The 72,089-nt window shown below is 42.7% G+C and overlaps 1 long non-coding RNA gene across 2 annotated transcripts; it reads right to left on the bottom strand.

Moving 5' to 3' along the window:
* Window positions 1-31,002: 31,002 nt before the first annotated feature.
* LOC136559472 (uncharacterized) lies at window positions 31,003-70,913 on the bottom strand. Of its 2 annotated transcripts, XR_010784009.1 has the most exons (8): window positions 70,819-70,913; window positions 69,636-69,779; window positions 64,145-64,279; window positions 54,519-54,650; window positions 34,638-34,791; window positions 32,618-32,725; window positions 31,856-32,118; window positions 31,003-31,062 (listed from the first exon to the last, which is right to left on the bottom strand). It is a non-coding gene; the product is annotated as an uncharacterized lncRNA (long non-coding RNA). The 2 variants fall into 2 exon arrangements; XR_010784010.1 differs by lacking the exons at window positions 31,003-31,062; window positions 34,638-34,791 and having other exon boundaries at window positions 31,564-32,118.
* Between the last annotated feature and the right edge of the window lie 1,176 nt (window positions 70,914-72,089).

Here is a 72,089-nt window from a genome sequence, read left to right as displayed (position 1 = left end):
CGAGCAGGAATTGGCTGTGTTTTTCACAGACAGCCCTGAGTATTTTCTCCTTTGGAATTTAACTCATATTCAAAGTGATGACAGGACAAAAGAATTTAGCAGGGCAAAATCAGAGCACCCAGCAACCCAGACAGTCCCCAGCTCAGGGTGCTGCCAAGTCCACAGGCACTCGTGTGTGACGAGGACCCTCTCCCCAAAACACATCCTGGGGAAAGCTCCCAACATAGTTAAAGTTCAGGGCTACGAATCTAATTTCTTTTCAGACTGGTAATTTGTGACTCACAGGCAGGTATCTATTTTTAGGGATGGCTTCAGCAAGCTCCAAATGGAAGCACAACAGACTGTGGCCTCTGGCCACTTCAACAGCCCAGCTCCTGACATGAGTCCGGAAGCTTTGGCCAGTGCAACTCGGGCACAAACTGTAACTGTTCAGTATTGTAAATACATGTTTTAACCTGTGAGTCCCCCCTCACACAGGTTATTTTGAATTACAGAAGAAATACCATGGTTTTGCACTGTTTTTCTTCTCCCTGCTGCTCAAACACAAGTTGGAAGCCTTTTCAAAACCACTCCGTCACCGTGTCTTCCAGCACGAACTGTCTGATATGCTCTGAGTCAGCTACATCTGAGGAGCCACAGCTGGCCTGGAAGCAAGCCAAAGACTTTTCCCTTCAGTTTTGTTGCACAATGTGATCTAAATACCCGGTCCCATCTAATTTGTTTCCTTCTGGGGTTTAAGGAAACTGTCTTTCACTTTGCGAGGTCTCAAGTTAGGGAAGCATCATAAGGTCAGTGTCCAAAACCAATTCAGACAGCAATACAAATAAACATCGATTGGAAAAAGAGACACAGACGGGGGGAAAAAAAGGAACAAACTTTTGTGACTAGACTATCACTTTCCTTCACATCATGCTCTGGAATTTAAGTTTCATCTGTTTCTATGAAAAATATGAACAAAGCAATGTATAACCAAGGAATGAATTCTTACTTGATTGTGTGTCCTGGCTTTGGCTGGGGCTAAACCACAGCACTGTGTAACCTTTTCCTTCTTGGGAATTTTTCAAGATAGTATTTGTCAATTTTAGTAAAATTGGGTTAAAAAAAATTTATTTGGAGTGATGCTGAATCACTAAAATTCTTTAAGGTGAAGATTGCCAAGATGCTTGGAAGTCAGCTGTGGCAGAGATTGCATTAAGAAGCAGCCCAATATATATTTTTTCACTATCTTTATTTTTACTTCCTCCTCACAGACAACATATCTTTGTAAAAGCCAGCATATTTCACTAATTTCTATTTTACAACTTTAAAACCAGTAGCGTGATCTAAAAATGAAATTTGATTATCTAGTGCCACAGAATTTTGAAAATAAATCATCTCTACTCAAGAGATACTGAAATATTAAGATGCTAAATTAATTTTCTTCTTGGCTCAAATTTTGAGGCAAAAGGAGTTTTTTAAAGCATGCATGTATACTTTTCTAGTATTCTATCCATATTCTAGAAATTACTTGCATTTTGGCTGACAATATATAAATTATTTTTAGTTGCAAATTATATTAGAAAGAGAGAATCTATGATGTGATTCTCACACTGGAACAAAAACCGTACGTTGTTTTAAATGGTGCTTGCAAACATCTCTCAACTGACACCCAAATAAGGGGTAGAAGACAAAAAAAAAGTCTGGCTGTGCACACACATCCACTAAGGGATAAGTGCACCTTCCCCAAGGGGCAGAAACTCACCTCCACCTAAACAACCAGCAAAGAAATATCAGCTTGCTGCCATCACACCTTGTAGCCCAAACACAAGCAAAAGCCAGAGGAGTGTGCAAGACTGCTGTACATCAGTGGTTCTCAGGATTTTCAGGAGTCTCCTGACTCTTTGGGCCTTGCCCAGTCCACAGCTGCTCCATGCCTTGGTGGGGGAGCAGATGCTGGAGTCACACTCAGGGTCCCAGAGGTGCTGCCCACCATAGGCACTGCGCACACTGTCCCTGGGCAGTACCCCAGGACATGGGGCAGCTCCTCTCTGCTCCTCTGTAGAGGACCTCAGTGATCACCATCTAAATGACCTCTTTGGGGTAGTTCATGCCATTTTTCAAGAGGCCCTTTGGAAATTGTTAATCAATGGACAGATTTTTTTTCCCCTAAAACTGGTGTCAGTGGTGTGAGGAGCATGGCCCTACCAAGGAGAGGTGCTCTGATGGCACTGAGCTCAACTAGCACCCTCTGTAATACACTTCTGATGCAAGATGAAGGACACCACTGGAGCACACCTTCCTCACCTTGGACAGCCTCGTGATGACCCATGACTCCATGTGGAGTTGGTGGGAGACACCATGATGTTTTAAAGACCACCTTTTGTCATAAGCCTGGTGAATCCCAGGCTGGTACAACACAGAGGCTTCCTGCCTGTCCTGCTCTTCCTCTGCTACCTGAATCAGAAGTTCTCATGTTGGCTGCCCTCAGAGAAGGTGGCACAATCCTCTTTCTCCAAGATTATGACTACACCCCAACTTTCATCCAACACAGATCTCCTACTGGTAACCAGAAAGTTCAGAAGGGCTAACAGAAATTATATTACCAGCATTTTCAAACTCCAGCAAATTCCACACCAGGGTGGAGAATTAGTTTCAGCCTGACTGGTCCCCTTATTTATTTGTTTAAGGACTACTCCAGCAGCAAGCAGGGAAGAATTCCATTCCCATGTAGGAGTATGATGCCAAGTTTCTCTGACTTGCAGCAAGACTCACCAACATTTCCTGGCATCCTCCATCCTGAAATGCCAGCAAGAAGCCTATTCTACACCTCAGAGCAAACAGCAAGATCTTTCATATCGCAAAGGAATAATTGAACTATGGGAAATAAATTCACCTTTTCATTGAAAACTCTACTTTGAGTACAGCCAACTGAACGCATTTCCACATAAACTGGTGATAAATGGAGAGGAGGAACTTGCAAGGAGAAGTGCCAATTTGCCTGTGCCCAAATCAAAGCAGGTGCTACTTGAAAGCATTAGGGCAGCAGCATACGCAGAAGCACATTGTTCAAATGGAGTTCCTATTGCAAAAATAAAGGCTTGCACGTGGTGAAAATGAGGTAGAAAATCTTACATTCTCTTCTTCATTAACACAGTGGGACAGCAATATCAGAGGTGTTAACTGGCAGGTGTGTTCATACAGAACTGCTCATTCCTGTTGTACGGTGCAGCAGAGAACAGAATACAGGTTTAAAAGTGAACATGCACCAGGTCTCTTTTCACCCAGGCTGGGCTCTACAGCCATAATTTATTACTGGGGATAATACATATTGTTCAATAGCACTGTATAACCTTTTCTCATGGATTTTAACTCTTGCAGAGGTACAATATGATTTCTAGTGGTCGAGTCCTCAGAATAAGAGTCAGGGCTGAGAAGCAGAATGTTCAGTGTAGGCAGTAGCAGTGAGCACCCACATGCAGCAGCCTGGCTCACGCTCCCTGGGCTCCCTAACATGCTAACATCCCCAGGCTGCACTGAAGGGATGTGTGGATGCTGCCAGACCTTTCCCAACAGCAGAAATAAGGCAAGAAAGAGTTTTTAAGAGGCTCCTGAAGACATCTCCAAGATTGCAGGTGTTTAAAACTGTAGCATGCAAAGGCTCCAACAGATCTAGAAGCATCTGCTGCAATCCATGGAGATGACCCCAGTGATCTCACTGCTCTCAGGAACCTGTCTCAAGGGTTGACCCATTTGTTTCTCTCTGGATGAATAACTTTTCAGACAGCTCACCTAACACAAATTCATCTTGTCTGTGCATACAAGTCTACACTTGACCAATTTAAAAAATAGCAAAAATTAACAAGTCCAGTGATACACCTTAGAAATAATCAACTTCACTGTGGCATTTCCTCAGTCACCCATTTGTGCCAAAGATGTGATTACTACAGTGAGCAAACACCAACTTTGTAGATGCTGCCATGCTCAGGCTCATTTCAAACTATTTTCCTTACAATAAAATCCTTTTCGTTCTTTGTTCCTTTCTTAAATTGTTTTTTTTTCTTTACACAGGAAATAAGATACAATCTTCTTTGAATGAATCAAAGGATATTGTTTCTATAGCCTACGTGCACTCACCATGCAGGGGCTGGAGTGCTTCACCTAAGAGCCCTTTGGCTGGGTTTTTTTCAGGGTTTTTTTCGTTGCTGTTGTTGCAGACCAGTGCCATTAATCAGGTCTTAAGACAGCATAAAGGAAATTGTTGCCAAATTGGCTAGTCCTTACACCAGCCCTAGAAGATAGTCTGATTCCAAAGTTTTAAAGAAAATTCATGGATACAGGAGACACTGCCCTGGATTTCTATATGCCAGGACTGGACTGATTTGATGCAGCAGGATGCTGTCACCCACTGTCAGCCAGCTCTTGCCCTGACTGAGATCTGTTACTGCTCTCAACAGGAATTGAACTGGACTCTTCACTCTCTCCATCACATTTTGGCTGAATAAAGAATTTTTCAATCAGGGTGGGATGGGAAAATTAAGAGTCTTTTAGGAATGGCATATCCTGAATTTCCAAAAGCTGTCTAGGTCAGCCCAGAGTCTAGCCAGCTGGTGCACTCATCCCCAGTATTTACACTGACAGTGGAAACATGCCTGGAACACCTGCAAACAATTACATCTCTGACCCTCTCACAGTGAAGCCCTGTAATGCAGGATACTGCCATTCACACTGCACATTGCAGCATCTACTGCTCACTTCCCATGGAAAACATCCACACTAAACTTATTTCATTATAGCTAATTGGCACCCAGTTGAATTCTTTTAAAAGGTGTGCTTTGCAATATCTGTCATCTCAAAGCTTCCCTTACTATGAGGAAACATCTGTCTTCTCTGTGGGTTGAATGTAAAGGTTTTCTGCTTCTACATTATATATGTATAGCAGAGAGTGGCAGAGTGGAGTAAACAAGTGTTCAAAATTGTAGTGTGCCCTGCTATTGACCAACCTGTCAGTTCCAGTTCTGAGGCCTCCCATTCATATCCATATTTTTTTCCCACCACTCCCATCCATCCAAAAGCATCCCCTAAACCATTGTCCGCTTTCAGTACAGCATTTGTCCAAACCAAAACTCCAACCTCAAGTCCTACACACACACTGAGTCCTCTGCCTCTCTCTTATTCCTGACCTAGACCTGTGTTACCAACCCTTGATCTCAGCACAGCCCAGTTTTCAATGTCAAGACTTGCTCCTGCCCAGGGCTAGGAAGGTCACACCTTGCCATGGTGCTCACCAGTGGAGTTTCAGGTAGGAACAATCAATTCTCACAACCACACTACTCTGAAAAAGCCCCTGCACATCACATCATTCACACAACTAAGCAAAAACCACCAAGAACCAGGCCTGACATCCATCTATGATCACCACTTCCCTCCTCTGCTACTTTAGTTCTGCAAGGCAAGGAAAATATTGTCATGTATGTCTTGCTTCCCTCAGTAAGAGCAGATCCTGGACTGACATGGGAAGGATTGCTGTCACTTCAAAATAACCCTGGCACAGGGAGTGTACCAAAAGGTGGTTTAGAAACAGAAACATTAAGAGGAAAACAGAAACCAGCAACATGGCTGGAGTGGCAGAAGGCATGAAATGCCATGTTTCTTCATATTTACAGACTCATGGGCTTAATAAAATGCTTCAGTTAACGAAAAAGAAAAATAATAAAAAATGGAGTCATCAATCTATAACCCTTGAGACTAAAGGAAAAAATGACTGGACCACAACAGTCAAACCACATACTAGTTTCTTTAGCCTTATATTAGGATCTTTCCTTCCTTCTCTCACATACAGACTTTTAAGTAACATTGTAGATCTAAATTCTTGCACACAAAGTCTGAAACATGAGCAGATAAAAATACATGGAGTTGAACAGTACAATAGCCCTGGACTTTGGCTGAGCCAGCAATCAGGAGGCTTACATTTTGCTGTGTTCCTTGATGGGCTGTGAATAGACACTCACACAAGTCTTATTTGTTGTCCTTCCTGATACAGGCTTGAGTAATGAAAAGAGAAACAGCATATAAACCAGCTCTGGCTACTCTGATGGCTGAATTGAAAAGTTTTCCTCCAAGGAATATGTTAATTGAGAAAGCAGGTTAGAAAAAAAGTGGCAAGAAATACAACTGTAATCTCTCTGAGACTAGAAAATGTATTCCATTGACTAATAAGTAACAGGAAGAAACTTTACACTTCCATTTACACTTGCATTTCCAGTTATGTAGTTACAGAAGAAATTATTAAGAGGGATTTTTATTTGTGAACTCTCAAATGAGAAGACAGAAAACAGAAGAATATAGAGGTTGAACCTAAGGATAAAACACAGATAGTGCTCAGGAAAAGATGCCAGCTGGCAAATGGCAGAAGGAGAGACCAAGATCACAGCTCACTGTCCTCTACCACCTGATGGGAGTCTGCTGTAAATTGTTATTCCCTTTTGAGGACACTGTTCGTGAGGTTACCAGCAAAGCAGCATGGTTGGTGAAACAGCAATGAGCAAGAGAGCTGTGTAACACTCAGGTCACACCTGCTGGAGTCACCCTTTAGCCTTAAGTTTTCTGAACTATCTCCTGAGGTCTTTGCAAGGACCTGGACCACTGCTCATAATTATCCAAATTATACAAATCTCCTCTTAAAACAACACACATCTTACCAAAATATCCCTGTAACAAGTAGTAAGTGCCCCAGCAAAGCAGCTCATTCTGGTACTAAAATAGCAAAATACAAAACCACAAAATCCAACAAAAACCATTTGTTTAACTGAGGAAAAATACTGTCATGAGTGCCTGGGAGTCTGAGTTGTGCTCAGGGCTCATTGCAGCTACAGCTGCTCCCAGTGAGTTATCCACCAAAACTCCAGTGGAAACAGGGAAACTCACAGCGGTGGGTCAGCAGTGTACAGTGTGACACAGAGGCAGAGTGGTGGACTGGATCCTTCAAGCCCAGTTTGTGTGTTCAGTGTGAAATATCTTACATGAACTACATGGCACAGTTTCCCTAAGTCTGGCAGGAGAAGGGGAAAGAGGAAAAAGCTAGCCTGTAATTCTTTTTTTAAAAGAAGTTGTGTTAATTTTATGCAATAGATTGAAAGTAATAAATGTCAGAGTTTCACATGTCTGCAAAGTGAAAGATGGTTTCTAGACTGCCAGTTTGAATCAAAACATGTACTTAGTTTTGGTATTAGTGGAAAGAAAACTGATCTGTCACTCAGTAGATTATTGTGGTGTCTTACTATTGCTATTGGGATTTTACATGCCAGTGCTGGACTGTTCAGGTCCTGCTGCTCATGAAGCTTGGGCTTTTGGATGTATTAAGAGGGAGACTGCTGAGCCCTGACCATTTCCAGCCATTACTTGCCAAAATAAATGGCAGCAAGATCAATATTTCTTGGCTTGACACTCATAAGCTATGTTCAGGCTGCATTTTGCTGTTTGGGCTTTGGATTGAGGATAGCAAAACACAAACAGGTAGAAGAAAAGTGACCATAGCCTTTCAAGGCACCACAAGCCAGGAGGCAAGACAGATGAGACTGTCAGAATCTTGGACAACAGGTTTGGACTTGAAAACTTTTTAGAGTGTTTGCAGAAATGCTCCAGGAGGGGGAGGGAAAATTCAATACAGAAAATTGAAAGATGCTTCTGTCAGACAGGAAGAGTCAGGTTCACAGCTAAGGGAGGAAAATAACTTGTCCAGGCAGCAGCTATGCAGAGAAGGACCTGGAGGTGGATGGGTCACCAGGGAAACCAGGAGTCAGCTGCACCATGGTGTTGCAGAGTCAAACACAGCACTGGCACAAACAGACTGAGCTAGAAGCCTCCAGTGCTCATGAAGTCACACATCCAGTGCTCCCAGGTGCCATCTTCCTCATGCCAGTTTCCAGGGCTAGGCACTGCACCTGACAAAATATGAGAACGACTGGAAAGAGTTCAGGGAACAAGAAAAATGTTGGGACAGTTTTCTGGCCTTTCAATCAAGGAAAAGAAGGAAGATGATGAGATTATTTCTCTCAAGAAATGGAAACTAGGGAACTCATGAAAATAGTTACAGATATATAAAGTTTGTTGCTTGGAAGAAAGAAATAATCTACTTTCTAATGTCCATAATAGTCAGAAGAGTGTAGGAAGTGATGAGTTTATTGCACAGCTGAGAAGATGTGGTTCAGGCATGAGATAAACCCTTTGAAAGGTGAAGGGAGAGAAGAAAAGCTAGAGCTTGCATTGGGAAAACGTAAAGTTTCTAGCATCCAGGAAAAGCATCCTTCAGAACTGAGAGGTAGTGCTGATCCTGCCTTTGGCCAAGAGCTTTTACAGGTCTGTCTAGCTCCACAACAACACAGGCGTGGTCTTTCCTGGCCTCTGGTGAGCCATGCCACTCTGGAATGTTATACTCACAGAAACAGGGAATCAACTGGAACACTGCAAAGAGTTCCAGCACATACTGGGAACACCAAACTTTCTTTTATGAGGAGAACAATATATAGAACAAGGGCATAAAAACTCAAGGAAAGGAAATAGTGCCTTTACTGGCAAAAGTAGCATTTGCCTGCATGGTCAGCCTACAAGTTTTTACAGCAAGTTGTCATCTAATTCCATCCTGTACTGTAAATTGGAGTTGCTTGTTTAGCAATCACAACAGCTTATCTCCTCCAAGAATGGGGTAATCATGGAGTGACATGCAGTAGCTGGAAACAGCCCTGAGACAGATGGGGCTGTGCTCACCCTCTCCCCATGAAGACACACAATTAACAGAGACTGGACACCGATGGCTAGAGAGAAACTTTTAAAAGTATCTTCTGTCAAGAGATTAAAATTCCTTCTAAAAATATTTTCTAGGCATAGCAAAAATACACATGCATTACTTTTAAAAAGTTGCCACACCACAACTAGACACGTAAATAAAAAGCCATTTGCCTTATATTGATGAAATGCCCCACAAAAAGTGGGAGACCTGCTGCTGTTTGAGAAGGAAAAGGAGAGTCCATTTTTTTGTTGGCATGCAAATCATTTGGAGCCTTTTTGGATCTTGGCCTTAAAACACCAAGCCCTCCTTCCAGTTTTGGTAGGATATGTACACTAGCAACAGAACCCAGCTGAGACTCAACATCAGCAGTAGCCCCAGGAGATACCTCTTGGCTCTCAGAACAGCCTTTTCTCTGCACACCTGCCCAGCATTTACCAGGGACAGGCATTCCCAGCACAGACTTTCACAGCAACACAAGGCTCCTGCTTTGGTTTTGATCTAAAGGTGTTTACACCTTTTCCATGCAGACGTCTTTTAAATATCACCTGAGCTTGCACTTGCCAAAAGGATAAACATAGCATTGTTTTCATTCATTTTTTAGTTGTGAAGCACTTAGTTCAGAATCGTTTGCATAATGATTTAGCAAGAGGCAAACGTCAGCAGCAAGAGAAATACTGAACAGGTTAAACACATGTATTATTGTCTTGCACAGAGAAATTTACCTTAATAAAATTCTGTGTTGTGTTGAACAAAAAAGAGCTGAATCACAACCTCTTACAGTGTTATCTTCTACACAGTTCCCTAAACGGTTTGTTTTCCTACAGTATGAGCTGTGAGAAAGCTAGAAATGGTTGAATTACTATTCTGCACTCATCTGGGTTGAAAGCAGGACAATGAGTGACACTGGTGACTGACAGCAGTCAGCACACCTGGATCCACTGCTGTGCATCAGGTTTAGTGACCATCTGCCCCCATGTGTCAGACCACTGCCTCTCCTTACATGGGCAACCTGTTACACCCTCCACAGATCAGAGTACTCTACCTGTAGGAAGAAGTTATTTAGAGAGTACCACAAGACATGGATATCCATGGCACTTGGCCACTTTGCGTCACTATAAGAGATAAAGACTTTCATGAAAAAAAAAACCAAAACAAACAACAAAAACCAACCAAACAAAAAACCAAAACCAACCAACCAAAAGTACAAACAAAAAAAAAAACCCCTCCAGTGTGTCACTAAGACAGCAAGGAGGTGTAGCTAGCAGCAATGGGCATGGCTGGTCCACTGCTTTTGTTAGTTCCATTCAGCCCTTTGGAAATCATTCTGTCTGCAGTATGTGTGGTCTTAACCCTTTTCTAAAAAAGCATAAATGCTTTGTATTTGCAAAATGAAAAAGCACTAACATAACAAAGCTGTGTTAATATTAGAAGGAGTTGTGCATCACTGGTTCACATTGAATGGATATCAGCATTATGTTCACTGGTGCTAGGATACCATGGTGATGGGCCCTGAAGAATTACCAAAAATAGATTAAATGCATGTGGCAAGTGATAATAAGCACAAAATGTTTTCCATACAGTAAAAATGCCTCAGAAAAGCAGAATAACACATTCTATAAACCAGCTCAAAGAATCAACAATGTCCAGGCAGAATACTTGTGTACCTGAATGCATAGTCAGAGCTGAACTCCTAAGCCCAAAATTGCCAAGAAACCAAATTTGGCAATAGTGTCTGCACCTAGAGAAATTCAGACCAAGGAGACTGGCACAGAATCTGCTGTTGCTAGCAAAAATGTATGAAAGGAGCTGAAAGGTTTGTATTTAAAGTAAGAGACATTAATCACTGGGTAACACCTACCACAGTGACTGCGTCTTCCCAAGCTGTTGGAGTCTCATCCCTTTTTGGATTGAGTCAATCAAAATATTAAAAATGTCATTCTTTGAAGCTGTTCTGAGCCAGGCTGCTTGTTCGCTGCTGTATAAAACAAATCACTCGAAAGCGTCTCACTGACGCTGCCCACTGATTCAGCAGGGTGCTCACACACAGAATTAAAGACACGTGCAAGCACCAGAAGCTCTTGTGTGGGAATGACAGGACACAGTGCACCCCACTTTCTCATTAACAACCACTGTGCTGCATTACCACTAAGTGGGTGACATCAAAGGGACAAGAAATGTCTGAGATGGCACCGCTACTTGCTCACAACTGTCAGCAGCACTTGGCTCAAACCATCCCTCGTGGAGAAATATGCACAGCAAAGCCATTTGTTTATGAAAACAACAGCTACCTAAAGCCATATTGAGAATTCATTAACTGGGATGATCTACCAAGGAGACTCACTGTATGTAGACACATATAAATATTTAGGTTGCTGCTCCAGATGTTAAGCTGTCCTCAACCCAAAGTGACAAGATTTTCTGAAGAAAAATTCTCTATGCTTTGGAGCTTAGAAGGGCTCCCACCAAAGGGAGCAGGTACCAGAAAGCAACTGGGAAGGAATATCCCACTGCATAGTAACATACCAAAGGTATTTAGGGGAAAGCACACAGAACATGCTGGAAGAAAAGATACCAAAGGCAAGCATTTGAGGAAGAACATGACGCAAATTTCCACGGCTTTGAAACACTGGAGTTAATGCAAAATCCTCAGTGCCCATCAGCCAGTGCAGATCTCCCGAGGTTGGCAGGATTTTTCAACATGCAGGGGCAACAGAGATATCTAATTGCAAAGTCTGTTACTAGGTGACACACCAAGTCCTGACAAACTATAATGGGTGGTATTTTGATATATCAGTCTATGCAGCAAACTGCGCAAAAAAATTCAATTCCACCCTCTGTTTTTTTCGATGACTGAGACAGGGCCCCCAGAACATACATGCCAAGAGAAATCCTCTGGAGACCAGAAGGTAAAGGATTCAAAACTTCAGAGTCCTTATATTTTCTGTAGGAAGTGAAGAAACATAAAAACTGCTAAGAAATAATCATAGAATCATTTATGTGGGAAAATACTTTAAGACCACTGAGTCCAGCCATTAGTCCATGACTGCCAAGCCCATCACTAAAACACGCCCCTAAGCACCATATCTACAAATCTTTTAAATACGTCCAGGGATTGTAACTCCATCATTTCCCTGGGTAGCCTGTTCCAGTTTCTTGGGAATAAATTTTTCATAAAAATCTGATCTAATGCCCTCCTGGTACAACTTGAGGTCATTTCCTCTTTTGCTATTGCTTGTTATTTGGGAGAAGAGACACACACACTCGCAGACACACACACCCTGGCTACAGTCTCCTTCCAGGTACTTGGAGAGAACCATAAGGTCCCCTCGAGCCTCCTTTTCTTCAGGCTGAACACTCCCAGCTCCCTCAGGCACCCCTCATCTCCTGTGTGCTCCAGACCCTTTCCCAGCTCCATTGCCCTACTCTGGACACACTCCAGCCCCTCAGTGTCTTTCTTGTAGTGAGGGGCCCAGAACTGAGCACAGGATTTGAGCTGCCTCACCAGTGCTGGGTACAGGGGGTCAATCAGTGCTCTGGTCCTGCTGGCCACACTGTTTCTAATACAAGCCAGGATGCCATTGGCCTTCTTGGCCACCTGGGCACACTCATGTGAGTGTTGAGCTGCTGTCAGCCAGCACACCCAGGCCCTTTTCTGTTCTCATCAGCCACTCTTCCCCTGCCTGTAACAAGGCATGGGGTTGTTGTGACCTTAGGGCAGGACCCAGTTCTTCACCTTGTTAAGCCCCACACAATTGACCTCAGGACCATCAATCCAGTCTGTTCAGATCTCTGTGAAGAAGCTTTCTACCCTCAAGCATATCAACACTCCCATCCAACTTGGTGTCATCTGCAAACTCACTGAGAGTGTCCTTGATTGCCTCATCCCGATCACTAAGATTCCTCCTCCAAAATTATTTCCATCTCCTGCTACAGGACAAGAGACTGAAGGATGTGTAGAAAAACCAAAACCCTCCTAACATCCAGGGAATCATTTGGGAAATCAATTTTTCCTGGTAAAAATGTGATTTATATATCCTTTTTGGAGCATGAAAATATTGGAAGTATAAGCATCTCCACCCTCCGTGCAAGACATACCTTTGCTTAAGCACTTCAGCTCTCAGCCAGAAGAAACAGGTTTTACTTGCTTTTTAAGCAATTTAAACCCAAAATTTGGTTGGGAGAATGCAGGAAAGCTTCTGTAGGGTTTATAGATCCCACTTGGTCCTGAGGATTTGGTGTCTCTCTCACCAACTTTCAGACCTCAAAGACACCAGGTAAGAGGAACAATAACAGTGTGAGATCTTAGACCTTATGGCCACCAGAGAGCTGCTGAGTCTGGGCTGCTTCTGCAAGGCTCAAAGGACCCCTACAACAGCAAAGGCCCACTGTGACCATGGCCTTACTGGGGAAAAAGTGCAGTCTGGATACCTTTGAGCCTGGGTCACGCTACAGAAACTCTTGGCTGACCTCTTAAACTCTTAAACCAGTTTCACAATCCCTTGATAGTATAAGAATAGTAGAATGAAGGTAGGATCTATAGCAGCAAGAAAGATTATACCAGAAATATATGTACTGTATTAAAGACAAGAAATGAGCAAAGGGTTAGATTTGAGTTGACTGTTCATCTCCATTTCAGCTATAATAAAAATCACAGAATAAAGTAGAAAATACTGGTTGATGTAGCACCCATTTACAAGGCTTTTTTGCCTCCAAGTTACCTTTGTGTGCTGCCATGCTAAAGGTCTGTTCACAGAATCAATGTTTTTGTAAAATAGCAAGTGCAATGTCAAGTGCGAGCACCCAACATGTCGTGAGAGAATCATCCTCAGAGCAGCTTAAGGGGCCATGCCAAGCAAGTGTGATTCCAAAAGACCAGAAGTCATGGAAAGACATTGGATAGACCGTAACCATAGCAAAGAGCTAGAGAAACACACAGACACCTTTATGATAAGATCTGAAGGGGATGTCTGACTTCTACTTTATAATTCCACAGTGTTTGGGCCTAATGTGCTCCACAGAGTACTTGAGAAAGCAGCCCTGTCACTTTCCTGATCACAAAATACTGTTCTGAAACAATAGGGCTCATTTCACTTTCTCATAACCTTCAGGAATATAAAAGATTTCACATGCAAATGATGGTGTTACATACGAGAATTGAATTTGGAGACAGTAATACAAGGAAAATTCTCTCTGAAATCAGCATGGTACTACCAACCTCACACTACTTAGCAAACCCAAAATTTCAAGCCAGGTAAAAGAGAGCTCTGCAGTAGAGAATTCAGATCACTAAATATGCTGTTATTTATCAGCCAGACCTGATATGCTCACTTTCAGTATCTGATGTCTCCCGAGAGCTCTCTAGGACTCTCTCTTGACTGGTCTAGCTGTATATAGATTTGAGAGGCTTCAGGGTCTTGATAAATTGTTCCTTTTTAAAAGGAAGGACCTACACTTACAGGACTTGGTTTTGAAGAAGTAACTGGAAAAGAGGAGCTATGAAGCAAATGGCTTGCAAGGGTAATTCTGCTACCAACTTTCCAGAAGCAGCCTCTCTGTTGTGCAGAGCAACTTAACCACAACCTAAACTTTCAGAAGGTTTCTATTCCTTCTAGCATACCAGATCCCTCAACACTTAGAGATCCAAAAGTAAGGAACCCTCTGAGGCAGAGCTACTGTGTGTACAAGCAGGAGACAAAACGTCATCCTTTGGGCATTACTGTCCTGGTCCTTCTCCAGCTGAAAAAACCATGCATTTCTCATCCAGGTGAGGAGAGTCTCCAGCCGGGAGGGGCGGGCGTTGCTCCGGAGGCCGCCGGGCTGGCGAGGCTGGGCGGGAGCTGCCGGCGGCTCCCCCGGCCGCGGGCGGGCCCCGCTCCCGCACGCAGCCCCGGCCGCGGGGCCGAGAGAGGGCGCTGGAGCCTCAGGCAGTGGCGGGGCCGGCGCTCCACTGAAAGATGCTCGTCTGAAAGGTGCCCGGGGCCGGGCAGGTGCGCTCACAGCTCCGGGTGACAGCCCTCTGGAAATCCCAGGCATGGGAAAGGGGAAGTCCGAGCAGCGCCTGTTTTTTTGGGTTTTGTTTGTTTGTTTGTCGTTTGTTTGTGGTTTTTTGTGGTTTTTTATTTGGTTGGTTTTTTTTGTTTTGTTTTTGGTTTTTTTTTAGTGTATACACAAGCAACTTTCAGGGCTTTGAAGGGCTGAATTCTCATAGGAAATTGCACATATTGTAAAAAAGAAAAAGGATAAAACAACATTGAAGATACATAGGACAAGAAAACACACAAAAAAAGCAATTTTCAAAGCAGCCACTCACCATGTGTTTATATCTAGTCTAGAGACATTGAAAACAGCTTCAAACAATTCAGTTGCTTAACACACACTCCTTCCAGAGGAGAGCTGCTGGCCAGCTCTGCCTGCTCACAGCCTCTCCCTTCAGCCACGAGGAATCAGAGAAGGCAGCTCCAACAGCCACCACAGCTCAGGGACATCACATCCCAAACAGTGGTGTGAACATCCATATGGAGACAAGGAAGACTCCACAGAAGCAGAGATTTTATGAAAGAATCACCTTTTCTATTGGGTTGGCCTCTTCCATTTCAAATAAAGCAAATCCAACTAGTTTATATTTCATAGCACTGAAAACATTCCTCATCTAAGTAATTATTCTAGACTTCCTTTGAACACAGCTAAAAACCAATTGAATGGAGTTCTGCAAGCTAAAGAGAAGGCTGGTTCCTGTGTACAGATATCACTTCTTCTTAGTATTTCCACATGAAAAGCAGTTTGTTCTGCTCTGCTGTCTATTTTGCCATTAGGTGCTCTCCTGAATGTAGATCACAAAGGCATGAATACACCTCATATTGGCAAATACTGCACAACTGATCTGATGGCCAATTTCAGTATCTTAGAATAATTCTTTCTACATTTTTTTCCCACAAACATCCTCAGATCACAGCTTAAACAAAATATTGTGATGACTTCCAAGTAATTTCGGCCTGAAATATATTGCTGATATGATGTCCAGAGCCAGGTCAGTTTTACAACTCCATTTCCAAAATAAAAAAATTACGGTTAATTATATAATTAATCAAGCTTCTGTTGTCAAAACAGAACATGTAGAACAAAAATTACAGGCTGATGTTGAATGTTCCCCAAGGTGAACCTCAGCACCTGCAGTCTCACTCATCTTCTGATTCTCCAGACCAAGACATAAAAGGCCTAGGCTGACTCCAGACTAGGCATAGTGCAAGAGTTTTGCTCAGGAGAACCATGAACTTTGCCAAATTTTCTATGTCCCACTGGAAAAGTGGAGGACTGTGTCAGTGGATTGTCCCCTCACATTTTTGGTCTGACCCACATTTCTAACTCATTGTGTACATGAGCATGAGGACTCCCAGAAACAGAGGTTGCAAGAGCATGGTCTGCTTGACAGCTGTCAGTAGATTCAAACACCCTGAGCTTCAGTTTGGTCTGAGATGTACACCTCATCTACCAGGGCAGTATTCAGTCTCTACAGCAAGTAACAGACAATCTGAAATCGTTCATGAGCTTCATATGTCCTGAAGAGGTGCCCTCAGAGAAATAACAGTCTACTCCACATACCAGAAGCTTCTCCTGAGCACAGATACTTTCCCAGCCTGGGGCCTGCTGTACTTAAACAGAAATTGAAAGGATCATACAAAGCTGAAGGTAGCCTTGAGTAGACTAAAATACTTTTCACTTAATTTTGGCCTCTATCTGTTGGCAGTCTCCCAGATTCACACCTCCTGAATACATGCAGCAGAGCCATGATTATTACTGCAAGGCTTCAGAAGCAAGCTAAATTTTCCAGTAAAGATGGCTCCTAATTAATGTCCTAAACAAGAGTTAAGTTCAGCAGAAAAGAAACAACATAACTCAAAGTATTAAATAATTTTGCCAATCTAGAAGGTTGGCTCAGGACCATCACTTGCAAATTCAAAGGATTTGTTAAATGTGGAAGTTCCCAGGGTGCTGTTCAGAGGTGTGGGATTAGAGCTCTCCAGAGGAAAAGATAAAGAGTCAGTACTACACAGTACTGGAAAATCTGGGAGTTAAATAGATGTTACTACACCAGGACTCTGGAGTCTTTTTCTTAATTTTGACAAGTAGGTCATTTTGCTCTGCTGTCCAGACCAAAAGGCTACATAGGGTCAGAAGGCACAGTGAGGACTACACAGTCAAGACAATTCCTTCAGTGGGGGGGGTCAAGGACCATCCCTTTGGTGTGATGAAACACCCTCCCTGTTCCTAGCTGCCCCAACCCTGAACCAGTGCTTTCTCCTGGGCCAGCCACCTCCAGACTGAAGGCTGCAGCAGCAGGAGGATTTCAGTCTAAGCTCCAGGGAAGATCTCAGGGCTTGCTGACAATGGTCAGGAGTAAACATCAACTACTGCTTCTTAGCCTTGAGGCAGGGGAATCTTGGGATAGCAAGGCCAGGGGGCAGAATTCAGACCATTTCCACACCAGTGGGGCTTGCCATTGTCTTACTCCATTATCACTCATTATCTCAGCTATGGAGCACCCAAAGACAAAGGTCAGGTTGCTCCCAATCTTCCAGCCAACTTTTATTCCAAACTTATTCATAGACCATTTCCAGCTCACACTATACAAAACTCAACCAATCTCTGCTGGTAGCAGTTTCTTATAGCAGTGCAGGCTCAGTAAGATAACTGCAGAGGAAGGGAGGATGTTCAGAGGTTTGATCTGGAGTAGAAAAGCATCACTGAGGGGAAAAAACCAGGGGAATGATCTCAGTATTTCCCAGGCATTATCAGCAGGCATAGATGCTACCAGTAGGAATGAAAAGGAAAGAAAGATTTGGTCCAGGACATGTATGAAAGGGAAAATCAATGGATAAGAGGACTGAAAGGAACAGAAAATGCAGGAGAAGGTTGTTTAGGGAAAAAAAAATTTAAAGGGGGGGGCGGTGCAAGAGGAAGGGCAAAAACCAGGACTATATCTGTCACTTGCCTCTCCCCGCCCACTCTGAGAAGCTTCAAAAGAGATCTGGAAATAGAGAGGAAAAAAAACGACAGTCAGATATTACTGTTCCAGCCACTGAGTCATGGCAGGAAACTACTGATACTGTAAACTAAGTTCTGTAAGGTCAGAGACTATTTGAGTTTTGTCAAGACTCACTGTAAGAGGAACAAATATTTAGTGGTGAAGACTTGCCCCTTTCATAACTCTTGGGGTTACCACAGAACTATTTCATGAAGCATGTTTGAAAAAAGCTGCCTTTATTTTATCATTTCACACAAATGCAGACGTTTCTTCTCCTTCTCTCTTCCTGGATCTTCGATTTTATTGCAACAGATGCTTATTAAGAAAAGGACGTGGAGAAAGTAGAAAAAGCCACCAGTCTTTGGTGTCCTACTGGGTACTTGGTCTACTCCAACTCTTATAATTGCTGTGCCACAGAGAAATCATTTTACTATGACCTTCTTATCCTTTCTTCAAATTAGTCACTGACAGTTGTCAACACTTTTGTGGCATTTTTAGACGTGGTCTACATCAGCCCGGTACATGTACTGGGTGGAATTGCTTCTACTGGAATGGCACAGCCATCCTCATTCCCACAGAAATACAACAAAGAAAAACAAAAAGCTGGAACTTGCTGTTGTGCAGAGGGCTCAGCAGACTCCTCCCAGCCCTCTAGGAAAGCACCCTTACACTCCTTGCACTGCCCAGAAATGTTTAGGTGTTTTTGATTTCCCACCAAGAGTTGAACAAGTAGTGCACTCACGCATGCCATCCAGGCAAATTACATTTTCCAATTGACAAGCCCATTTGGAAGGGTAAGATGCTACCTAGGCCCAAAGTGCTGAAGAAAAGAAAACAGCAGACACAGGATTCAGAGATAACTGGGGAAGGAGCAGTATAGTACAAGACATGGATTCTTGGGAAACTGTTATCTGTGTTGCTTGTTAATTAAAGGTTTTAATGACCAAGTTTTGCATTTGTTGCCTAGGCATACCCACCACAGCTTTGCAGCCACCCATCACAGGGAACACAGCCAGGAGCTCTTGTCCCACTTCAGAGGTTAAGGCATTATGGGATGTTTGTGCATCTGCTACATAAGCCTACTATGCAACCACTGAGCAACTTTCCAACTCAGTCGTCTAAAGCTAATTGCTTCCATAAGTCCTGAGGGTCTCTCTCCAGCCCATTTGAGTCACTGTACCAAGCCTGAACCAGATCTGGTCAAGCACAGCTCAGCAGAAAGACATGTTGTGAAGAACAGCCCTGTGGTAGCAATGCCTGCCAAATCAAGGAAGTCAGTCACACCAGAGAAAGACACTGGTGACCCTGGAAACTTGTCCCCATTCTTCTTCCTCCAAGGAAACAGACCAAAACAGAACTTTACCTTATGAGGCTGGAGGCGTTCAACCCAGTGATACATGGAACAAGAGGATGCATGAAAGTTACAGAACAACTTCCTGCACAATCTTCTTATGAACTGGGGAGTCATGGCTGGAGGCAATAGAGCTCATGGGAGGCTACAGGAAAGCACAAACATAGGCACCTGCTGCTGACAGTGAAGGGCCCTGAGTGTGGAACTCCTCCACCTTTTCCTGACAGTAGCTTTAAAGGCTGATTAACAGCTTTGCTGTTTTAACAAATAAAAGAATTTGTGGTGTTACAGAAACTAGCCAGATTCTATCTATGGTACATCACCATAACACATAACATGCCTGAGCCTCAAAACATTCCTGTCAGAGACCACTGACCAAAAAGAAAATCTATTCCCTTTTTGTTTTGGCTTACAGGTACTGATAAACTTGATGACATGACAATGATTTCCAGCAGGGGAGCAATATTTGTCTCAGTTTCCATGCCAAAAACAGCCATGGAAAAGGGCAAATAATATAATGACTAAGCATCAGAGGGTGGAGACTAATTAACAGCAGATCAGGAGCAGGCAGTGGTCTCTGGAAGAAGGTGCTTTCATGAACAGAGCACAATTTTACTCATCACCAGAGGTTTCCATTAAACAAATGCTACAGCTGCCTCAAACTGACCAAAAAATTTTGGTGTTTTTTTGTTTGATTATTTGAAAAGTAGTGCCTCTGTTTGGGACCTTCTCTATTCTTTTGTTCCAGTATCCATTTAATCCTGGGTAGAGTGGGACCCCCACCTCCAACAACCAAAACCTCACTGTACAGCAGGAGCACTTATCAGGCAGTGCCTCTCCATCAGCCCTATCAGTTCATTGCGAGCAGATAACAAAAATATTAAGATTATGAGGACAAAATCATCCTTTCACTCCATCAGTGTAGATACACTACAAGGTTGTTTCAGCAATTGCTTTTTCCAAGACATGCTATTCTCCTCTGTGATTTCAGGCTACCAATGAACTCACAGCACATGCCTTTTCAGTGCTACAAAACTACTATAAAAACATTTTATCCAGTTAGTTATCACATTACCCCCATCAGCAAGGTGGATTTTATTCCTGTTTTAACAAACCTGCCATCATTTTGGGTTTATCTGAAAGGTATACTGTGAATACAATGAAAGATAATTCTGGTCCAACAAATTATTTAGTTGTTTTTTCTAGGAATATATTGGGAAATGATGGCAAAACTAATACTTGAATCTGGGTCTCCTAGTGCTCCTACTATTCCTAGTGGACTCACTGGATTCCTTCCTAGTAAGTTTTTTCTTCTAGAAAATCAATTGCTTACTTAAGGAAGCTTAAATAGCCAAAAGCCCCAAAATTGATTTGTTTATTTTTTAACTAAATCAGCAAGTGCATTTTTCAGGAGTTGATGTATGCCCATTCATATTGAGAAAGGCCTTGATAATTAGCATTTTTCTTTAGCTAAGCAGAGCTGAAGGATGACACTGACATGAATTTTAAAGGCTCCATTCCTCAGGAAGTAGAGTGTGGCTCTTCCTGCCATTCTCAGCTTGGCTGGAACTGCAGGAGAACCAGTCAGGATGCCCCATAAACCAAGAGAATTTGGGCTGTGTGCCAAGCACCCATCTCCCTGCTGGCACAGGTCTCCCTGATCTCACATAGGCTGGAACACTGGAGGATTTCCCTTCTGAAATAACAAAGACTACCTAAGCACTCCTGCTTAAAAAAATACAATAAACATGAGCAAATGCATGCTCTATAAAATATTCTGAAGGGTTTTAACAATCACTTGTTGTTTGGTGACCAGGAGTTTGTCAAGCAAAGGTGACAGACACCACCCACTCACCCCAGCTGAGGTCTGAACTAAGCCATCAGCATGACACAGTGACAAGGCCCCCCGGCATCCCAAAAACCCTCCTCTCCCAGGCAACAAACTGATTGACTATCTCAATCATTTCTTTGGGGTTTTTTTCATTCATTCTCAACTCCATAACCAGCAGTTGCATCTACTAGGCTCTCTATTGCTGCAGCTTATGACTTTTTGAAGCAGATAAAAGGATTTAGGAACTTAAACCTCCCTGCAGCAGCAGATGGGCAGATTTTTACCAAAATCAGCCAGGCTAGAAAAGGCACATTAAGCACTTGCTCTGACACAGCACTTGTTCTGTCACAGTCTGGATGACACATCTGGGTGCTCACACAAGATGAGAAGGTGTGTGGCAATCTGTGGCAGGATGAAAATAGAGATGAGTGGGGACAGATGCCTCGATTTATTTTGAAAACACCACCCATGGTCAGTTAAACTTGTTTCCTGGGCAGCCTAGCCATGCACAGAGCAGCCCACTGTTTTACACTGCTCTGCAGCCTGGAAGGATGTGCCAGCAATAGCACCTGAGAGCAGTGGCACAAGCAGAAGGCAGTGGTCACATACACAGGACATGTCCTACCAGGGCAGCTCTTGTCCCTCTCCTGAGAGGGCACAACTGGTGAGAAGTAGCGAAGATGAGATATCCATGCTGCATTGCCAGACCTGTGTCCTTCAGAGAGGCCTGACAGAATTCACACTGTGTCCAGTGCTGTGAGATGACCGCACAAATGTTCCCACTGGTGGCCTCAGCCTCTTGTTTGGTGTATAAAATCTTCCAGCCTAACTCCTGAACATCACCTCAGATAGAGGAGAACACATCCCCCAGTCTCAAAGCTCATTCCACTCCTGTGACAGCTGCAGAAGTTACTATGGAGAAAAACAGTTCAGTATGAGAAAGTGCTGCAGTAAATCTCTTTCTACAGTTTATCATTAGAAACAAGGAGGAATGCAAGAGGCCAAGCTGCTTTCTTGGGTCTCTCAGTGGCCTCACACGGCCCCACTGCTGTAGCCCCTGTGCCTCCAAAATGCTCACTGATCTTTGCTGGATATCTCTAGGAGCCTCCAACCAATGGGTACAGCTGACTTACACAGATACATTTCAGTTATGTATAAAAAGCCAAATTCATTACACATTGAAGCATGGCAGTTTTAACCTAACACTTTTAGGCTTTTCCCTACTTCTGCTGGCAAGACCACTGTATTTTCTCATACAAGAGGAAGCTTTTCCAAATAGTATCACAGGGAAAAACACTCTATGTGCATCATTCTCTGTAGGATGCCCAAATCACCAAGCTTGCAGTGAGTGATGCAGTAGCTGGGGAGCAGCTGAGAGGATTGAGCCTGTGCCTGCTCAGTGGGAGGAATGAGGATCTCCTCAAGGCATCAGCAGATGACTGGGAGCTGAAGGTATCTCCCTGGTGACACCCACAGGGAACAGCTGGCAGAAACCTAGGGTGAGGGACACTGCCTCACAAGTTGTCCAAGACATTTTGGCCACTTCTGGGCATCTACAAGGTCTTCACTGGGCTGAGATCATGGCACAGGGCGCTTGGGAGGCCACTGCTCCTCTACAGCAATAGCTGAAGTTCAGACACCTCAAATGGCACTAGTCCTCTACATTGACACACTCGAATCATTCCTCTGCAAAACAAACTAAAAAGCACTGGAAGAGCAGGTAACCACAAGAACTCAAGTTATAGCTCTCCTGTCTGCATTGTTAAAATTAGACTTTAGGGTTCAATATGTGAATTTCATTATCTGATAACAATTAACAGAAAAATACCAACATAAAGGGCAGTGACACATCCTCACTGCAGTGTTTACAAATGTCATGGTCATATGAGATAGTAGTCAAACAAATCAGCAGACTAAAAATAAACCACATAGGATATGCTGATAAATATTTATTTCAAAACAGTATAGCTTTTTATATGACTAATATGACTTAATGCTATTTCAGACTGAGAAGAAAACAACCAAAGCTGATTGCTTGCTAACTGTGTTTGGAGGAGTGACACACGTAACAAACTACCATCAACTCTAGCATTTTATTCTCCTGGTAGGAAATGAGAGCAGTCAACACCATTATTGCTCTTAATACACCAGTGAGGACTGGTGCAGGATGCAACTGGAAGGCCACAGGTATCACACCTTGGAAGAGGAGCAGCCATTTCCGTGCAAAAGGGCTCATCCTTCACATCTGCGTGGGCTGGTTTCAGGCACCAGCCAACACAGCCTGTATCACAGAGAAGTTAGAAAATGTCTGCCTGGACCTTTAAGACAATTTTATTCCCAGTTAGATCACCATCAAACCCTTTTCACAATAGCATCTGCCACTGAACCACTGCTAATTAGTCAGTCTCTGCTCAGCGAGGGAGGAAGACGTGACAGCAAAGATGAAATTATTTTTAAAAACGGCCCCAAAAGCCCCGATAAGGATTGCAGCACTTTATGACCAACACCATGCTTGTCACAGGGCAGGGAGAGGGAATTTGCCTATCACTACATGTTGCAATCACAGCGGAAATGTCTCTCTCTTCTTGCTTCCTCTCCACCCTTGTTCAGAGAGTTAAGGTAAGATGGGAAAGCAGCTGCCACTTCTAGGACACCCCATCTGGGGAGCCAGGACAGCACTGGCAATGCTCCTTCACTGTGCTCTATAAGCCTCAGCTGCTTTAATGCTTTCTCCATTAATTATCACTTTTCTCTAACTGTTGTGAGCCGCATGAAGAAAATTCATGGAAGATCTTGGACAGTTTGGGTGTGGTGCAGGAGGGGCCACACAACAGACAATGCAGTCAGGGGATTTACTGAAGCAAATAGCTCTGTTGTGCTGGGGGAGAGAGAGAATTGGGAGAAGCATCTTGACTTAGGGAGAGGGATTCATAGCTCAGGGAAAGTCTGTGGAATGACTACACTAACACTTAGAAATTTTCATTCTGCACACCACAACCTCCAAGTGAAAAAGCAGGGCTCTTCCAGGGATAAGTTTACTAGGCTGAAAGGTAAACTCCCGAGTCTCAGCAGTGTGAGTGTTCATTAAGCTCTTCAGTCTCACAGATATGGACAGATAGAGCCTGATCACCTAAGCACAAGAGCAGCTTTATTGGAATTCCTTGTCCATCATTCTCCCAAGAATATGGAGAGGGAGAGGGGATTGCACAGTTGAGTATTTCTGCAGTTCCTTGGTGAGGACAGAAGCATACAGTCCACAAGGCTTGGAGAAAGATCTTTGAAAAAAGAAAGTGGTATGTTTCAAATGAGACACCCACCTTCTCTAGAGTGATGTACTGGCAATACCTGAAAGTAATGGGCTGCTCTGATGGCTCCTTGAAGACAGGAAAGCCTAGTAAGGGGATGGCAGATTCTGCACCTGCTCTCTTCTACCTTTTCCCAAACAAAGCAGGGCTCACAGCACTGGAGGGGACTGCTACCTGTAGCAGTAACCCCCACACTATGGTAGCCTCATCCATGTGAGCATCCATAGAGTATGATGTAGGCTACATGCCCACTAAACATCTGCCCACTCCTGATTCCACAGGGAATAGAAACACTAAGGATACTGCTCCAAAAGCAATTTTCATTCTATCACAGACTGCAATGACACCAGCATTGTGTCCACCCTCCCAAATGCACTCAGCTCAGCTGTTTACCAGACACACTTGGAAGGGCTAACAAGAAGAGAGGGTAGCAACACTGACAGGCTGAATTTTAGCAAAGTTAAGAAGCAGATTATAGAGAGAAAAGGAAATATTTCAAAGCACATAATTGTTGTACTGTCCTGTTACACATCTGCCTAAGTCACACTGGTAAGTCAGCAAATTTTCTCTGTAATTCTCTACTTTCATGAAACTGAACTTATTTCTGGTGAAAAATAATGTATATATCCCAACACTGTGTACATCATTCATACAGAATAGCAGAGTATTCAGTGCAGTGGCAAAGTGTCATCTTTCAAATGCTGCAAAACCCATAAACAGACAAAAGTTACATACAGTTGCTAAGTATTAAGAAATACACATAAAAAGGAGACTTCCTACCAAGATGGCAGAAAGCTCAAACAAAAGGAAGAAGGAAAGGACAGTATGATATCCCCTTGTCTCCTGCTATTTTTTATTATTATGGAGTGCTCTACTTACACAGAGTGTGCAATAAGAACATACAGAAAATGATATTTTTTCCAAGTGCTTTCAGTATTTATACAAGTTCAGAAATTAACATTGATGAAGCATTATCTCAAGAAACACTTTGGTATTTGTGTTGTGTTTGTGTAGGGCATTGCTGAAAGCTCACGGACCTTCTGAAACCTACCACAGTGTAAATGTCTGCTTCAGTCATGTTCCATTTCTCTGTAGAGGAAACTAAATCAAAAACTTAGCACTCTATGAAGCAAGGAATATGATAATCACCAGGTGGAAACTCATCATAGCTGAGAATCTAAGTCATCTTCCTTCTTTTCCAAGACATCTTTAATCCTGACCAGTTATGGGAGGACAGAGAAATATATATGGTCTAAATTGTCAACCAGTCAATACACCAAATAAAAAGTCAACCTCTTTTTCCCCCTTATTTATTTCCCCCCAAGCCTCTTCTGTAATCTTTTCCTTTCCACACACCCCAACAATGTGAACCACAGGCTTTCCCATGCTACTGGATTGGTTGGGTTTTGTAATGGCTGCTAGTGTGAAAATCCTTCATAATATTCTAATACAAACAAATACTTTTAGCCAGTCCCCTTTGGTACACGTACTTATTTTCGTCATGTAAATTTAAATAGTAAGTTAAATAAACTACTAATTAGCAATTTATTAATTAGTAGTTTAAATAAAAGATGTAAAAAAAACTGAAAAAAGTATTTCCTAGTAAGATGTTTAAAAGCTGATAGGAACATGCAATTCATGTATCATGGTAATTTTTAATTACATTTTGTATGTGGTCATTTCAGACATGCTAGAAACAGAGGAACTATCCAATACATAACTTTGGCAAATATATTTACAAATATATTCCAGAGACACTGTCAGAAGCTGATACTAAGAATAAAAGTTATCAGTTAAAGAAAGGCAGTAGATACTAATCCTTGTGGTGGAAAAGCTATTTTCAAATGTGAACTTAACCACATCCTCTTTAGTATGTACTTATCAACATTCAATACATTCTTCCTGAATCTATACAAAGTCTGAGACAACAGTTCAGAAAAGCATATAAATATTCTTTTCATATTTAAAAAAAGGCTCCCTCTGAAAACTAGATATAATAATTAGATAATTATTAGTACTCAAAAACTATGTCCATGTTTGGGCCTGGAACAGGTCTGGGCTCTCTCAGAGCTGCCAGACACTGCAAAGGCTGCAGGAGAACCACCCTCTCTTTGGAACAACAAAGGGCAGGAACTAATAATCCAAGGCCTTAGACTTCATGGGAAAGGAAAGGAAAATTCTCTTCATGAGAACTTCTTTCAAGTCTAGCATCTCATAACTGTAACCCAGCTTCAATGCTTTCCAGGGTGGCAGTATCTCCTGAGTCCCTGTCCCACACCTGCTCATCCAGCCTCCTCATACCTCCAAAACAGAGTCCATTCTGTCCAGTGAACCTGCAGAACACTTAATCTATGGAAAGAACCATATCTGAACACAGCACAAAACTGAATTTACTTTCCAGCAGTCAACATGAGGAAAAAACAACACAAGGAATAAATTTGTTCCAAACTTTTTGCTTTTCATAGTAACAGCTTAATTTCTGACCTTACCTGTAGCTGCCACATTGCTTGGAGTTTACTGCAGATCCATAGCTGTCTTTCCATTTTCATCACAGAAATAACAGGTAGGAATGTTGGTCTCTTCTTTCTGCAAAGCAAATGAAAGGCACAGGTGGTTGGTGGGTATTTATTTAACCCACATTCCAGTCATTTAACTAATGCCCAGGGGAAGGAAGCAGGAAAAGGAGAAACAGAGCCAGTTTCAACTCAGCTTAATGATCTCCAAGCCATCTGTCCACACCTTTGCATACACAGCAGCCATGTAAGTGTGCCATGCTGACAATAGGTGGTGGCCAAATCAAAAGTCTATGCCTCTATGTGGGCAAACTCCTAAAGAACTGGGCTGCTAATCCCAAATAGTTTGTTGCACTACTGAAACACCTGATGCTCGTGACTATAATGACATGGAACACACCTGATCTAATTGGGATTCAGCCTTGGTAATAGGCCTTTATCATCAGCACAGCAGGACATAATAAAGCCTCCACAATTAAGTGAGCAACAAAGCTATTTTCCTGCTTTTCTTTCTTTTAATAGTTTCTTTATGATGGCATAAGCACTGAAATTGGTGCTATTAACATTTATTATGCATGGTTTGGTTAAAGTTTAGAATTTTGCTGTGCTAGAAGCAACAAGCTTTGTCCACTGAGGCTCCTATTTGGCTGCCACAGGCTGCAAAGCAGAGAGAGACCAGGGGTCTGCAAAGCCCAGCTCTGTGGTCTGAGGTGGGTGGCTCAGTGTTCAGGAATCTCTCCAGAGAGTACCATGGTGTTCCCAAGGCAGAATTACCACCTATTTTACCTATGTTCAAGTTTGGGGGTCCTTTTTCCCCCCTTCTTTAATCCAAAACCCCAGTTTGTGCTATTCTATCTCTGTTCAACCCCACAGCTCATCAGTGAGACCCCTGCAAATAGAGGCATGAGGAGGGGGATTGCAAGTTCAGCCTCATCTCACTGCCTGCCTGACACAGGCACATAGGCCAGCACCTCCCCAGCTCCTCCACAGGGCTGGGGAAAAAGGGACAGCCAAAAGCACATTAAGGTAATTAATTTAGGTCTTGTTGAGACTTTAAAGTAAACACTTCCAGAAAGGAATGCAGGGGAGGGTCAAAAATCTACACTGGCTGGCCTGTGCAGCCATGTCCACAAGGCAAAAGCTGCCCAGCTGCACCCACACCATGCTCCAAGCCATGAAGACAGCCCAGAGACACCCATGGCCCTCCCACCATCGCCTCAGCCCAGAGACACCCACAGCCCTCCCGCCATCACCTCAGCCCACAGACACCCACAGCCCTCCTGCCATCACCTCAGCCCAGAGACACCCATGGCCCTCCCGCCATTGCCTCAAGCCCAGGGACACCCAGACACCCATAGCCCTCCCGCCATCACCTCAGCCCAGAGACACACATGGCCCTCCCACCATCGCCTCAGCCCAGAGACACCCACAGCCCTCCCGCCATCACCTCAGCCCAGAGACACCCATGGCCCTCCTGCCATTGCCTCAAGCCCAGGGACACCCAGACACCCACAGCCCTCCCGCCATCACCTCAGCCCAGAGACACCCATGGCCCTCCTGCCATCACCTCAGCCCACAGACACCCACAGCCCTCCTGCCATCACCTCAGCCCAGAGACACCCTCAGCCCACCTCCCATCACCTCAGCCCACAGACACCCATGGCCCTCCTGCTCTTGCCTCAGCCCACAGACACCCATGGCCCTCCTGCTGTCGCCTCAGCCCACAGACACCCACAGCCCTCCTGCTGTCGCCTCAGCCCACAGACACCCACAGCCCACCTCCCATCACCTCAGCCCACAGACACCCTCGGCCCACCTACTATCACCTCAGCCCGGAGTCACCCACGGCCCTTTGGCCATCACCTCAGTCCCTCAGGACAGGAATGGCTTCCCCACAGCCCTCTGCACCAGCAGCCTCACCTGCTGGGGCGATCCGGACTGTCCCGTGAGAGAGCGGGAAAGGGGAGCCCTATGGCTGTGGCAGGAGGCCCAGTGCCTGCCCACTATGGCACTGCCCTTGCACTGGAACCAGTGAAGTCAGAGAATTCCCACCAATGTAGAAATTGTCTTCTCTGTGAGTGCCTGAGGGAACAAAACAGTCCATGAGGTTACTGGAGGAGAGCAACTCTGCCCAGATACACAGGCGATCCCGCTAGAAATGTCTCAACTCCAACTGGACACTAACAGTGATTTTTTTTTTTAAAAAAATGGGATCTGCTGCTCTCCATCTGGTAGGCTCCTCCTGGCTGCATAAGCAGTTAGGAGACCTCAGGAAAAAAACAATTCTATCTAAGATGAACAGCTGCCCTTACATTGTGTTGTGGTTTTTGCTGCTAGAGCCTGTGTGGTGCTGCAGGAAAAAACAGTGGCAAGAAAGGGAAACTGAAAGCCTTGGAGGAGCCCTGAGAAGTCACCTTCTCCACAGCTGCTCCCTGACTGCTCCCTGTGGCCAAAACTGCCCAGTTAGGGCAACTGGTGGCGGACAGGGGTTGTGCAGGCAGGGACATGTGAGGACACTGGATGAGCAGGGAACCAGGGCACCTCCCCCTGTCCATCGCCCCGTGGGATGCCTCAGTCCATGCCTACATCCCACCCTCACTGCTGGCACTGAGTCATCCCTCAGAGCATCCTCCCTTCAGGCTATCAGAACCCAAGGCAATGGCCAGTTTTTCTTACTAACATTCCCATCCCTAAATACATTTTCACCATGGAGACCATCTCCCTCATTCATCTCTCATCCCAGGAGACACAACTTTGTGGGACTCCAACTCCTGCTTGTTAGCTGAAGCCAAAAGGAATAACTATCAACTAAGAATAAATACTAATTAACCTGAATCTTTCATCATATCGTGATCTGAACCAGATGCTATCTCTAACTTTAGGCTGCTTTGAGATGCAACCTCTATCTGCAGCAGGCAAAAATAAGATTCCTTCTTTTGATAAAGTTAATTGTGGGCCTCAACAAGACACATTTCTTGGCAATACTGTGCTCTTATCTTAAAATGCTGTGAATTCACAAGGGTTTGAAAGGTCTTACATTTTGAGTGCCTCCCATATGAGTTTTGTGATTGAGAATTCAATCCAGGAAACTTCCTATGTCATGCTGGAAAAAGAGGTACAGTGAAGACAGCTTTAACACTGCACACAAGCACTGAATAGAAGCTGTCTCAGAACACTCAGCCAAAGGCTGCACAAGAGCACAGCCGAGATTTAGCCCCCCAGTGCAGGGGACAGTGGAGTGAAAGCCATATGGTATCTTCTGTTGGGCTGGTTGAAATCAATAATGCTTTATGTTGGTTTTAGTATCACAGAAAGAATAATAGAGCAGGGTGAAAACCAAAGATTTATCTGCCAAAGTGTATCAACATTTTCAAAGCTGCTTTGTTTTGATTTTTTTCATTTGTTGGAAGTAGCTCCAATGTTTTCTAAACTACTGAAAACCACTGTTAAAAATTCCTGTAACAAAACTGTGTTTTTCATTATGACTGTTGGTACTTATGCAGACAATATACATAGAGAGAGGAAATGATACAAACCAGACTTACTGTAAAAGCCAAGACCTTTCATAAATGCAGCTGTGTTCCCTTGCAGAAAAATAGGTTATTTGGGGAAAAATATTTTTGGACTTCAAAAGACAGTGACAGGGATACCAAATAACTCTTGGCAAGAGCTGTGCAAAGCTGAACGCTGCCCAGTTCCACCTCTCAGGCACCTTCTGCGCAACAGTCTATACTGGTAACTAGGATTAGCAATTTAATCTTCACACCACTTCAGTGTGGACATGTAAGTTTCAACAAGCCTGCAGATGAAGTAATAAAATCAAGCCTCTACCATTTTGAGGTTGCATAAACAGTGTTTAAGTGGTTTAATAGTGGGGTTTGTTTGTACAGCATGAATGTCATTGCATATAGAAGCTCAGCAACTCCAAAGATGTGTCCAGCAGTGCCATCTCCCCAGGTGCTGGCACACCTTCCCATCCACAGACTCTCTGCTGCAGATCACCAGGGGCCTCTTGGTCTGTAAGACATTCATCTCACTTGTGAGGCCAGAATTACCCAACCCCTTCTTATGTGGCACAAGGAACTTCTTCTGTGTCCTCTGAAATAGACCATGCTTTCCAAGAAGCCCTCAAATTTGTGCTGAAGGAACAAATGGCAGCTCCATCCTCCAGGAGAGCTGAAATAGCCAAAACCACTGAGAACTAAGTACTACTCTACCTTCTTCATAAGTCCAATCACCATCTGTCTCCTCTCTGTGTCTTGCAAGTGGCTGTTTCCTATGGGAGTAAGGCACAAGTGAGCAGTGAGAACCACTGGAGATAACCAGAAGTTACCTGATTCTTACCAGAACCGATGGGAATTATATAACCAACGTTTTTTTGGGAACTCTGTCAAATTTAATGCCAAAATTGCTCTTAAGTCTTCTTTTTAGGGTACTGGCTGACTGTAAATCTCTAGAGGTACATAGTCAAGTGGAAACACCAGCCAGAGTTTCAGCCACCTGAACAGTCCCAGGTGCCCAGGTGTATTTTAGGTACTGAAAACAACCTTTAAAACTTGAGTCAAGATTCCTTTCCTTGAACTGAAGGTTCATAATCTTTGATGAGTCCCATAACCAAATCTGCCATCATAACAAATGCACAGGCATCTCCTTTCCTGGATGTGGGTGGTTTTGATGCCTGCACTGGTTATAAGCAGCAATGTACTAAGGGAGTACAAAACCATGAAATTTAGGAAGATGAGTAATGTATGAAGTGTGGAGGCAGTGAGAGATGATCCTCATATTATGTGCTTTTATTTAATAATGTATAAATAAGTATCAGCTTTCCCCAAACTGCCCCTCAGCCTAGCAATTACACGTTGGCTGATTTCTTGTTAGTGCTGTTCTTTTATAATAACAAACTGTTCCCAAAGCCTCACATACAGAGAATTAGACAATCAAAGTACTGTGTGCAATTTTCCACTTAATTCATTCAGTTAGTTGCAATTAAAACAATACAATTCAAGGCCTGTGTGTTTCTCTGAAAAAATACAAAACTTTACTTGTTACTATTAATATATACAACCTACAAGAAAGTGTTAACAAAGCCTCTTTGTTTTCACTGTTGTAGTAGAGTAATTTTCTTATCTTTTTCTGTAGATGCCCTGGCAGTCATCAATATTTCTTTCAGTTGCTGCTCTTCAAAAGGCACACACTTTTCATTCAACTGCACAGAAAAAGAAAAAAAAAGGAATCCAGTGGGACAAATTCCCTTGGTGAGCAGATCCACTGTAGCTGCCTGGGAAGGAATCTAGGTGAAGGTGCAGGGCTTGCACTAAGGAGATGATCAAACCTATTTAGAAGGGAAGAGACACCATTTTATCAGGCAGCAATCAAACTTCTGTTAGATTTTACCTAGATATTTTACCTAAACATTTCATATTTCTGGAAAAGCAGTGTTTCATGGCTACCAATCTCTGTTCATCCCCTTCGTATAAATGACATACCAAGTTTTAGCATGACTATGGAACCTTTCCTTTTTTTTGTTTTATGGATCTTCATTAATGAAACCAAATGACAATTGACAATCTAATTAATATTATACCAGATTTGTGGGTGCAAAAGAGAACAGAAGCTGCACCTGGCTCGACAAGAAAGTGATAAGCCACTCTATTAGAGCTGCTGTGACTGTCTCCCATACCACCAAGCTCCCCCAAAACTGGGCATTATTTCCATCAGTCATGAACACAGAGTATGCAGTGCTCAGAGCAGCAACATCTCTGCCTTCTGAGGATGCACTGTGTCTGTCCAAGTCTCACGATGTTTCCAGAGCTTCTGTGAACAAGGTATACCTCCACAGTATTCCTGGCAGAAGGCTATCCTCCTGATGTGCTGCTCTTGGGTGTGTTAATTCAGTGTTTCAGCAGTGGCTCTTGACAGAGGCTTGATTCAGCCTACTCCTGCAACAGAATAACAAAGCACTGATTTGGATCTTGTACTCTTAATTATTATTCCACCAACATAAATGAGCATTTCACTTACGCTCAGTTCCTCAAGAAAGAACTATTGTCTGCTTTGATAAGATGGTATGAAATTTATCCAAACATTTATCGAACTATGTGAAATCTTATTGGAAGAATATGTTCTGAGATTTTGTGAATAAAGTCCCACAGGATAAAGTAACCCCAAAATACGTGTTAGAGCAGAGACTCCCAAAGTCTGGTCCAAAGGGAATTCACAGCTCATCTAGTGCTCACTTTTATTCTTTTCTTTCAGTACACAACAGCATTAAAAGGCCAGGACAAAATAAAGAACCAAAATCAGCATTTCTTTTCCAGAAAGGCAGACCTCTGCCAATCCCAGTTCCAAGAAATACTGTCCAGTATTTTCCTTCCTTCCTTCCAGTTACTGTTGTTCTACAAAGGTGTTACACAGTGATGAATGATAAGGAAGGCAATTCACCAAACAAGGTACCTATTTCAAAGTTATTTTTATTAAAAGAGATGCTAATATCATACTCGTGGCATATGACTTTATGCTTGAAGAATTCTGCAATTTGCATATAATCTGGGTGAAAGAAATTTAGTTGAAAGACCACATTTCCAACTATTAATGAATGTTCCCAGAAAGTCTAACAAAAGAAAAAAAAACCAACCACCTCTGCTTGGCACGTTTTTTCCAAATGTGCTTTCTTAGCTTAGGTTGCTTTCATAGAGATAACACTGGCAGAGTGTAACTGTTCTTGTTCTGTAATAAACATACTTTTGATATGGCATTTCAGGGCAATTGGATTTCTAAAAAAAAAATTTATAAAGCTAAACTTATCATCAGTGTATATCAAGGATCATGTTATTACAATAAACTATATAAAGTAATGCACTGCCCATGAAATCAAGGAGATATTTCATATCACTTTAATACACTGACATTATCGACTGACCTAAAAATACCAATAACATTTTCATTATCATCTACATTTAAGCTTCTTAGAGCTTTCAAGTGCCCTTATGTCCAAAACCCAAAACCATGCAATTCAATTCCAGCAAGTAACTCCAAAAATCACATCAAGGAAATTCTTTATTGGTTTCTCTCAATGACTTCCAGATTAAATCTGCTCTTCTATAACCACAGAAACGGCTTCCTCTGAGTATCTCGTCTAAAAACACATGGTTGAAGTTAGGTATTTTCAGTGCTGCAACAAAGGACCATGCAAGTAGAAAATAGTTAATAACTCTCCTGATGATTCACATACTGAAATCAGTGCTGACTCTTAGTATCAGAAGAATGAAACTATATTTAAGAACTAAAATAAGATTGTGGAGCACACAAAAGGAATAGGTTTGGATCTCAAAGTATCTACCTTTTACCTACTCACCTTTCAGACACTTGGGCTTCATTAAACTCCCAAGTATCACTGCAAGAATGTGCACTACCAGTGCAGTGAGTGCATAAATGCCAGAATGCCAAGGTAGGGAAGAGGCAGACGTAAATCTGCTCACAGTAGTGTTCCAGATCGGTGCTAAAATAAGAGTTATGAGCTACATTCATTTCAAGTAAATATAAGATTATCTATACTCAGTTCAGGCCTTCTTTAGTCATCATCTGCTTGGGAAGAAATTATAGCTTTATAGAACAGCATTCATTTTTCTCAGTGACAGAAAGCAAAAGTGAACAAACTCTTGCCCTTCTCCAGTTCAGGCCAAGGAGAGATCCATGCACAAATCCCTGAAGGTGACATCTACCCAGCACAACATAGCTGCACTTACCCATATGTAAGCTCCCAGATCAAAAGCACTTGGCTCAAACCTCTGGAAAAAGAAAGGTTTCACATCAAAATATTCTTCCCAATAGAAGCTGAATATACAAACTTACCACCTCTCCTTGTAACAAAAGCTTTCATTCATAATGTTTGCTGGAAGACAAGACCTTTACTACAACAGACAGCAAGAGAAACTTATAGCACCCTTTCAGGCCTGTTCATCTTGAATAGTTCCAGTTATGAATAGACAAGTGTACTTCACACCTCCTAGAACAGGGAAACAAAGAAGAGCAAAACAAATCCTGGAGTCCTCCAGAAACTCAGAATTTCCACCTAGCTTTCTATTCAAGAATTTCTACCCTTGATTATTGATACTAAACTGTAGCATTACAGTCCCTGGGTGAGCAAGGATAGGTTGGACTCAAATCTACACAGGGACCCCCAGCCAGTGTCATCACCCCTAAATGCAGATGTATCATTGGCCAGAGATCTGGATGGTGCTAAGACCTCAAGGCATCCCATGTGTAGGCTAGGGAAATTTGAGTTCCTACAAAAGGAGCTGTGGGAATAAACTCAGGGCTGTTTGTCACAAGGACCATCGACTGTGTGTCTCTCTCTCTGACCCAAGCCCCTCCACATTACACTAAACAAATCCATGGATGCACTGAATAGGAACAAATCAGCAGCAGCTAATAAAATGAAACTGAGCTAGACATCATTGTTATATTGAACAAAACAGATTCTTCCCTCCACCAATAATGACTAGAGCGACAGAAGTGCAAGAGCTGTGTGATGACAGACTTTCATCAGGGAAGGCAAATGGGCAGGCCTTAGCAGCTGTGTAAATTCTGTGGTTTGGTCCTGGAGGTTGTGGCTTCAGCCCCAGGTCCCAATTCCTTACCACAAACCACTAGAGATCTCTCTGAGTAAATGCAGGACCAGCTCCCTCTCAGCCAGGCACCATCAGATTCAAATACCATCCATACAAAAGGCTGCAGCTGAAGCATCCTGCCATAGGCACGGCTACTCAGCACAGCTGTGGGCATGACACAGCTGAGACCCTTCCAGCTTGACAACAGAAGAGAATGTCCTGAGCACCTTCCATCCCTGAAGGCTGCCTCCCTTCTGGGACAGCCCCTTAGGAATACAACTCAGCTGCTTTCTCTGAACCAGACACAGAGGACCACAGATTAATTAACGCTGCCTGTATGCCAGCAATATCCTGGGGACCTTAATTCCAGCCCTTGGCCATGCTCCACTAGGCACTTTCCATGCATCAGGCAAAAGGCAGGCTCTGTATGTCAGGGCTCCTTCAAGAAAGGGCTGTCCACCTGCAGAGCAGCAGCTTTTGAACCACTCCAGTCTAAGCTGCCATTCCCAATATCCAAATGTAGCTAGCTCAGCCTGGCTATTCCCAATATCCAAATGTAGCTACCTCAGCCTGGCAGTCTTTCTGAACCCTGGCAATGAAGCAAACCTGCATGAGCACCAGTGGTCACAGTCACCCAGGCACTCCAGCTGACACAGGATACAGCTGAAAGTCATGCATGGGGCAGCCCTTGCTTTGCATTTTGTTGCAGATGTACACAGAGAAAGGAGTGAGGGCAGAGCTGAGACAGTGGGAAGCTCAGAGAGAAGGAGGTATCTTACTTAAAGTCACTCTAAAGCACATTACAAATCTGTTAAATCATTGTGGCTTACCCTATATTTCAGAGTAAATTAGTAACTTTTCAGAAGGAGTGAAGAAACTACCACTCCACTTTTAAATAATGAAAATGCTAAAAAACCTACACTTAACAGCTCTAAAACTGCAGCAAGTCACCCACCAACACCCACTCCTCTTGTCAGCAGGCTTTTTTCAGCTTTGCCTATTATTTGTGTCAAGTCAGAGAAGTCTAATATTTGCTGTGCTTATCTGCCCATCTTTCAGCAGCCCCAAATGTTACAATATGTACCTGTGCCACTGACCTTTTTCCCCCACAGCATTTTGATCTAAATAAGTAAAAACCACAGAGTTTCCAAAATCATTTGGATTCACTGCTCTGAGTGCATAGCTGTAAAAAATCTGCTTTAAGATTAACATCCAATTTTATTCATGCCTCAGGCTTCACCACAGCATCTATTTTTGTAAGATTAACAGCAAGATCCCAGTTCTCCAGAAATGTAAAGAGTAACAGACAATTGTAAAAGGAAGATGATGTTTCCTAACCTGCCCTGCTCACATGCAAGAAGGTACATTTTCCTAGCCCCTTCCACATTGGGTGTAATTTCTATTTGCATTTTTGCACCCACAACATACACTATGTGTATTAGTCCTTCTACCTCCCATTAGCTGGAATGCAAACTCTGGGTGCCAAAAAATACTAACATAAATCTCACATGTGCAAAGCATCCCCTGAAAGACAGCTTTTGCACTGGAGGAGTTCAGAAACAGCCATCTTCCAGTACCTTGCACAAGAGCAGTTTGAATCATCTCTAACTTGAAAATAAAAGTATAGAAAATGAGCACTTGATTTTTTGGCTAATCTATTTGAAACGAGCATACATAAAAGCATTTCTTTTTGGACATAGCAACCTGAGGACAAATTGAGGGTCATTTTTAACCTAAACATCAGAGGAGATGTTGCTTTAAATAGTGTCTTTGGTGTCTGTCAATTAGAGCTATTGCATTGCTGTCAACTTGCATTCCTGCTTTAGTTCCAGCTTTGCTCCATCCTACACAGATCCGTACAAATCAATTGTCTCTTGCAAACATGCACTAACCACTGGAAAGTGAAATTAATAAAGTGTGAGAAAATCTGATTCATAAAGCTGACACTCCTGTGCCCAACAACCCTTCATATGGGCAGGCAAAGTGGTAAAAGATTATCGAATTGCAACTGTCATTCCTGACAAAATGCATCTCAATGCTGGAAGGAATTTTAGGTTTTAAGCTAAACCACCACCTCAAAGGGTTCCTCAGAGCTGTCAATATCTGTACTTTGGATGGAAAGCTACCACTGAGCGCAGTGTGCCCAACATACAGAAGCTGCCACAAAATGAAGTTCTTCATAAGAAAGCTCATCTCAGTCTTGGTTGGTAACAATAACAAGGAGACAAGATGAGACCATCAGTCTCAATTGTGAAGACAATGTTTTCCTCCCATATTATTCTGTCTGTCATGTTCCCTTCAGGTTCCAAAGGAATCCCTGTCTCATATATCATTATTTCCCACAAAGCTTGAAAGCCCTCAGGGGGGGTTTCTTCCTGCCCACTGTACCAGCCTTGAAGTCTGAGTACCTTCAGAACAGTGACAGAGGCCTCTGCCAGCAATAAAGGGGAACATCTGCATACCAATTAAACTGCTGAGCGCTGAAGAGTAAAAAAAAGAAAAAAAAAAAAAAAGAGGGGGAAAAGCCTTGAAAGTAAATCTGAGCCAAGTTCTAATTAATGCCCTAGGCCCCGATTCACCACAGCACTTAGGCATGTAGTTAACTTTAAGCATGTATTTAGTTCCATTGAAGTCAAAAGACAGCATCGAAGAGGCAAACTACATTAGCACAATTTAATACTCTTTGGGCTAATTAATCAGCCATAAAAATTTACTATGAGATCTGTATTCCTTATTTCCCTCACTGTGACATTTCCAGATAAAAATACTTGGATGTGGCTGGAATAAGCAAGAAAAGCACTACTCCTTTGGCTGTCATGGGGTGCTTGGTCCTGCAGCTGTGAAGGCCATCCCCTAAGAACAGCTCTCTCCACATCACAGCCTACAGCCTGTATCTTCTATGTGGCTGCAGCTCACAGACACAAAAAGCACAGCCCTTGTCCTGAGGAGCAGTAATTGAAGAAACTAAAAGAACTGGCAAGAGATGAGCAAAGCCACCAGGCTCACATCAGAGATATCTTTCCTTTTCTCTATAAAGAGGCACTTGCTCACTGCAGCACATCAGCATCAGTTGTGATTGGAGATGGCAAGGAAGGGCAGCAGACAGGGCTGGGTTAGCAAGGGAGGCTGAGAGCAGATGCAGGTTTGGAGACAGAGCTGGTGAGGCTCCCAAGGAGGCACTGTCAGGCACAGCTGGGCTGAGGGGAAGAGTGCTGGTGTCTAAGGGCTAAGCAGACTGGAGTCTGGTCCAGCCCCAGTGTGGGCAAGGGCTAAATTCTCCTCTGTTTCAGTGCAGCAGAACTAAGCCCTGTAAAAAAGAAGCCCAGAGTGCAATCTCCACTTAGCTGAATTGCCCAGATATATCTAAACCCTTTTCTCCATTTAGTAAGTCCAGCATGGAAAATGGCTGCCAACATTGCACCAACAACATGCAGGCTAGATGTGGCCTAAACACAACCTCCAGGGGCCAAATGTGACCGACATTTGAGTCCTGTTGCCTTCAGAAAATCATGTGTAACAACCCACCATTCTGTAAATCAGAATGCAAGGAGACAAGCTGGCTAATAAGTGTGTTCTTGCTAGGGATTTCTCCAGAAATGAAGCCCCAGAAGGTTTGCTGAGTATCATCAATGCTGTACATGGACCTATAAAAGCAAGAAAAACAAAAACAGGGGACATAAACTCCTGGTTGACAATACTTCTTTATCTCCTCCATCATGAAAACAAAAAGAACAAAAACAACCCTCCAAAAATTAGAACAACATAAGAATAAAAGAAAGTACCAGCACAGCTTTTCAAATTAACTTTGAATTTCCTTGCTTTCATTGGTTTAAGAGCTCTGTTGTTACTCCCTTTTTTTTTTTAATTGCAGATACTAAAAATTCTTTTATCTTTCTAAGTCTTTAGAGTATGTTATATAATTACATAATTAAGGCCTCTTTCAACTGGATATAATTTACTCTATAGTTTACAACAGCTGCACTAGAGCCATTACATTTTATCATTTAAAAGCCTAATTAGAGGCTTCTTAATTAGTGGATCCTTCAGTCACTAGGCTGTGACTGTGTAAAATATGCTCGGCAGCTATTGCATTTTCCAAATCTACATGAAATGTTTGTGTGAAAACAGGGTGTGTACAAGTCCAGAAACACAGTGCTTGTCCTTGCAGGCCAGCCCATCTGAGCATGCAGAGCTCCACACATCTCCACTCCCTTGTCTCAGTGCCTGGCTGCTCTCACACAGCCTTTCCCTCATGGCTGTTGATAGGAGTGCCCAAAACAAGATCTCAGCCTCACGGAGCTGATGTGACCGTAGCCATGTTCAAACATGACCCAAAGAGAGAATGGGGCTGTGCCCACTGACTGCCCAGACCAGCTCTTGCATGGCTCATCAAAAGCTTGCTCCTGCAAACTCAGCTCCTCACTGCTGCTGCTCTCTCCCTCAGGAGCTCTGCTCCGTGCTGGATTCTGCACACACTTCCTCTGCCCAAGGTACTCCTATCACTAGATGGAAGAAGAGGGGAACCAGCCTCTCATTCATAGCCACTGACACATAGTTCTCATTAATCACCACCAAACTAGCAGTTGGTCACTGAGATTCTAAGTGCAGTATTTGCCCAGAGAAAGAACTGTAACTCCATCCTCCCCTCTGGGTTGCAAATGCCAGGGAACAGCTGATGGAACTAAAGCAAATCTTAACAGGAATCACTCCCTAGAATGAGCCTCTCATGAACTGGGGGCTCACAAGATCCATTGCTCAGTGAGCAAAGAGCTCATCCAGACCACACTCTGGAGGACTTGTGGGGTTTTGTTCAGTTTTCCCCAGCTTGTAACATAGCAGCTGTGTTACAATGTGTCAGATTCGGGGTCTGCCAGCATTTGGGAGGGTTCCTTTAAACAGTACAGTGACAAAATCATGAGTTCTTGTTGACTGCAGGATAATATAAATCAGCTATTGAAAAGCTGTATCATTAGTGCTGTTGCTTTCCAGTGGTAGATGGCTGCAGTAATGGATTGGCCTCTCCATCTCATCCTCCCACTGGAAAGCGACATGTACAGGACCGATCAATAACTTGATCTAAGTTACTTGTAGACATGTCAGGTGCAAATATCACCCTTCTCAAAAGGTTTTAAAGACCAGGTGGTTTTGCAAAATTTAAGCCAGGCAACAAATTGGTTTGGATAAATTGTCATTACAGCAGAAAACAACATAACCAGACCCACCCACATTGCTACACGTGAGTGTTAAATAGACAGGAAGTAATTCTATTGTATGCATGTATTTCTTTGTGGGGTCAATAGCTCAAGATGTTCCATTTGAAAAGCATTTTCTGGAATACCATGTTGCTGAAGAGCCTGTTTGATAGGAAATAACTAGATTATTTCATCATGGAATTTGCCACTAATTTCTACAGCTGAAATCCTAAAATACTTCCAAAATCAATATCAAAATCCACGGTCATTACTAGGGCCAGAATTCTATCCTGTTGTGTCACAACATATTACCCACTTAATGTAGTGTTGTCAAACCTGAAGTCAGTGAAACTCTACAGATCACAGCCTTGTTTCCACATGGATCAGTGGAGAGGCTAGAGAGGGGTTTAAGGGCCTTCCCTACACAAAGGTGGCATCACTTTGATGCCATTACTATGACTAAAGCATGCACATGTGTTTCTATTGCTGACCCCACATCTGCCACCTGCACACACACACAGGGGATATGATCAAGTAGTTTATAAAACAGGTCAGAGACAGATAAATCACATGTAAATTTATCATTTTACAGCCCCCAAGGGTGTCCATGGACACACAAGGAAGGGAATGCAAGCTGAATCCTGGCTGTACACTGAGTCCTGAATCTGTGGCACTGACATCAGAACAGTCTTTTTGGGGGAGAAAACAAACATGGGCCAGGGCTTTCCAATAGGTGAGCTGTCATCTTCTGAAAACCCTTGTGACAAGTTGCCCACAGATTTAACTGAGAACTTCACAGGGATATAATATCTTTTTGAGCTGACCTTCTTAGAAAACTCTGTACTCCAAACTTCTGGAAATCCTTGCACCTTAAATGAAACACCCTTTTAAACTGCCCCACGTATAACACTTACATTCTGTGGTCTCCATGGTACTAATACCAACTTTCTTCAGTAAACTCAACAGCATCAGAAGTAATGTCATAGAAATTATTTCACCTAATTAATTTTGCATTGACTTCTGTGACAAGAGCAGGAGAGGAAAAGGAAGGTGATGGCTGGGTTCAGGTAGCCATAACCATAAAGCAGAGGAGAAGGCTGAAGACAGAGGAAGAAATAACATCATATATAACATCATGCTTTGTACTCAATTTGCCTGTTGGTCCAAGCAAGTACCATGAACTTCCTTGTCTTCCCAGCAGGGCAGTTGTGCGGCACTGCACCATGTAAAACCCTGGAAGAGCAGAGCACAGGACAGCCAGTGGCTTGGCAAGGCCAGGGACCCTCTGGAGCATGATGCCTGCAGCAGGACAGCTCACCAGCCCAGCTCCCTCAGCACCAGGGCACCACCATGAGGAATCCAAGCGCCTGCACTCAGCCCACAGCCATCCCAGCTACACAGGCTGGTGGCTGATGTGCTCCAGCCTCACCACTGCTGCCAGAACCCTTTGGGTCAGAAGAAAGAAATGGATCTCTCTGGCAGTCAAGAGAGTCAAGAGATCCCTTTTTATGGGGGCAGGATTATGGATTATCATGTTGTGTAGATCTCTGCTCTTCTCTACTCCCACACCTTTTTTTTTTTTTTTAATAAATGAAAACATACAAGAAAAGCTCAGTGTCTTCTTTCAAGACTTCTCTATTTCACTAACTTGTTCCAACCTCCGTCACAGCTCTTCCCTTGTCAGCAACTGTACCACTGCGCTATACCTCTGCCCACGCACAAATGCACTGGGTGAAGGTATGAACTGGAATCTCTCCGTTAAAGGAACAAGCAGGCATCCCAGAGACTGACACAGCTGCTATTTGCATGTAAAAGAGGAAAAGAGGTGCATGACTGAGCCCAAATTAGCATAAGCAAAGCCTCCCACCGCATTTGCAAACTACAGCTTGCACAGTGGTGCTAATAGAGGTGCACACTCTCCTCACAAAGAAGGATTTCTACCTCAGCCGTAAGGAAGCTTGTATAACAGTGGTCCACAGAATTTAGAATGAACTTTTAAATCCCTATTTTTCTGAAATATAGAGTGCTAGAAAAAGAGAAAAACAGTGGATGCAAGGTAGTGTAGATATACCGAGGTTTAATGTCATCCCCACTTCCAGCTTCATTTCTGAAGCTGGCTACCCCAGAGATGTGTTTTGTGAGGCCTCTATCACTTTTGTACCCCTAGATTTCTGAATGTCCAGAAATATTTACAGCCCTCAGTGCACCTAAAAATGAAAACCAAAATAAGCAGGGCAAATGCAGATCTAATGCACCGTTTCCATCTTCAGAAAAAGGAGAACCATTCATTTTCAATATCAGCTCTTTCAAAGGGATTCTCTTGGGATTAATTTATGTCTGCAAAGTCTTGCTGAAGACATACATTTCATAAACTATAAGGTTTCCAGATTTTAACATAGTCTTTGTCTCTCTGGCTGCTTACAGAGATATCTAAGCATCCATGTCTGTGCCTGTACCTACTGAGTCAGAAAAAGAGGATTAGATGTCTCAGTAGACTGTTAAAGAAGTGCAGCTTTATTGGTCCCCCAAACCAAACTGCACTTTGAGGTCTTGCTGTAAAGAAGTTATAGACTCTTTTTACTTTATCCTCATACTTTCATAGAAGCTGTTGGAACAATTCAGTGCCTATTTCTGCAGTAGGTTTAGCTCATCTGGGAAACTAGAAATAACAGTAAATGCAGACATTAATGGTAATAAAAATCAAAGCTAAGCCCTACATGAAGAGAAACAAATTCCAAAATGAAAAATTCGATTACACAGTACCTGTCTCCTGTCTTGACTTCCTCATTATACGTAGAAATTAACCCTGTCATTAAGTACTTTGATCAGGCTGTACATAAACAGCTTATAACGGCATGAAATCGACCACAGCAAGCAGCAAACGAACAAGTGGAGAAATACTGACATTTGGGGCTGCTGTCAGACATCAAGTGCTCCTACTCCCTCAGGGCCAAACTGCTAGAGTAAATGGGGTTACTCTGAGGATTAATTGTTCCCTCCTGGTTTGCACTACTTCCAGAAAGTTTCAGCAACAATATCCAAGAGGCTATCACTTGGAGATCAGTAGTACTGTTCTCAGATCTCTGAGAGATTTATAAACTGGGCTTTGTAACTGCCCTTTAGGTTAAAATTTGGTATAGAAATTCTCAGTCCACAATTGACCTGAGGCAGTATCCCACCTTTTTAAAGTGTTCTGAGGTCAAGAGGAAAAGCAGCATTTAAAGTACAAAGAGTCACTACCATCTATCTACTCAGAATTAAGGCATGAGAGGAGAGGTGCCCATGGCCAAACTGGTCCAGGCTTGCATTGCTCAGAAATGAGGTATGGCACCAACTCCAAATATTTGTCACTTACATTTGGAGAATATCCATGTGCTAATGCCCATTATGAGCAAGACTTCTGGGCAATTGAGAATATTTTTCTGCTTAGTTTGTTTGTTTGTCAGGATTTTGGAGCAGAAGTTGCTTTCTTCTGGGATGTATTTAAAGCAATGAAACTTTACTTAGTTGTGATCCTATCTAAATTCCTTGCACACACAGACTGCTACGTGACCAGAGGCAGTCAGGCCAAGAGGGTCTCTCCCCAGCTGTGCCCTGGCTTGCCATCAGTCCCTTGCCATCTCTGAGCCTTCTTTTCAAGCAGCTATGTTTCCTGCTGGCTCTTCCCACCTCTTTGCTATGAAGACCCTCAGCATGGAGACAAGCAATGGGAGTGTCCTGGTACAACATCTGCCCCTGAGCACTACCTCGGGCACTGCACTGAATTTCCAAAGTACAGCTCAGATGCTCTCTGCTTTCCTAGGTTAGCTGTGATGGGGTTCTAGTGATTTACCAAGAACAGTAGGCACAGACATAAGGGAGGAATCCTGATCCAAAAGAGGCAAAAGCAGTTTTCCACTGTATTGAAGATGCCCCAGATTTTAGCTTTAACAACCCAACAAAAGCTTGGAAAAACAATAAGCAACCCCAGAGATTATTTGTTTCTGTATATATTGCCAAACATATTGCAGAGCAGGCATTTTATTACTTCTAAAAGCACCAAAGTCCAGTATTTCCGTCACTTATCACAATCCATTCTTTCATCCCATTGCTACAGTAAGCCCCAGGATGTTATTGCAATGCATTGTTCAACATGGCTATAACCACAGTTCAGACAAACTCAGCCATAGACCAAAACAGCTGAGCCAAAACAGCACGGGCACCATTGAGCTTCCCAGAATACTGCTCTCAATCTACAGAGCTGCACAGCTGGGCTTACACATGCCCCACATACCACCTGGGTGCCCACAAAAACATTTCTTTCCACATCCCCAGGCTCAGGCACTCCCTTCTGTACAGGAAAGCAAAGAGTGCAACCATGCCACACCAACACAGGTATACACAAGATATCACAGTAAGACAGTGAGCAAGAGATGGAGTTATCTGCAGGCAGCATTTTTTCATCTGGCTCTAAGAAACCAGCCCAACTGCAGCACATGTGTAGTCCCTGGTAATAAAGCAAATAAGCCATTTATTTTGACTTTGCAATTCCTGTTCCAAATAATTGACTTAAATATTGCTGGGTATTTTGCCTACATTAAAAGTTGTAGTAAATGTGTACCTAAAATTTCTAGCAAACCTAAAAGCACAGAACAATCCAGGCTGCAAATGCACATTCTGTATATCAACCACTGTAGCATTATCATTTGATATTTTTACAACATGCCAGCTTCCCTTCTAAAAAAATTCACTATTAATATAAATTTTATGGAATCAGCAGCATGCTAGGGATTTCTCACAGATCCTGTCCCTGAAGAATCTCCAGAATTCAGCAAGGTGATCAAATCTCATATGTCAAGTCTTCCAGTGATTACTGTCTTCAATTCACCTCTTCAGTGCTCTGGAGTTTGCTTCTGCTCCCACAGAGCATCCAGCCTTCCTGGTGAACTGCAGGATGCAGAGCAGATTAAGGTCTCCACTCCTGACTGAGCAAACCATTTTTAAGCATATCTTACCTGTAAGTGCATGTGTTGCTTTAGTAAGCAATGGCATCACCAAAAAGTATAGTCAATCAAGTTGTCACACACCTGTCTGAATAGCTGATGCTATAAACTAGAAAAATCCACTGGCACAGCTTTGGAGCTGCTCTACAAAAACTCACAAGTAAGGTACTTAGGCACTGAAACATATCAGTCAGGAAGAGTATAACAAGAGGAGCATGAGCAGCTACAGTGGCACTGTTTTTCAAAACACACTCAGTGCTTGTGGGAAGGCAAGGTTGAGCCTTCTTTTAGGTTTAAAACTGAACCTGGGAAGGAAGGCAGCTGCTCAGGGTTGCACATGAGTCACAGAAGGTATGTGAGAAGCTAGCCTACCTAAAATCTTCTGGAGGATGGTAAAAACTGTAGTCAAACTTTCATAAAAGGTTTGTTTTCACTAAATCTTTGTTCCTGGTTTTACATGGGCTTTAAAGCAGTGTGGTAACTTTATTCTATCAGTAACAAATCCCAGCCAATGAGAACAGCACATATTCCCAAAGGCAGCTGGACAGTGTGGTCCCCTGGGAGGTGAGCAGATGTAACCAGGATGCTCAGCACCTGCAGTGGCTGTTGAAGGTAATGGGAATTGCTGGTACTCAGCACCACTGATGCTTGGTCTCCAGGAGAGGAATTTGTGATTTATCATGAGCTTATTGATTACTGATGGACACTGTCACAAAGACACATCCTTGAAAGGAAATGAAGTTTTCAGTCCTTGTGTAGGTATGCACCCATGGGCTTCTGTCTACAAGGTGATGTTTGAATTCCAGGCACACATCTGAGAAGTTGGTATCACAGCACACTTGCTGTGTGCTCATCAGGGAAAATCTCCTCAAACAGCTGCAGTTAAGCTCAGGTCACACAAGAGGAGAGCCTTGCTTTGGTACCTCTCCAAGCCCTCCTGACAGTGGGCTGGGGCTTATGGTGGAAGAACACAGGCCCATGAAAAAGCACGCTACATTCAATTGCCTTCAGGACATGATAAATGTCAGGAAGGCAGTACACAAAACATTTCCAGACTTGAGCCAGAGAACAAAAGTGTGAAGCTCCTTAGTACAAGGTCTAACTCCATTTCATATCCACAGGCCCCAGAGGTGCTGTCAGGTAAAGAGAATGAGTCATGGGTACCTACAATATCCCTTCTCAGCAGTCTTTATCTATCACTGCCATTGCTCATCCGCTAAACAGCCAGAAAGTTATGGAGAAATATTTTGTTCACATTTTACCTGTACACATTTCCAGAGACTTTAAAAGAAAGAAACCAGAAAGGAAAACTTAAGGAAAAAAAGAAAACAGAAAGGAAGATATAACCACTTGCATGTCCCTGGGATAGAAGACCCACTTCTTCATGAAAAGCATCATGGTGCACCTGGCACAACTGCTTCTATTCAGAGCCATCTGTATTGAGATGCCTACTCCAGATGCAGGAATCCTTTGGAAACAGGCCCTGGTTGCCCTTCCATTTTCCCTGCAGCCTGTATCAGACTCTGTGTAACTTCTAAATGCTGGTCAGGAAAGACACACCACAGGTTTCTTAACACACTAAGACAATCCTGCCTTTTGGAAGTCTCACTATGCTCTTTTGATCCAAACAGATGTTATTGCTAGTAGCATGGCATAGATCTTCAGTGACTGTAAATGACAGTGACCTGTTGATTTTGTTGTTTTAACAATTAGTTACACCACCCAAAGATCCTGCATACCATCCAAACCACTGCTCTGCATATTATGCACTCTCTTCCCCAACAAGGTCAGGTATCAGGACTGCAAGAACAGTCAACAGGAGTTGAGATGGTTTTAAACTGGGCATTTTGGCTTCCAAGTAGTAAAAAAAATCTTGTGTAAAACTGCTTGGGCACTTGATTCTCAAATAAGCAGCCTAGAAGAAACTAAGGACTTTTCTGATCTGAAATTGCTCATGCTTTTTAAAAAAAGCATTTAAAAAAGCTCCTCAGAAGGCACCTGACAAATTACTTAACCAAGATTCGGGGGGACTTATGGAAATGCTTTTCAAGTAGTTGTTGAAACAGAGGTGCTCATAATTTTCTGAGGAAATAAGTCAAAATTAATCAAATAATTCCAGGAGCAGGAGAATTCTGCAGCCAGGCTCCTTATTCATCTGTGTCCAAAGGTTGGACTCTTCCTTGGTATGAAGAAGGTACAAACCATGACTGACACCTCCCTGAACCTGAGGCTGTCATGACACCTCTCTCCCAAGTGCCTCTCTCTACAGCCTCTCCTCGGCCCATCTGTGTTTTCTTCCCTTCCCCACATATATAATTTAAATGAATTTGGTCAAACAGATATTTTCAACCACCTGTCAAATTTGGATTACACTGGTCAGGAAATCAAAGTTATATTGGAGGAAGGACACACCTGCACAGAGGCCAGATTTTAGTAGCTTGCTAAAAACTCCCCAACATGCTCAGTACCTGCATTGATGGAAGCCTGCAGAAGAGCTTCATTACACCTAAACAGCACCAAGTGCTCTGGAGTGGGACCCCACAGAAAGGAGCACAGTCCTGGCAAATCCTGTGCCCTAGAGACTGCCTGAGCCCCAGCCCAGCACTCCAGAGTAGCTGTGTCCTCCAGAGGCAGATTCTCCAAGCTGCAGTTGAGGAATAAACACCCCTTGAATGGAGGCCCACCTCTCACTGGAGCAATGGCTAAAAGCAAGGCACGGGGCACTTTCAAATGGACAAAGGTGGGGAAGACAGTATGCAAAACCCACCTACCTATGAGAAGATTAAATCTTATCCAACAGGCCACTTACTTCCTCCTGACAGTCACACCTGACACACAGCCAGCACAGTAAATGAGATTTCAATGTGGGCAAGCAGGAGGCCAGGCACAAGTCTAGAAGTAAGGGGGTTTATTTCTTACTGAGGAGCTTGATAGCAGAAGTGCCATGGTCATTCTTTCTAATTTCAGGGACCTTTTAAATAAAGTTCCACTCCAGAAGCCAAGCATGAAAGGAGAGGAATGAAAACTCTTTGATAGATAAGATATTACAAGAGACTGTCAGAAGCTTGCTAGGAGAATGAAGTAACACTCTGGATACTGTCATTGAAAACAATAATGAAAGAGTACACCATTTTCTTAACTGAACTACTATCAAATCTATGTTACTGCCACACAACATATTTTTTGTCCGAAAGTGCCAATTTCAAGCTATGACTATTGATCTCTATCTACCACTCAAAATTAACTGCACTGCTAAGGAAAAGTGGCACCAAATCGTTTGAGAACATCAAACAGTAAAAAGCCAATGGGGTCAAATCAAGGTCAGAATTTGATGAGTAGGGTGTCAGAAATTTAATCCATTTTGTCTAAGATAATGTATAGCGCCCGTATTGGGGCTTTTTTTCCCTTTCTTTTCTGTAATTTTTTTATGCTAGCTTCTCTCAAAAATATCACAAAACCAGACCTCAACTTTTTTTTTATGAACTTTTTTTCCATGACTGGAGAGAGAAAAGATTAAATGGACTGCAACACAGATGGCAATTATGCCTCTGTTTATTTCCTAATGAGTTACAAGATTATTTTTTGCCTTCTGCCACATCATTTCAGAATACAAGAAAACCTTATCTTGAAGGAGACTTGAGGAGACAAAATAACACTGTTAAAAGTTCCAGTCCAGCTGAAGTGTATTTAAGTGAGACTGAAGTGTATTTAAAAAAAAACAACAAACAACCAAAAAAAAAACCCAACAAAAAAACCCCCACCTCACAACTTTAACCACAAGTAAAGTCCCATTCACTTAAACTCAGAAATGATGGGTAAATCTGTTCCACCAACTGGTGAATGTGGTGGCTATCAAGTTCATTAGTGGCCTCACGACAAAATATTCAACAGCTCTCATAGTGCCATGTTGCATGTACAACTCAGCATTTGGAGAAAGTTAATTCCCTGTGGCTAGAGAAGGTTTCTCCTCTGCCTCCCAGCAGAGCCATCTGTGCCCTTTCACTGCTCCCCATATCACCCCACCTGCCCCAGGTATTCCCCAGCCTTGGAGAGCTGACAGAACCCATTTCCAGCCCAGAGAGCCCACCCACAGCTGGGAGCACACTGACCCTGCTTCAAACTTGAGGCTTCAAACTTGGCTGGGGCCACTTGCTTTTGAAACCCAGGCTGAGTAACCAATTTGATAGTGGCAACACTGTCTGCTTCTCATATCACAGTCTAGTAATTAGCATGCTCTTGAAAAGAAGCATGAGATATGCATTCAGCAGTTCAAACCCCTGTCTCTCACCTCCTCAAGAAATGCCTTAACCACGGGGTTTTGGATAGGGGGACTCCCCTCTAAACCAAAATTCAGGCTTTGATCCTAAGAGGGCTGAATCCTCAGCCTAGTGATCAGGACACATGGCTGAAAGAGAAAGATCCTTTATCTGAGAACTTTTCATATGTTTTAGGCAGTAACTGGGGGTGGATAATATGAATTTGGATCTTGTCAGGAAGAGACTGAGTGTGACCTCCCACCTCCTACCAGAATACAAAATATGCAAAAGAGGATCCATTTTAAAGGGAGAGCAAGACACACACTCCTTTCTGGAACAGCACTACCTCCGTGCTGGAACACACTTGCTATCTGCAGTAGTAGGTAAAGACATCCCTACTCGGGAGATGGCTGGTGCTTCAGAAACACCCACATCCTCAGGACATTTCTAATTCCTGGCTCTAGAGGTTCCCCTTCAGTGTCTGGAGATTCCTGCTGCCTATGGTGAGCCTCAGGCTTATCTATCCCAAGGAAGTTCAAAGACAACACAACTGCTGTGGTAAAGACAGGGCACAGTTAGGTTGAATAATTTGTTACCTAAAAATGCTTCTGACAGATGGCAAGGCTGTTCTGGAACACTGTGAACATAACAGATTTTGGGACAGGGTGCTGAAGAGAACTGATTTTAGTGAAAAGTTGGATTTTTATCAAAATGACCTTTTCCACTCCAAGTGCCTGCTTTGCATAGAAAATTACAAAGAAAACTCCAAAATTTGATAAGAAATTGAACATCCCAGTGACTTAACTGGAGTTCTGGTTTGGATGTCATTATCCTTCATGGCCCATTGGCTGCAACTGGGCTCCATGTCCAACATGCATCATTGCCAAACGTTCCCATGATGTATCACAACAGCACAGGAACACAGAAAATCATCATTCTCATTAAAAAAGCTCAGAGTTTAAGGAGGAGAGTGGAACCATTTGCCCTGAACACTAGCAAATTCCTTAATCTGACATGGAAACCAGTTGCTTCTACCTTGCTTCCCCCCTCCACCCCCGAAAAACCTGCAATATTCACAGTCCATTCTAATTACCAAGGCATTTTCAGGCTGTATTCCTAAAGAAACGAGGCTTAGTTGTTGGCACTATTCTCCTTTTATCTGTCCAATGGTCAGTCCTGTGTCCCTTCCCTTCCTGTCTCCCCAACGCCTTCAGAACCTACCCGACAGACAGGGAAGGGGGAAGGAGCTGTGAGTGCTGGGTGGGAAGAGTAGATATAAAAATCCTTAGTTCTGTTTTGATACTTTGCAACCACAGCACAGATCTACACAGCAGATCAGCAAGTCTCTGAGGTTTGAGAGGAAACACTGCCAAAAGATGGTATTTCTTTCCCCTCAAAAAAAAAAATGTTGAAACAGTTTATTACTAGGTGTTGTATCGCATCGAAAGCTTTCAGTTTCAGTACTTGTGTGACGTATATACCAAGTGAAGAGGGATCTTACTAAAACCTTCCAGGATGAAAACCCTCACACTAGCCAGTCTAGACATTCTCCAGTAAATACAAAAGTAGGATTAGATGGTGCTGCTATTCTCACCCCAAATAAAAATGAATATAAATTAAATAATAAAAATTAATTAAAAGAAAAAAAACCCCACAACTAAATCAGGTGAACATTAGCTAAAACAAACTTTAGTATGAGATGGTAAAATGCTACAATATAACTTAATGAGGTAAATCCATTAAAATACCAATACTTTCTAAAGCATGTATTGAAGAACATTTTTGTCTTATGACTATGCAAAGAAGGAACTTGATTTTCTAAATAAGAGTGGAAACCAACTCATTGTCTTCTATTTGGTACTTAGCTTCCTACATATCTAGCTATTAAATTAAGAGCTTACTGATTTTTAGTGTCTACTTAATCTCTTGGCTTACTTTAGACTCCTCTTCTAAAATGTTTCACTTAAGTGAGATGAAAATTGTTGATTTCTGATACTTTACTACATATCTAAGAAACAGAAGCATGGAGCATGAGGAGAAACTTGACTTAAATTATACACATCTGTCTCTCCAAGAAAAGGTTTTCTATTTGTGTTGGAATTAACTTTTTTTCCCAATACCTGGTAATTCTCCTGGTTTCTATATACATATTCCACAGAAGAGGCAAAGGTTACTGGTGTATAGCATTACTTCTGTACCATGCTATATGTTTTCAATTAGGCACTCCCACAATGATTTCCATATCTTGCCACTTGCTCTTCTTATTTCTTGATAAGTGATGGCCTTATCAGGAAGACGGGGGCGAGTCTGTTACTGCTTTGAGTAAACAGCCTAAAGGTCATTTTAGATGTTGGCTTTGACACTCTTGGTTCAGTAGACACCCACCAAAGCTGTCACCAGTATGCTGAAGTTACCCTCATGGAAAAACAGCCTTTCAGTAGGTCTTGGTTTCTCTTCAAAAGAAGAGACCACTAGTGGGCACTTAAGGATGAAATGAGGAAAAATCTGTCAAATTCCCCTCAAAGATACCTGACAGAGGCATTTGGTCTGAGGTCAGGATCTAAGTGTTGGAGGTCTTGCTGAGGTCTGCTGAGGTTAGGTGAAAGTCCTCATGTGAATGGGGTCTCTGAGTCCCTGTGTGCCCCAATGGGTGCCACAGTTCTAGCCAGTGCTCAAGGACCTGTTAAAGGAGGCTTCCCCAAGAAGTGACAGCAGCAGAAGACATCCCAGCCACATGGGCACAAGTGACTTTAGCAGATGTGGGGCTATGAACACTAGAATGAGAGGGGTAAAACCCATGGCTCACATGGCACCCCCACTTGGAGTGTCCACCTGCACAGCTGTCACACACCCCACTGCCCTCCAACCCAGGCTTCTGCAAGTACCATTTCTCTCCTGCTGCACAAGATTGAGCAGTGGAACAGCAGAAGGCACAGCTTTGCTGAAATAGATGCATCCACTACCAGAGTGTGTTGGCAGCACACAGCACCACTGTGCCTCCATCAGTAAAAGGTCGTTCCAACACTATACTCCTGGCCACCTTCTCCCACACAGTCTTCAGCATGAAAGCAGGAAGAACCCAGCAGACAGATCTAAAGATACCAACATCCTGCAAAAGAAGAGCTGCATGACTAAAGCTAAGATCCAGAGCAAAGGCCAAAGCACCCACAGGGCTACAGCAATATGCCTTGTATTGACAACTCCACAGACTGAGTAGCACATATTCCACAAGGGACACCACCATCCGAGGCAGAATCCAAAGTTCACTGCAGAATAACTCCTGAAGACCTTTCAGGAAACTTCCCACAAACAAAAGTAACTTTCTTGTCAAAATTGGGTACTTCAGGCTCCTTGGTTCTCATTTTAGGTACCTGAAGATAAAGTATTTCAAAAGACTATGAAACAGGCAACTCTCACTGGAGTCCCATGGAAAGAGGTACTGCCCCCAGGATGCTATTCTGATACTGCCTGGTGCTTCACCTCTCTCCCCTCACACCAGCATGCAGACAGCTTATTAGCAAGGCATCTCAGACACTTCTTTTCTCCAGACTGTACACAGCACTTCCAGTAACTGAGGTAAAGTGTCAAATCATTCATCCTGCTGGAACATACTATCTGTGTCCACTTTACAAAAGTGGAAAGGTGCAGCACAGTCCAACCCTCCTTGTCCAGCTAGACACATGTCTGAGATTTTCCTTAAAAGTGAAGGGACAGGTTGTACTGATACATTACCTCCATTTTTCTGTAAAGAGAGGCAAATGCTAATATATATGCTGTTAAATTTCTATAGGAAGGTCACCTTGTATCATCTTTGCCTCACTTCTGTGCACTAAAAAGGAGAAGAGAGAAACCAGAGCCATGATGAAGAGCTACAGAAGACAGCAAATACATGTGTGTTCTTCCAAGATGATGCTGTCTTTTCAGAGCCAGACACTCAGGTTACTGCATCTACCAGCCCTTTTGCTTCAAGACACACATGACAGTAGCTACCAAAACATCCTGTTCTTCTTTTCCACCATGCCTTTTGAAATCCAGCTGTAGCCATTGTGACCTCTGGCACTGTCCTCACAACCAACAGGGGCTGTTCTGCTGCCCTTAGAGGTGAAACTTCTGGTTTTTAGAGGAGATTCCTAGCACTATTCACTCTGAATGGCATTATCATGAAGCTGCTAATAGATAAAAACTACTGAGGACACATCCCATTGCTCCTTTTCCCTCCCTTCACTCCACAGCAAATAAGGCTTCAGAGCTCAAGGCTTCAGAGACCTCTGCAAAGCAGTCAAGCCCAACTTCCAAAAAAGCCCTGTATGGTATTGTATAGGCACAGTCAGAGCTGCTTTCCCCAGACACAGGGCTCCATTTTCCAGTACATAATTTTCACTTTGTGCTAAACAGACAACAGAGTGTGAAAACTCCCTTTTTTGGGTTTGACATTATCGTACAGACAAGAAAACCATCTGCAGTTTTCAGCTTCAGCTTTTGCTCCAAGTTGGGATCTTTCTGTTACTTTTCCCAATACATTTTCAAGCCCAGACACTAATTCAGGCTACTCCCCAGTTCAGCTGCTCTCCTACTCTGTGAGTAATGTCTGCTTTTTAGCATGATGCAGGAGCCACCAAACAGCACCTGAGTAGGGTGTTTATAATCCCAGGATGCCATAGCACAAAGCAGGCTCCTTGAATCCAGTACTTACCCAAAAAAAAAGAGCATGAGCTTGCCAGCTGCACAGCCCAGCAGTGCTCACTCATGAAGGGTAGAACAGCACCGGTGGAACTTCACTGCAGTCCAATATCACAACCTGTCATATCTTCCTTGCTAAAGGAATCTGGGTAAAGAAAACACAAGCTGTATTTAAGCAATAATACCTTCTGGGAATGTCTAGCAACAAGTGCTCTGAGGAACAAGCTGTGCCTCTGGCCCTTACCCTCACTACTCAACATTCTCAGGCTGAGTTAAAATAGCTCAGTTAAAAGTCATAATTGCTATTCTCAACAGTAAAATACTTTTTTTTTTAATGTACCTTTTAACATGCTGCAAAGTTAAACATGGTTTGCATGTTGCCATGGATATGATTTCACGTTTATAAGACTGGTCTTTCCTGGCAGCTAAATGCCAGCATGGGAACAAATAGCAGAACAGGGTTTTGTTTGGTGTTTTTCTTTGTTTCAGATAGCAGCTAACTACTTTTCTTATTAACAAGCTTTTGATTTTACTGGAGTTTCTCTAGGAACAGAGTTCATCTCATTGGCATTAAACACATCACAACCAGTCCTCCAGGCTGTGTGAGCAGAGCCCTGACCTCTGTGGCCCACTCATGAGAATCAGGGTATAGGGTCTAGCCTGAGTATGTTTACACATCTGCATGAAAACATCCTTTATCTCTTCTTGCTTCATCTCAACACAGAGAGCAGGGGTTGCGCTAGAACCAACTTTTATTCAAAATAAAAACATTATAAATTCTGACTAAAATAAGGTACTGAAGTTAGGTTTTCATTTAAGGAGAGGAGCAGTTTCATTCCATAGGGTCCCAAGAAGAATGTCCAAAATGGAATTGCTAAATTTGTATCAACTTCAAATCAGCTGCATTCATGCAGAAAGGCTAATGGAGCAAGAATAAAACCCAGACTGGCAGGAAGGTGTTACCAGTTCAGAATACCAAGTCCAAATGCCTCCTTCTCATCCACACCTAAGGACTCGTGCCCACATCTATTTCAAAGGCTGTGGGTGTACCTCTAGTCCTTCTGGATGACCTATGTGGCAAAAGTCACCTGGTCTTCAGTGGGACAACATTTCACCCCTCAGTGAATGAACCCAGGGATAACTTTTGCCTGCTGGTTGGTTACATGTAGGATTGTATCAACTCAGCTGCTATCACTAGGAAATCTGAAAATAAGATGTAATTGCACAGACAAATCTGGGGATTACACCATGTCCCTCCAAATCACGCAGCCAGAGTGTTTACCTCTGTCTGTGTGTTGCTGTCATGAAAAATCCTGTACCTATTTCAGTGTCAGAGATACATATCAGTCAAACCTGACTTCAGCTTTTGAAGTGGGTGGAGAGCAACACCGCCCCTCTCCTGTGCTGGAGCCTGCAACTAAACTGCATTTTACTCACAAACATATCTGTAGTTCTGCTGTGTTCTGACTTTTAAAAAAAAATCTCATTGGACAGACACCACCAGCAAGTTTCTCCACTCTGTGGAGTGTCTTCACAGCCCTCCCACATAGTGAAAATGACTCAGACTAAACTACTAAATTTAGGGCATTGGTATTCTATGTGTTACGCTGGTGTTCATACAAGTAATGCCTTAAACAGTAAATTTCTGAATTAAGCATTCAGGCATCTTTTCTGTGCTGCATTTGCCACTGAAACAGAACGGCAACGAAGGTGGGCTGAGGAGGAGGTTATTTGGATCATGATTTGGCTTGTGTTTTGGCTAGAGCTATATGGGAATTTGAATGAGGTTTGCATGCACTTTTAGAAGTACCTAATGACCCAATATCATGATGTTTGATCTCAAGTGATGAGATCGTGCAAGATTAGCTGCCCTTGGGAGATTCCCCTCATCTCAGGCAAGAGACAGCAGGCTTTGACTCACAACTGGGGAGGATTTCTCTTGGGATGAATAGACCAAATCCCACTCCTCAGCATCCAACTCAGCCATCTTTGTGATGTTCCCCTCCTGGAAGGATGGTTCATGAAGCAGCTGCTGAGCTGCTGGTTGCAAATCCATGTAGTCAACTAGATCGGTACTTCTGTAACTCAGTATAAAATACAGAGAACTACTGAAAGCTTTTTATTTGCAAATCAGATCCTGCTTCATGAGCAACAATCATCTGTGTAGCAAGGACAAGGTAGTCTGGAAGAAACCCATGATGGCCATGAAGTTCTGTGGCTATCACCAGCAAGTCAGGGCTTTGCAGAGAGATTGGCCATGTGGTCACTACCCAGAAAAAGGGACAGCAAGTCCCTGGCCCTACAAGGAACAGAAGAAGCAACGAGAGGGATGGGATAAGAAGAGGAAGGGGAGAAAGAGGAGTGCTAATGAACTTTGTCAGTTGAGGCACTCTTTCCATTCTGTTTGCTTAAAATCCCCAACAAATCAGTGTGAGCCTGAAGTCAGGCCAGAGCCTGGCCAAGCGACCACACTCTCCTTTAATCTGACCACACCACCTGCTGAAGCCAGTGAGAGTTTATGTGGGTATCTCAGGCAATGACATAGAAGCAATGACTCATCTATTAATGGACTTTGGTTCTTTATCTGGCTGCCAGGTGCCTCCAGAAAGGCACAGCTTTCCTAAATATTAGTGTTTTTTCAAACTGCTGAATAATTTTTACAAACACAGTTGACGATCTTTTATCCAATTAAAACCATGCAATTGCTAGGAGCCATGTGAGCTGTTTACATTGCACATTTCTATCACATGTCCTTCCTTTGTTCCTCATCACTGGAGCACAACTCTTCAATAAAAATTATGTTCATGCAAAACCACTTTAACACTTTTACATAATCTGTTGTAGCTTCTAGGAATGCTTATACCATCTGATGCACAGTATTTCAACCTGGGAAGCTGGGCATTCTTGTCTGAAGCTCTGCAGAGCAGGTAAAGAATAATTCTTTTCAGTAAAACCCACACCTTTTTCTTGTATGACCATCTGCCCTAAGGAAAATTTCCACAGTACAATGTCTATTCTTGTGCTGACCCCACCCAAGAAGCAATGATCTTCTGTACCCCAAAGTGCCCACTTAAGAGAATCTTAAAAACCCATGCCTAGAAGTGACCTGGAGGGATTATTTAACCTCTTTCCTTGCTCTGAAACAGAATAAATAACTTAGACCATCTCTGAAAAACATTCATCACACTTTTTCTTGCAAAAATTCGGACAAGAATACGTCACTTTCTCCCTAAGTAATCTATGCCATGATTTTACTACTAGTGCAATTAGAGAACATTTTCCTAACGCTTGAGCTGTGTTTCTTCACTTTATCACCTCGTATTTGTCCAAGCAGGCAATTTTGACTGGGTCAAATTACCTCATTTTATCCCCCAGATTTTGACTGGTAGCAGAGTCATAATGAAGGAAAGATGTTGAAAGTCAAGATCAAGAGATATACCAAGATCAGATTATCTATATATATGATATCTACTGCATACTAGTTGCCCTATAAACTGAGAAATTCCATTAGTTAAATATTAATTACTCTTGGAAATTACGTTTTAAAATCATTTTACAATTTAGGTCCATACAAACTGTCTGACAAATCTGTCCCACTATCTGTCCAGGAATCCAAATCTCTTTCTTGAGTGGATTTCCAACTTCATCAACACTTCCTTCTTTAGAATACTTAAAGGCGACTTGTGAAAAAGATAGGGACAAACTTTTTAGCAAAGCCTGTAGGACAGGACAAGGTGTGATGTTTTTAAACTAAAAGAAGTCAGGATTAGACTGCATGTAAGGAAGTAATTTTTTACAGTGAAGGTGGTGGAACAATGATACAGGTTGCCCAGAGAGGTGGTGGATGCTCCATCCCTGGAAACATTCAGGATCAGACTGGACTGGGCTCTGAGTGACTTGATTTAGTTGTAGATATCTCTGCTCACTGCAGGGGGCTTGGACTTGATGGCCCTTAAAGGTCCCTTTCAACCCAAACCATTCTGTGATGCTGTGAACAAGTAAATCTTCCTTGGTGAAATTCAGTTAAAGTATCTCCCTAATAACTCCTACCTTGTGAAAGAGAGTAGCCTCAAAGTATCCTACCATGGTGATACATTAAGGGGTTTTGTCATACTGCCTTTCCAAATAATATCCACATAAAATGTCCCTTTGCCACTAATAAGTGCTTCCAAGAGTTGCTCAAAAGCATCTTTCCACTTGTCCCAGGCAGGTGGCTTAAATGACACCCACCTGTCAAAGAGGCTCTGCTCTTTCTCTTTCTATCCTCACCCAGACAAGTCTGTCCTTCATTATTCCACAACTTCAGGACAAGCATGGATAACACTTCTCCATTTCTCCAAGCCTGTCTGTACAGAATGAGCTGTATGAATGCTCCAGTCCTGAGTCTGATCCCAGCAAATTTCTAACATATCTATGAAATATTTAATTTGACTCTACTGCTACAATGCCAGGTCCTTTTTCCATATTTGTACTGATGTTACCTTCTTAAACTTCGAAGGATGCTGTTGTAATATTAATTCTTTTAAACCTTTGCACTGACCTCTTTCAAAGTGAACATGAAGTCCTTTTCTCACGAGGCTGGTGAAGGCTGCACTGTGATAGAGCCCCATTTCTTCATCACCTGGGAGAAATTCAAATCCCTACCTTCAAAGTATGGCGTTAGCAAGCGCCAAATATGTTACTTCCACACTTTTGATTTAAAAATTAAGTGGTTTGGTACTCCTGAATTGAAACACTTAATTTCTGTGTGCTGAACCAAAGCAAAATATTTTGATCTGACCCAGTTTGCCTTCAGTTTGTCTCATCTGTCCAAAGTGAGCCTCTCTGTCCAAGCTTTTTCCCATGATCCAGCACTACGGTAGGTAAGAGGAGAAATTGCAACACACCCTTGGTTAGATAATGCAGAGATGGGAGTGGCTGTAAGAAATAATCAGGATACAAAGCTTCCTGTCCCAAAAATACCACAGCAGTTCACAGAAATGGCTCAGATTCAATATTAAGTAACACACAGCAACCCAGCTCAACAAACTGTTTTGAAATGGGTAAAACTGACTCAAAGCAAAGTATTTCAGTAGTACCCTCCTGGCAGTCTTCCTTAAATTTCAATCTCACAGAATTTCTGCATAAAAGTCACTTGAACACCAAGTATTTTTTAACATAATATAATTAGTAACTGTAGAAATAGATCAGTCATCATGACTTGCTGCACAGGAAGATCAGAATACTGATTCATACATACTTTATATACATTGAATTGCTTCAGAAACCCAGTACTTTTACATCTTCTTCATACCATGACAGTTCAAATGGAGGTCTTTGCTCTGCAATGGCTTGCACATGATGAGAAGTGATGCTAATCATGAGAACTACCAGAAAATTCTTTTGAGCCAATTAGATGGCATCAGTCACAATGATATTAGTCATCCATTCCTCACTCTGAGGAGAAGGAACCAAAAATTGTCATTCATCTACTCCTGAAGCTGTGGAAGACATGAGGGAAGTGCACTATTTCCCATTCTTTTTGCAACCATTGTTACACAGAGTGACACGAGCTGCTATTTTCTGTTCCTTTTCTAGGAGAATGGTGGTTACTCTCTGTGCAGGTTATAAGAGAGACCTTGATCTCATTTAACTGTTTCATACTTCCTCTGCTCTTTCTTGATCACCACAGGACCCAAAAAGAAAATGGCACCAGAAAATGTTGCCATTAGCTTGATGCCATTAGCCTCAGCAGCTTGTAAGGGCAAGCTGAGTGAGATGTGACTGCTGGCTAACAGTGACAGAGGAGAGAGTTGTCACACCTGGTGCCATGACTCAGCACACCAGTGAGAATAACTAGAAAAGCATGAGAAGTGGTAACCAACATGTGCCAAAAAGTGGACACTCCAGGAAAACCTTCCAAAAAGCTGATAGTGAAGCATCAGAAGATGCAAATTGCAGAGGGTTAAAGTGGAGGACTGTAAGAACAGAGTGAGGAATAGCAGAGAGACAGACTGCCCTGGAGCAACCAGCCTAACAAACCACTCTGCTGGGATCAGTAAGTACCACTGATCTCAGGGAGCTGTGAGCTGGGGCAAGTCCAGGAGGAACTGATATGAGGAGAGGCTGATCAAACCCTATTTTTCCACATCAGGATGGTTTGGGTACCCCAGAGATGCTGGTGTAGCAATCTATCACTTTCACCCCAGCCAGGAGACCAGACTACCCAGCAGCCCTGGTGAGCACAGAGATCTCTGTATGTGATGCTGTTCCAATGTGAGAGGCACCTTTGAAGCACTCAACAGCCATAAACATCTCCAAGGCACAGGCTGGCCAGCTCTGGAAATATCAACTCTTGAAATCCCTCCTACACTTCATTTTTGGAAGACAGAGATAGTGAAAATGAGGGTGAAAAATCAGAAATATCAACCCTTCTAACAGAGGGGTAAATAGAGCAAGTTAATAGTAAAGTAATATTCTTGAGAAGGCAAAGAAAGATCTGTGGCTGAGAAGTCAAGATGCATCTGGCACATCTGGGGAAACTCTGCCAAGGTTTTCATGGCATCTGGTCCTCTGGGATCACATTTTGGCTCACTGCCCAGTTAGAATTTGCCCTTGAAGGATTTTATGGGCTAGATTCTCACTTAGAGTAAACTGTGCTGCTGCTTTTTAGAAGCTGGACAATTTTGAGCAGGAGAGAGTTATGTCCCAGATCTCAGACTGGTAGGATGGTTTTCTCAGGGGTGCTACATCTGATGGCTTCATAATGAAAGGAAATATTATCCATGCCATGAAACTTCAATTCAACAAATTAGAAAATGACTTTACAAGTAGTCACGTTAACAGATGGTACAAAATCCAAGTAGCAAAGATCACAATTACTTCTTCACATTTTGCATTTTGTCTTTTTTGTGTGTGTGTGTGCTTCAGCCCCAAAGAAACAGATTATGACTCAAGAAGTGGAGCTAATTAAATTATAACATACTAGAAGGAGATTTGGCTGTGTTGATATATCTGGAGTGTGGTAAAGCAAGATATTCCTCTGTAAACACTGAGATACCTCCCCAGGATATCTCATAATTATGAAATAATTATGAGTATCTCCAGAATTAGTCTTAGATTTGAATGCCAACCCTAAAACTAAATCATGCCTGAGCTAGATAAATCAGATAATCTAAGACCATATTTACATACCTATAAAAAGAAGATGGACAAGTGGAATAGTAACTGCTCCTTGCAGTTGTTGCTAGGCCTCAGCTTTCTACATCCAGCTGCACTGAATCCAGATTCATTCTCTTCAAGAGATGGTATCTAGGACTCTGATTTGTTTTCCACACTGTCCAGTAGAAATAATTTAATCATAGTGAAATAAGACTCACAGCAGCCCTCTTCTTCTCAGAGGAAGAGAGATCTTCCAGAAACTGTGAAGATACAACTTTAATTATATTCCAATGTGCAATTATAACAAATGCCGTTTTGCCCCATGCTAACAACATAAAAGGTCTCTGAGGTGGCCCCTGCTTTGCTTGGTGAATGAATGAAGCAACGCTGACCTAAGAGCTGTTGATGTATCCCAAAGGGAGGGGAACAAACTTTCAGTGCAGAGCATCTTCACACCAGTACACTTCTCTCTCCTCCAGCCTCTACTTGACCTGGACATACTGCTGGCAAAAGAAAACTAGGAGAGAGGTTTCTAATAGATGAACTCTACTAGCACCTTCTACTAGGCTTTAAGACATGTCCAACCTAGTTGTCAGTGCACATCCTGCCAGAAGTTCCAACTGCCCCTGCAGAGTCAACAGAAGGGAACATCTCTCTGTGTCTGATCATACAAGAGATGCTCACTGAAGACATGGCAAAGAGGAGCTCTGGGCATATGCAGTATGCTCAAGCATCTGCAGCAAATCGATCTGTCTGTGGGCAACAGATGCCTCTGCAGACATGCAGCACTCCAGGCTCTTTTTATGCTCATTTGCATTTAAATACTGCTAATTGGAACTCAAACTTATACTTCCCTGGCTCTGAGCAAGAAAAGCACACCCCTTTAGCCTAGAGTTAATGCCTAGGCTTAGCTAATTGTCCTGGCTCTCTCCAGCACCAACAGAGACAGGCAGTGCTGCTGTATGATTCACTCTCCTAAATCCATAATGAATCACTCTGGCCACCTTCAGTGAAGAGGAGACACACAAGAGTGCCCATACCTGTTGCTTAGAATACAGACCGGGCCTCCAGACAGCTCAAGAAGGATAAGATACAGCCTACCTGAATGGCTTTGACTTTTCTGTACCTAGTGGTCAAGGCAAATAAAAAAGGAACTCGGGCTGTGGCTTTTGGACACAATAACCTTACAAAGATACAATGAAAGCTGTAATCCAAACACACCAGTGTCAATTACAGTAACACATGCAGCAGTTCCTGTAGAAGTCAAAAGCTGTTCCACATGAAACTCAAGTGTGCCACAGCCTGTGTGCAGATGTGTGTCACTCATCTGCCCAATACGAAGGCCACTGCCAGTTCACATGCTGTGTATGTTTTCAGTCAGAAAAGAAATTAGGTGATTGATACAAGGGTCTGGAAACCAGGTCATGAGATTCCTTCTGCATGATCCTGGTGTCCTGCACGAAACTTCCTGTCCAGACAAACACCTGTAACCTCATGCTTTCACCATAGCTTTAATTTATATCCTTTGCTTGGCTTCTGCAGTACTTTTAAACCTTCCAGAGAGAGCCTGCTTGGGCCCAAGCTGCACTTCTGGGCAAGTGGCAGGGAAGAACAAGGCTCTGCCTGTGGGAAAGCAGATAGACTCTCCTGCTGGTTCCAAAGCTTCTGTGGGGGCACACAGCCAGGGCAGGCTGCCAGGCTTCTCTCAGCAAGAGCTGCATTGCCAGAAATGACCCCAAGGGATCCACTACATCATACAGAAGCACAATATTTACATGCACAGACCTTGTGCCCCAGTGTCCCCAGAGCAGCTGCCCTTTCTGCAATGAGGGTTCTGTCATGCCCATGAGAGGGCTGCTCAAGGCCCATTGGAACAGGCCCAGGCACTGGATCAAGTCTGACCAGCTCTGGAACATCCAGCTGTGTGGTGTGACATGTTCCTTTATCTCCTGGAGGGAATGGGATTTTATGCATTTTCATTCTAAACACACAAAGCAGGTAGAGAGATGAAATACAGCACAGTCAGGCTCTGAAAAAACTTCTTGTAGGTATGAAGACTGCAAGTGACATACATCATTCTTCATTTAACAGTTCCCTGATCTCTGACTTGTGGATTGTTCTCCCTCTGAAAAACCCTAACTATTCCTTTCACATGGGAATTTTGACCAGAGCCATTGAGATGTCTTTACACATAGATTTGGCATAGCGACTGCAATGGCAGTGAGATATTGATCTGGCTGGGCACAGCTTGTACCTACCCTGTGCCTGAGGCAGAAGAGCAAATGTCTATGTCAGCTATACCTGGAAAGAAAAAGGGTTTCTGTTTGAGTCAGCACACAGCATCAGGCAGCCAGGAACTGCCTGCTCCACTGGGCTCCTCATGCTGATGACAACATTCCTCAACAACCAGCTTTTGAAAGATCACAATGAAGAGTATGCCACCAACTGAAATATGCTTATCAGGCAATATAAGCTGAATGCTTTGAGAGCACTACTTACAGCACTTTGTCCTGTACATCTTGTAGGATCCTTCTTCCAAGGCTTATAAACTAACCAGACTGTCTAGACCAAGTTGTGTATGTGCTGTGGATAGACACACCACAAAGCAAGAGTAGCAGGAGGACAGTTTCTTCCCTGCAAGTACATCATAAATAATACAAATCAGTCTATGAACGATGGGAGAAGACTATCAAGTGTATGCAACAGTCGTGACTTACACCTACCAGAAATGTGTGCCAACACATCACATCAATTGACTTTCTTTTCACTTGGTCTGCATCTGACCTTGCCATGTTCATTCCAGTAATAGAACAGCTTCAACCTCCAGGTTATCTTTCAAATAACATTTTTCAACTGATAACATGCTCCCACATTTAAATTAACCAAACTTTTTACTACACTTCAGTCTATTTTTTCATACAGGTTTAATGCCAGAATAGTTGGGAAAATGAAAGAGTACCTTTTTAACAAAAATATGTGGTTTAGTAATTGCAGCACATGTCAAAGTCAACAATCAAACAGCTCAGGAAATGCAAGGTAATGTTTTCATTCCAATTATTGTTTTCTTAATTTAGCAAATAGGATTTTTGACTGCATTTAAAGAGGAAATCAGCAAAGCAATACTAAATTTTCTGTAGAAGAAAGAGTCATAACTCAGGTTACCACAGAAACAAATTTAAGCACACTGGTGCCACAAATCAAGTAATTAGGCAGAAAGAATAATTTAATGTCTTCAAAAACTAATTATTTATGATACCATGTTATGTTTGGGATATAAATATTTATTATCTTGCATTTTCTATACCTTCAACCCTTTCTAATAAAGGGCAATTCAGCCAAGTCCAAGCAGTGAACAGTAAGACAATATGATGTTATATTTGCCTCTCCCTTGAGAAGCAGAAAGTACATTTTATGTCAAATTACTCCACGCATAGGGAACACTGCAATATTGTGTACCTACAGCCATCCATGGATTACACTCCTGTGTAGAGCCAGCAGCAGCCTAATAAATTTAAATAAACTGCCATAAAGTAGTCAGGGGCAGTCTTTTTAGTCTTGCCATACAGTACAGCAAGAAATGTATTGTGTTGTATATTTGCCTTGTTACTTAGCTTTTCCTGACAAGAAGCAAGTTTACCTAAACACCAAAAACAGAGAGAACTTTAAGGCTTAAATCCTTATGCTCTTTCAGCTAGACATCAGTAATATCCATTTCTTCAACAACTCACAGTGCAAAGAGTTGTTACTTCCCCTGCAGGACTCTAATCTGATAAGGAGCCAAGACTCAAGCCAAATCTCAGCAAGAAAAGAAAAAAAAATATTCTGTCTTCCTCTTTTTTTTTCCCCTTGCTCACAGAACACTACCAAACTGGCCTTTAGTATAAGTTCAGCTCAGAAGTAATTCTTGAAAGCCCATTGGTGGAGAGTGCATTTCCTTCTCCTTTCAGGTTGAAAAGGAAACTTTCTGTGAGTTTACTGTAATGGAGTATTTGTCTGTATCAAAAACACCCTGACCTCTCCAGCCACAAGATTAAATACCAGCAGCCCACTCTGTCACTAGTTCACTATTAGGAAATTACATGGGAGGAAAGACACAACATAAAATTCACAGGGAGAAAAATAGAAAAAAAAAAAGACATCGGTAGTGGTGGGAGTGAATGAACAAGCTTAATAATGAAGCCAGTAAAAAGGAAAATACCCTCTGGCCAATTGATAATAAAAGGTTACTTGAGGCAAAGGGTCAGATCCTGAGCAGTGCAAACTGGCCCAGCTTCTCCAACCTCAGCAGAGCAACAGTGATTTACAGCAGCTGCAAAAAGCCCCAGGAGACAGAAAAACCCAGCTATAAAAATGGAACTGGAGGCCCACATTTTGAAAAGCTTCCACTCACTTTTAGCACCAGACTGAGGTACAGAGGTGACTCTGAGGGTTTGTTTCTGCGGGGGAGCTCCTGTGAAGTAAGCTGAAGTGTGAATTTACACTGCATTTATTCTGGGTCTTAAGTAGGCTGTAAATTCACACCCAACCTATTTTACAGGGATTTCCCCAAGTAGATAAGCCCTAAATTTGCCTCCTAATCATGGAGGTATACAAAATAAATAGATGCTTTCAAAACTGCAGAGCCACAAAGGAATCTCTCTCTTGCTTGTAGGGCCAAGTGGGTACTGAATAGTATATATTGTATTGTAGTTCTGCAAGTGCATGTGCCTTTCTTTCAACCACAGACCCCTAGGTCCCCTCCAGTTATCTCTCTCAATATCTTTTTAAACCCCTGGATCTGTCCCAGCCTCATGTCAGACTTCCATAGCCCAGCCCCAGGCCTCTCCCTTCCCCACTGCAGTTCCACATATGAAGATTCACATTTCTTTACCTACTCACCCCTGACCCTCAGGGGCAGCAGTAACTCCTCATCCTCGTGCAGAGGTGTTGTCTCCTACCAGTTTCCTATTATCAACCTATCTAACCATGCTCTGATCATTCATGCCTCACTCACCCCCAGAACCACTGGATCCCTGGGTTAATGCATGTCCTTTGAAACCTCCTTCAGAGTCATAAGGTTAACTCCATGCCAAGAAATCTTGCCAAGAAGCTGGGCAAGATTATTCACACTTTCTTGGCTGGAAGATGCTTTTACACACAGCCAGATGGGCAGGCAGAGGCCTTTGGCAGGAGCCAAGAGAAAGCAGCTGGTATGGTCACAGCTTCACCAGGGTCCTCAGGATGGGGATTTGGTCCTCAGCAGGCTAGGGGAACCAGCTTGAATCACACAAGGCCTGGGCTCTTTCCCTGGAGACTCCCTTTCCCTGGGAGGGACAGTGAGGCTGTAGTGGAGCAGAGCATTTATGCCTTGACTAACCTAGGCCAGTGCACTACTTGAACAGCTGCCTGTGTTGGCTCAGGTGTCAACTAAGTCCCACCTGTGGCCATATCACTCTAATACAGTGACAGTGCTGTATCCTGAAGGATCCTTTCCAATAAGTCAATTTAGCAATATTCTCTGTCACCTGAAGCAAACACCAGGTTTCTCAAAAGCAACCTGGAATGCTTTCCTTCGGTGAAATGCCTGATTTTGCAAAGCATGCAAGTCTGAAAGTCAGTTAACACTTAAAAGTTTGAATTTTCAGGGTATAATTTCTTTCATTTGTAGCTTTCCCAAGCTATAGATTTCCTGTCTATTGTCTCTCTCTTGGTGTTTATAACTCCAGAGCCTAGCTATTCTAAGTCCTTACTGAGCCTACCACTTATAAGGTAAAAGGATAACCACCAGCATATTCCCTAAACAGGGCAGCCCAGAGAATTCAGTCACCAAAATACATCCAGCAAGGCAAAGGAACAGGGCCCTCCATGTTATTTTAACAACCATTCCCCTGAAATCATTGGCAATACTAATCTATTTATCTTGCAAGTAGACAAATGTACGTGACTTTCCCATGCAATAAAACACTGATTAAACTTAGAGCATTTCAGGCAGGTCATATTTCTCAAATGAAAATCAGACTTTATTAACCCTCAAAGGAAATTCCACATAAAAACAAAGCATCAAAAAGCCAGAAGCATGTAAGATTTTAGTCTGCATTTCAGTCAAAATTCAGTGATTCCTTTAACTGCTCCAGTTGCAAAGTTTTCAGAAGAACAGTAAGCTGTCCTTAGAAAGCTAGCCAGTAGAAGGACCACTGCTCTCCACTGCACTCCTCCCTACTCTGTCACATTGTAGGGAGGCCTTTATGCCCTGCTAAATGTAAAATATTTTAGAAAAACAAAACCAGGAAACAAACTGGGATTTGGTCAAGAGTTCATGCTAGCTGAATCACTGTGGTGTGGAAACCACCAGCTCTAAAGATGGAAAGTCCAGAGCCATTCATTACCTCAAAGAAAGAAAAGAAAAAAAAAAAGAAAAAAAGACCCTCAAGACCCATTTAGCTTGCTGGTAAGCTGCTCCAACACCTAAAACATAAAAGAGGCTACCTATTGACAGATGCCTTGATCTTTTTCCTCTTCATCTCTCTCAGAGCACAGCCAGCAATTTGATCTGCTCCACAGTTTTTCATATTGGGTGCAGCGAGAATTGTTTAAATGTCACTCCCTGACTCAACATGCAGAAATGCTGCAGGGTCAGAGCACTGCTTCTTCCCTCCACATCCTGCACCTATTGCCCTCTTCAGCCTTTCCCAAAGGGAAAATATCTACATATTTTACAGATTGAATATGGCCAGTTTCTAAGTAGAAATCCATTCAGACTCCTCTGGATTGCCTTGGAACCTCTCAGATAACTAGAGGAAATATTGCTCAGAAGCAAATTAAAGACAACTGCTCTTGGACAGATAATGGGCACATTTAGGGAGGCATCACAGCCATTTTGAAAGAGGCCTGGAAAATCTTAACATTGTTAAAATGTGTATTCACAGCTGCTGATAAGATCTAGTAACGATGTCTGTGTTGTGCCGGTGCATTTCATCGCCTTTCACAAGCCAAAATCTTACCAGCAAATCATTTCAGCAAACTTTAAAAGGCAGTGCTGTGCCCAATGCTTGTAGGAAGAACAGTTCTTGACAAGCTCACCATACATTTTTCACTTTCCTTGTTTCCAAAGTACTGGCATACAGAAACACACTATACTTAGGCACTAAATACATTTGTCTCAGCTAACCATCACATTATTTGACATAATGCTGTCACTAAAGCAAAGAATCCTATCAGCTTCCAGACTCACCTGAATGCTGTGCAGCCTTTTGTCCATTCTGGATGGGGTGACCAAGAGCTGCAGCACAAAGGGGATGAACCTGTGCTGCAGAACCAGAGAGCTGGTCCAAAGGCTAAATATTGTAACATGAGGAAACCTAGGATCAGCAGTTCTGCAACATATTTCCTTACACAGACTTATCTCCATCATTTATTCTCTCTGTGCCCCCGCTCTGTAAAATGGTACTTTTATATAACAGTCTCTGTGAGAATATGGTATGAAGTGGCACATTGACAGGGAACATGGAAATACCTCTGAATCTATAACTCTACATTACCAATCAGTCATCTTAAACACCCAAAAATGAATGATTCCAGAGAATGTTACAGTGGAAGTGACTCACAAAAGACTGAAGAATCAACATTCTCCTGAACTGAATTCAGTTTTGTGAGTGTAAGCTTTAAAGGGTTCATTTACCATAGTGATTCCATTTGGAAAGAAGTCTTTAAAAATTATAAGCATCTTTCTACAGAGTAAACTGCCAGCTAGCAGCAATGTTATTTCATAGCACTGGTGTCAATGACCATGGAAGCCTTCCAACTCAGCAAAGTATGTTCCATGATGTCTTGAGAAAAAGATATATAAAAACAGCACAATCAAAAGCCTGTTGTGCATTAGTTTTGCACACTTAATGGAGCTGATGCTACAAAGTACTTCTAGCCCTATCAAAATTTCACAGGCAATATGTCAGAAGACAATCCATCCTAAAATACTAAATCACAGTACACTTCAGATATGCACCAACTTTACCTACAGAGGCTTGCATCAACCAATGCATCAGTCTCCCTTTCTCTTTCTTGCAGGGCTTATAAGGCATGACAGCTCCTGGTGACCTCCTCTGGTGCCCTGGTCCTCTGGACTCTCACTGCTTTCAGCTCCACGTGCTGCCAGCACCTGTAACATGAAACAATACATTCTGAGTACTCCCTCTGCCCCCTCCCATTACACTGGTGTTCAAGTTTGGAGTAGCAGTGTGATTCTGAAGCCAGAATGCCCCACTTAGTGTGCAGCTCCCAAGCACAGAGCAGATTGCTTTCAGATGGAACTAAGCTGGAAGAGGTACCCCAGCAGCACAGGAAAAGCACACAGGCTCCACATGGTGTGCAGGCCAGGGGAGCTCACAGAGCTGCAGCTCTCCAGGCCCACTCCTAGCTCCTACTACCATCACTTGTGCAGAAATTGCCTTGGAGTATCAGACATTCTTTCTCCTCTGGGCAAACTTAACAAATCTTTTCTACTCTCATCCAACCCCCCAAAAAACAGCTTGATGCTTGTCTTTTTAGACATTTACTCAGCCAGCATCTCCAGTGGATCATAACATTTGAATTATTATATTTTTGGACCAGTCATTAAAATTGTCATTGTTTAGGTTCTTGCCCATCTGCCAGTATTCTGTCACTCACCTCTTCCCTTTTACCTACTTCTGCTCTTGACTTACTTGTCCTGTTATTATGATTTTAGCTATGACTAACATCAAATTAATCTGAAGTAACACAATTTTCTGTGATTTCTTAGATTTCATGTGACTGAATTTCTACGTGAGTTCCACCAGCACAAGCTGAACCTTCACATTACCTACAGAGAAATCATGTCCTTTTCTCTCCCCATTAACTGCAGCCTCTCTTTGTGGGCTAACCCAGGACACACAGAACTGAATGGAAGGATCTCAGCTGACTGCAAGAGGCAGTCCCCTAAATGCACTTAATGAAGTCATTCAAACAACTGATGCTATTTATGTTGAATTTCATGACTATATGACATTCAGAGATAACCATGTATGTTCTGTGTCTTTAGCAAATACATTTTTCCTATTATACATTCTGAAAAAAATACTGGTTTTGTTCTAATGTAATTTTAAGAATCAAATTTATATACAAGACCTTTAGAAAACAGAGACCCACCTCTAGATGCAAAGAACAAACATTTGCATTACCTATTTATATTAAAATATGCAGAAATTTCCAAAGTATTCAGTCAACTTATAAATTTTTATAACTTCTTAGAATTGTTAACATTTTTTTAACACACAGCATTATTTCAGCTTTGTAGAAGGCTCAATAACAATCTTTCTGGTCTGGAAAAAAAGGAAAGAACATTATAATAAAGAATGCAGAATAAATAAAAACAAAACAGTACAAGCCGTACATCCACACATACAAAGACAACTTTCATGGTGAGCTATAAGCAAGTATAATAACACAATGTGCTGCATGTTGATTTCACCAGTGAAAAGAATTTCTCCAGTTATTGAAGACTTTCCTGGCAGAATTTCAGAAAAAAAAATTCTGACATTCTCCCAATCTGACTTCTGTGCAATGCAAGTCATGCACATTTTAAATACCGATGAATAATACTGCCTTTCTTCTGAGAACTGTTAACAGCTGTAGAAACTATTATAGCCCGCTTAAAATCATGTCTCTGTAGTCAATACTCTCCAGACACTTAGCAAGACTAAAGCTATTCCTGGGACTAAACTAGAATTGCTATGTGAGTACAAAGTTTGATTTATGTTGAAATGAAACAACAAACATCTGATCTTTCCTTTTTTTAAATAGCCATTCACATAAACACAAGAATCAGCTGCATAACTAGAAAGCGATGTACCAAATTTACAGAAATTGGACAAAGGAGGACCACCCACAGTTACCTTCAAAAAGAAAAGATTTGTGAAAGGGTGAAAGATGGCTGGTTAAGATACTTTGTACAGCCATGGCCACCCTAATGTCTTCGTGGTGAGGCTGTGGTGTACGAGTGTTGTTTCATGAATCTGGTTTTTCAAGTTTTCTGAAATACACAAAATTATCAGCAGCCCAGTCCAATATCTTGGCAATGCTCATCACCAGCTGCTCTCAGATAGATCACAGGCACAGTGGACTGCATAATAAAATCATCCAGATGCACTCAAGAGGAAGTCAAAATCTCTGTGTACTAACATTATTTTTTCACATCACAGAGCACAGGTGGGAACAGGAGAAATGCTCTGTTGTGGCTACTCCGACATTTTTGAAATCATGACTGGAAAAAAGAGACAAAACACAAGTAGAACAAGTGCAAACCTCAAAAGGCATAAGATTTCAGATTATGTTCTATAGATTCATGTATATTACTAAGATTCCTCATTCTAACAAACTGCCACCAAAATTCCTTTTTCTTTTACACATCTTCACCTTTCAAGAAATAAAAACACCTAAGTAAATATTATCA

The sequence above is a fragment of the Molothrus aeneus genome, chromosome 8 (assembly GCF_037042795.1).
Source record: "Molothrus aeneus isolate 106 chromosome 8, BPBGC_Maene_1.0, whole genome shotgun sequence".
Classification (NCBI taxonomy): Eukaryota; Metazoa; Chordata; class Aves; order Passeriformes; family Icteridae; genus Molothrus; species Molothrus aeneus.
This window is presented reverse-complemented; position numbering and strand designations above follow the sequence as displayed.